The sequence below is a fragment of the Dermochelys coriacea genome, chromosome 6, assembly GCF_009764565.3.
Source record: "Dermochelys coriacea isolate rDerCor1 chromosome 6, rDerCor1.pri.v4, whole genome shotgun sequence".
Classification (NCBI taxonomy): Eukaryota; Metazoa; Chordata; order Testudines; family Dermochelyidae; genus Dermochelys; species Dermochelys coriacea.
Window position 1 is genome coordinate 2,708,934 of NC_050073.1, and position 72,089 is coordinate 2,781,022.

The 72,089-nt window shown below is 43.9% G+C and overlaps 2 protein-coding genes and 1 pseudogene across 2 annotated transcripts; all 3 read left to right on the plus strand.

Moving 5' to 3' along the window:
• The first annotated feature begins 17,943 nt into the window (after positions 1-17,943).
• On the plus strand, positions 17,944-18,881 carry LOC119857817 (annotated as a pseudogene).
• Positions 18,882-31,776: 12,895 nt separating this feature from the next.
• LOC119857818 (olfactory receptor 1019-like) lies at positions 31,777-32,733 on the plus strand. Its single transcript, XM_038407257.2, has one exon. The coding sequence runs from the start codon at positions 31,801-31,803 to the stop codon at positions 32,731-32,733; it is 933 nt and encodes a 310-aa protein (XP_038263185.2). The 5' UTR covers positions 31,777-31,800.
• A 22,893-nt stretch (positions 32,734-55,626) lies between these two features.
• LOC119857113 (olfactory receptor 5I1-like) lies at positions 55,627-56,563 on the plus strand. Its single transcript, XM_038405548.1, is given in 2 exon segments — positions 55,627-56,108; positions 56,110-56,563. Coding segments are annotated over 2 exon segments (936 nt in total).
• Positions 56,564-72,089: the final 15,526 nt, after the last annotated feature.

Sequence of the window (72,089 nt, forward strand, 5' to 3'; positions counted from 1 at the left end):
TGAGTGTTAACCACCAGTTTGGGGAGTATCTTCCTTTTTTGCAGTCTGCCCTGACCTTGGCATTTTCAGTGAAGACTTCCCCAGGCACCTCCGGATCACAGGAGCAGAGAAGCCAGGAGAAGGAGTTGTGAGCACAACTCCTAGAGGAAGTAGGGGCATAGTGCTTCCTGGGCACAGACCTGGAGTGAAAGAGTTGAGAGTTTCTGAATACAGAGATTTCTGGCTGTCGGTTCTTTCTACTGGTGTTCAGGGAAGCAGGACTTTGTGTACATTCTTTAAAAGAAAAGGAGTACTTGTGGCACCTTAGAGACTAACAAATTTATTAGAGCATAAGCTTTCGTGAGCTACAGCTCACTTCATCGGATGCATTTGGTGGAAAGTGAGCTGTAGCTCACGAAAGCTTATGCTCTAATAAATTTGTTAGTCTCTAAGGTGCCACAAGTACTCCTTTTCTTTTTGAGAATACAGACTAACACGGCTGCTACTCTGAAACCTGTACATTCTTTGTAACCCCTCCACCACGGATTATAGCAAACAATATAGGTAACTTGGATCATCAATTTTTTCCTCCTAATACAATCAATGCTGCAATACCTCACAGGTTGGCACCACTTAGGAGAAGGGGGCACTGACATGCCCCAGAACACTGATAATATCAGCCAAGCCTGCACACCCATGGGGGATAATTTCTCCTTCCATAGTAAAGAAGGGAAGAGTCATCACTGGGCCTGCCATGGATCTCCTTGGGGGGAAGGTGATGATCACAATCTCCTTGTCCATCTGCAGCAATGGTTCAGTGCATGGGCCCATCCCGATGGTGACCTCACTCTTTCCTGTCAGCTGAAGAGTACTGTCAGTCAGTACCACACCTTTGGTATTATTGGGATATTTTCTAGGTGGTGGCTGTGACATACCAGGGTCCAACTCAGGCTAATCAGCAGCTGTGTCACACCTGCCTGCAACCTTGTAATGCCTTGCTGAATTGGCTTCCACCTGGGCCACTCACAAACAACCATCTAGCATGCAAATCACACTCTGAGCAATTGTGTGTAACTGCAGCCTGGCCAGGAATAGTTGGGTGACACTCAGGCTCTCACCACCCTTGATTATACTGCAGGGTGATCCCAACACACTCCCCAATCTTCGATTTCCCTCCAGGAATGCATGTCCTGTGCTGCCCAATACTCTCCTGGACAATGCAAGTTACATTGTCCATTATTTCTTTAATAGCATTAATATGCCTGCAACTTAGCTTCTCAGACACTTCTATTTAAACACACTTAATTAGTTAAAACAATAAAACAAAGTTTATTGACGACAAAGATAAATTTTACGAGTGCAAATGAGAAGGCATAGAAGTCAGACATGGTTACAAGAAAAATAAAGCTAAAATGCAACTTGTGCCTAAGTTAACAAATGATGTGAAATTCAAAGCAAAAGTTTCCTCACCACATGCTTGCAGCACTCTTACTGACCACATTGCTTACGTCAGGACACACCCCCTGTCCAATGGCTGCTTACTTTATGCCTTCAGATGCAGTGAATCAATGGGCTGAGAGAGAGAGAGAGAGAGAGAAAGCGGCTCCTTGGGATGTCTTCCCCTTCTTTTATTAGTCCTATCCCCCCTTTGAGAAACATTTCCACCTAGTTACCAGAAGAAAAAATGTCTATGTAGAAGGATGTTCCCTGCTTCTTTTTCTCATCTTTTTGGGCATCCTTTGTTTCCCTTCCTGCTTGATGACTCTGGTTACTGTTTAGATACAAAATTAAGCAGAGCACACATTTCTTTGTTTAAGACAGACCAGTTTGCAAGACATCCCAAGACACCTCTCTCTCTCTCTCTCTCTCTCTCTCTTTCTCTTTCTCTCTGCCTCCCCATTGATTCACTGCATCAGAAGAGATAAAGGAAGCACTTTCAAACATGTATAAATAACATGATACAGTGCTATCTTATAACTTCACATACATTATCAAAAATATTGTATTAATATTTATGATCAGTGCATGACTATTTCTAGTTGACTCATGGATTTATTTAACATCTTAAAGCTGCACTCCATGCGCAGATAGCATGCATGCAAGAGGAATTTTTTGAACTGCAGAAGTCCGGAGCATGCTGTGGTCTCCTCCTGAGCTCCTCTGGTCATCATGTGGTCTCCATCAGGCAAAAATGAGTGAATCTATCTTTCCTATTTTGGAGAGTAACCTAGCAAGGGAAGGACATAGAATACCACGGTGATTGGCATTCTATAAATTGATGGATAATCTGGAGTACTCTTACATGTCTTACAGGTTTTACATTCGACCTATTTGGGCCAGGACAGTGAGGTGATTCTGAAACCTAGAATGACTGAGAAGATATCAGCTAAACCTGCAAAGAATTGGTACTTTTCAGATGTAATTAATTTTTTCTTCCTTTGATTCCAAATTTCTTCCTAAGGCTGTTTGAAAAATTTTCTTGAGAATTTTTTTTGATGGGTTATTGGATTTTCCTTTCAACTATTTTTTCCATGAAATTATCTTTTCCCTGGAAACTATCAGATTTTCATAAAAATACCAAACACTCCTCCTTCCTAAACCATGGCTGTGGGATGCTGGTGAAGTTCCAGAGCATTTCAGCAAGAGGAGGGACCATCATCCATCAAGGGGGATGTAGTCCAGCCTGGGAGCCAAGAACATGGAAGAGATTGGTGCTGTGTGGTATCTGATGCACCCCTATAGTATTTCCAAGCAAAAAGATTTCAGTCTCCACAAAAAAAAACAAAAAAACCTTTTGTGGATCAGCTCTTCACAGTACCCAGCTTGCACTGAAAACAGCAGGATGAAATATACCCCTAACCTCATACTCTGTAACTTCAGTAGAAATTGCATCATTTAATAACACAGTAGGGAAGAGTCGACAAATTAATCCCCAGGGCACCAATTATACCAAGGTGGCTTTGGTTCACTGAATGCATTAATTAGGTGTCCTGGCTCTCTGAGCTCAGGTATTCCCAGTTGCTTCAGGAATCATACCCCATAGATCACACATCTCAGTATAAAATTTCCCGAATGCTGGTAGTTTCTATCAATGGGGAAATGCCACCACATCTCTCTCTCTTCTCAGCAGGTACATGCTATTGTCTTGAATTACAGTCACACACACACACACGCACCATGGGGATCAGCAGCTTTTGAATTCAAGACCCCCAGCACTTAACACGTCTGCCCCAACTCCGACCCCTTCAGCTAAAGGAGCAACCTCCTGGGTTAGGTTTCAAGGGTTTACCACAAGTATTATCTCCTTTGTCTTGACCCAGAGATGAAGTAGCAAAAGACACAAGATTAACAGGACATCTTCAGCGGACAGGCTTTGTTCACACAATTTAGCTTGTTTAGTGTCTATTGCATTTCCCAACTCCTTTGTGTACCCTGGTAGGTGCTCTGATGCCAATTCTTCTGCCCCTTGGAGAAGGCTTTTAATTTAGGCATGTGTTGAGGCTTTGGCAAGGAAAGGGGGCACTGCAATCATGCTTGCCCACCGCCCTTCCCTGTTGTGAAGCTTTCCAAGTGCAGAGATTTTCTCCCACTAGCCTTGAAGAGACTGTGTTATTTTTTATAAGGATATCAGGAATATCATTCTTTAATGGAGTGCTTTGGATCAGTAAGATCTCCTCAGTTACCAACAGGTCTGCTGGATGGGCACCTCTCCGATCCACCCCTCACCTTTCATCTGGACTTCCCTCTCTGGGCTCTCCTGCGTCCCCCAAAAGGGAAGGTTACTCTGGTCCAGCTGTGGGCTGACAGCTACCAGCTATGACAGACCCTTCCCTGGCCAGAAAAATCCCCCTCTTTCCCTCAGGTTTGGCTTGCTTCCAGCTACAGAGTCCCTGGGGTCTGTTCCCACCACAGAGGTTACCAGGACCCCAACTTCCCCCTTTGAGGTATATGTTTCTGTGCACCCCAGACCAGGGCCTGTCCCCTGCCGACCTGCTACTTCCTGGCAGTCAGCATCTCGGACAGCCTCCTTGTTACAGGTGGAACATTCCCCTCTCTCAGGCAGATGATCACAGGACAGGAGCTGGCTTTGTCAAGCTTTCTTCCAAGCTTGTAATGCCTTTTCCCCTCACCCACTTATCGAAAAAAATCTCTCATTTCATTTACATAAGCTACATTACTCAATCCAGATGCCCGCTTAAAATTCCTGAATTTAATCCTGTAGGTTTCAGGTGTAATCTGAAACTGTTTCTGTCAAGGTTCCTCCCCCACTCTGAACTCTAGGGTACAGATGTGGGGACCTGCGTGAAAACCTCCTAAGCTTACTTTTACCACCTTAGGTTAAAACTTCCCCAAGGTACAAACTATTTTACCTTTTGCCCTTGGACTTTTGCTGCCACCACCAAATATCTAACTGGTATTATTATTATGATTATGATTATGATTATGATTATGATTAGGAAAGAGTCCGTTTGGAAACATCTTTCCCCCAAAAAATCTTCCCACATGTTACCTCCCATTCTGGGGAAGGTTTGATAAAAATCCTCACCAATTTGCATAGGTGACCACAGACCAAAACCCTTGGATCTTAAGAATAATGAAAAAGCATTCAGTTTGTTAAGAGAAGAGGTTATCCTAGCTTCTTAAACCTTTACATGTGAAAGGGTTTTTCCTCTGGCCAGGAGACATTTTAAAGGTGTTTACCCTTCTCTTTATATTTATGACAGTTTCAAAACCAGTTCCTTAAATTTACCATAGATTGAAGCATCATCAAGAGGCATCTTATTGAATATGTCCAGAGCTCTTCAAGTCAATTTTGCTACCAATGTGGTCATTTTTTGATCGTTAGGAATTGTATGGAGGGTGCACAGTCTCTCAAAGGTGATGAAATATTTGGCAGTGTCACTGGACTCATCATACCATGGACATAGTCATTCCCATTTGTTTCAGAGTAGCAGCCGTGTTAGTCTGTATTCGCAAAAAGAAAAGGAGTACTTGTGGCACCTTAGAGACTAACAAATTTATTAGAGCATAAGCTTTCGTGAGCTACAGCTCACTGCATCCGATGAAGTGAGCTGTAGCTCACGAAAGCTTATGCTCTAATAAATTTGTTAGTCTCTAAGGTGCCACAAGTACTCCTTTTCTTTATTCCCATTTGTGTATTTCTGGGGAAGTGGGGCCACCAGCTGGTGGGTTTTGTCTCCTCCACTCCATAACAGCCAGTTCATGCTTCTGGGCCTCAATCTGGGCCTGTATTTCTTTGTCTCTTAACTCCAGGGCTCATTTGTCCCTGGCTGCCTCTGCTTCCATAGCCCTTTTGTGGGCAGCTTCTTCCCTGGCTGCCTCTGGTTCCAGAGCCCTTCTGTGCACAGTTGCCTCTGCTTCTTGGAGCTTCAATTATAACTCCTGGTCCTTTGCCTTCTCTTCTGCTTCCAGTCTGGTCAGCTCTACTTCAGCAGCTGCCTCACTGGTAGTCATTTTCCTGTTTTCTTGTGCTGGGCCACACCCCCTCTGTAGTTCACTGAAACTGAGATGCACCCAGCTCAGGGGCTTCTTAGTTAACAGAGACTTTCCCAGTGCCCAGCCCTTCTGGGCAGTCTGCAATTTCTGCAGTTTTAGCTTCTTTTGATCTTCACTCTTACTCATCTTCCTTATTTTTCTGTCACTATTTCCCTTACCCGAAATAAGCAAACAGAAAATAACAAACCAGTAACCACTTAGTCTGTTCTCCAGCCACCACACCCAGAACTCACTTAAAATCACTACCAATGTCTCAAAGCAATCAGCTGTGCACAGACCATGCTCAGCTAAGCCACTGTGACCGGTTGGGTTTCAGAAACCCCCTTTGGGACTGCCACCCGATGTGCTGACACTGCCTCTGAGCCTGTTTTCCCTGCTAGCCCAAGCTTCAGTACCTTGCCTTCAGTACCCTGCCTTGTTTGAGGCAGACACGCTTGTCAGCTGCTAACACAGATCCAAGTCTGAACCATGTCCCCCACAAGGTGCAAGCTTAACTGAAAACAGTTTAAGAAGTGCTCCTGTCTCCAGCAGTCAGATACCCAACTCACAGTGGGGTCCATAACCCCCAAATAAATCTGTTTTACCCTGTATAAAGCTTATACAGGGTAAACACATACATTTTTCACCCTCTATAAAACTGATACAGAGATATGCACAGCTGTATGCCCCCGACCAGGTATTAATACATACTCTGGGGTAATTAATAAGTAAAAAGTGTTTTTATTAAATGCAAAAAGCAGGATTTAAGTGGTTCCAAGTAATAACAGACAGAAGAAAGTAAATTACCAAACAAAATAAAATAAAACACTCAAGTCTAAGCCTAATACAAGAAAAAACTAAATGCAGGTAAATCTCACCTCAGAGATGTTCCAATAAGCCTCTTTTACAGACTAGACTTCCTCCTAGTCTGCGTCCAGCAATCACACACACCCCTGTAGTTACTGTCCTTTGATCCAGTTTCTTTCAGGCATCTCCTTGGGGATAGAGCCAATATTCATAACTTTGAGTACAAAAATGATACATGCATGCAAATGGGATGAATATATCCAGTAGATCATAAGCTTTGCAGAGATATGTTATATGGCATATCTAGCATAAAACATATTCCAGTTTTGTCATATTTACAGCCATAAGCATATTTCTATAAAGAATTATGGGGTGTAACGTCACACTCTCTTTCACGGACTATAAATTATAGGAACTAAATAAAATTAACAAAAGAATTGGGAGGGAGCTGGCCTACTCAGAGGTACTTTGTTGCAGCATCTGCAGAATTGCTGCAGAGATCTTCAGAAAGAAAAGGAGTACTTGTGGCACCTTAGAGACTAACAAAATTATTTGAGGATAAGCTTTCGTGAGCTACAGCTCACTTCATCGGATGCATTTGTAGCTCACGAAAGCTTATGCTCTAATAAATTTGTTAGTCTCTAAGGTGCCACAAGTCCTCCTTTTCTTTTTGGGCATACAGACTAACACGACTGCTACTCTGAAACCTGCAGAGATCTTGAGTGTTAACCACCAGTTTGGGGAGTATCTTCCTTTTTTGCAGTCTGCCCTGACCTTGGCATTTTCAGTGAAGACTTCCCCAGGCACCTCCGGATCACAGGAGCAGAGAAGCCAGGAGAAGGAGTTGTGAGCACAACTCCTAGAGGAAGTAGGGGCATAGTGCTTCCTGGGCACAGACCTGGAGTGAAAGAGTTGAGAGTTTCTGAATACAGAGATTTCTGGCTGTCGGTTCTTTCTACTGGTGTTCAGGGAAGCAGGACTTTGTGTACATTCTTTAAAAGAAAAGGAGTACTTGTGGCACCTTAGAGACTAACAAATTTATTAGAGCATAAGCTTTCGTGAGCTACAGCTCACTTCATCGGATGCATTTGGTGGAAAGTGAGCTGTAGCTCACGAAAGCTTATGCTCTAATAAATTTGTTAGTCTCTAAGGTGCCACAAGTACTCCTTTTCTTTTTGAGAATACAGACTAACACGGCTGCTACTCTGAAACCTGTACATTCTTTGTAACCCCTCCACCACGGATTATAGCAAACAATATAGGTAACTTGGATCATCAATTTTTTCCTCCTAATACAATCAATGCTGCAATACCTCACAGGTTGGCACCACTTAGGAGAAGGGGGCACTGACATGCCCCAGAACACTGATAATATCAGCCAAGCCTGCACACCCATGGGGGATAATTTCTCCTTCCATAGTAAAGAAGGGAAGAGTCATCACTGGGCCTGCCATGGATCTCCTTGGGGGGAAGGTGATGATCACAATCTCCTTGTCCATCTGCAGCAATGGTTCAGTGCATGGGCCCATCCCGATGGTGACCTCACTCTTTCCTGTCAGCTGAAGAGTACTGTCAGTCAGTACCACACCTTTGGTATTATTGGGATATTTTCTAGGTGGTGGCTGTGACATACCAGGGTCCAACTCAGGCTAATCAGCAGCTGTGTCACACCTGCCTGCAACCTTGTAATGCCTTGCTGAATTGGCTTCCACCTGGGCCACTCACAAACAACCATCTAGCATGCAAATCACACTCTGAGCAATTGTGTGTAACTGCAGCCTGGCCAGGAATAGTTGGGTGACACTCAGGCTCTCACCACCCTTGATTATACTGCAGGGTGATCCCAACACACTCCCCAATCTTCGATTTCCCTCCAGGAATGCATGTCCTGTGCTGCCCAATACTCTCCTGGACAATGCAAGTTACATTGTCCATTATTTCTTTAATAGCATTAATATGCCTGCAACTTAGCTTCTCAGACACTTCTATTTAAACACACTTAATTAGTTAAAACAATAAAACAAAGTTTATTGACGACAAAGATAAATTTTAGGAGTGCAAATGAGAAGGCATAGAAGTCAGACATGGTTACAAGAAAAATAAAGCTAAAATGCAACTTGTGCCTAAGTTAACAAATGATGTGAAATTCAAAGCAAAAGTTTCCTCACCACATGCTTGCAGCACTCTTACTGACCACATTGCTTACGTCAGGACACACCCCCTGTCCAATGGCTGCTTACTTTATGCCTTCAGATGCAGTGAATCAATGGGCTGAGAGAGAGAGAGAGAGAGAGAAAGCGGCTCCTTGGGATGTCTTCCCCTTCTTTTATTAGTCCTATCCCCCCTTTGAGAAACATTTCCACCTAGTTACCAGAAGAAAAAATGTCTATGTAGAAGGATGTTCCCTGCTTCTTTTTCTCATCTTTTTGGGCATCCTTTGTTTCCCTTCCTGCTTGATGACTCTGGTTACTGTTTAGATACAAAATTAAGCAGAGCACACATTTCTTTGTTTAAGACAGACCAGTTTGCAAGACATCCCAAGACACCTCTCTCTCTCTCTCTCTCTCTCTCTCTTTCTCTTTCTCTCTGCCTCCCCATTGATTCACTGCATCAGAAGAGATAAAGGAAGCACTTTCAAACATGTATAAATAACATGATACAGTGCTATCTTATAACTTCACATACATTATCAAAAATATTGTATTAATATTTATGATCAGTGCATGACTATTTCTAGTTGACTCATGGATTTATTTAACATCTTAAAGCTGCACTCCATGCGCAGATAGCATGCATGCAAGAGGAATTTTTGAACTGCAGAAGTCCGGAGCATGCTGTGGTCTCCTCCTGAGCTCCTCTGGTCATCATGTGGTCTCCATCAGGCAAAAATGAGTGAATCTATCTTTCCTATTTTGGAGAGTAACCTAGCAAGGGAAGGACATAGAATACCACGGTGATTGGCATTCTATAAATTGATGGATAATCTGGAGTACTCTTACATGTCTTACAGGTTTTACATTCGACCTATTTGGGCCAGGACAGTGAGGTGATTCTGAAACCTAGAATGACTGAGAAGATATCAGCTAAACCTGCAAAGAATTGGTACTTTTCAGATGTAATTAATTTTTTCTTCCTTTGATTCCAAATTTCTTCCTAAGGCTGTTTGAAAAATTTTCTTGAGAATTTTTTTGATGGGTTATTGGATTTTCCTTTCAACTATTTTTCCATGAAATTATCTTTTCCCTGGAAACTATCAGATTTTCATAAAAATACCAAACACTCCTCCTTCCTAAACCATGGCTGTGGGATGCTGGTGAAGTTCCAGAGCATTTCAGCAAGAGGAGGGACCATCATCCATCAAGGGGGATGTAGTCCAGCCTGGGAGCCAAGAACATGGAAGAGATTGGTGCTGTGTGGTATCTGATGCACCCCTATAGTATTTCCAAGCAAAAAGATTTCAGTCTCCACAAAAAAAAACAAAAAAACCTTTTGTGGATCAGCTCTTCACAGTACCCAGCTTGCACTGAAAACAGCAGGATGAAATATACCCCTAACCTCATACTCTGTAACTTCAGTAGAAATTGCATCATTTAATAACACAGTAGGGAAGAGTCGACAAATTAATCCCCAGGGCACCAATTATACCAAGGTGGCTTTGGTTCACTGAATGCATTAATTAGGTGTCCTGGCTCTCTGAGCTCAGGTATTCCCAGTTGCTTCAGGAATCATACCCCATAGATCACACATCTCAGTATAAAATTTCCCGAATGCTGGTAGTTTCTATCAATGGGGAAATGCCACCACATCTCTCTCTCTTCTCAGCAGGTACATGCTATTGTCTTGAATTACAGTCACACACACACACACGCACCATGGGGATCAGCAGCTTTTGAATTCAAGACCCCCAGCACTTAACACGTCTGCCCCAACTCCGACCCCTTCAGCTAAAGGAGCAACCTCCTGGGTTAGGTTTCAAGGGTTTACCACAAGTATTATCTCCTTTGTCTTGACCCAGAGATGAAGTAGCAAAAGACACAAGATTAACAGGACATCTTCAGCGGACAGGCTTTGTTCACACAATTTAGCTTGTTTAGTGTCTATTGCATTTCCCAACTCCTTTGTGTACCTGGTAGGTGCTCTGATGCCAATTCTTCTGCCCCTTGGAGAAGGCTTTAATTTAGGCATGTGTTGAGGCTTTGGCAAGGAAAGGGGGCACTGCAATCATGCTTGCCCACCGCCCTTCCCTGTTGTGAAGCTTTCCAAGTGCAGAGATTTTCTCCCACTAGCCTTGAAGAGACTGTGTTATTTTTTATAAGGATATCAGGAATATCATTCTTTAATGGAGTGCTTTGGATCAGTAAGATCTCCTCAGTTACCAACAGGTCTGCTGGATGGGCACCTCTCCGATCCACCCCTCACCTTTCATCTGGACTTCCCTCTCTGGGCTCTCCTGCGTCCCCCAAAAGGGAAGGTTACTCTGGTCCAGCTGTGGGCTGACAGCTACCAGCTATGACAGACCCTTCCCTGGCCAGAAAAATCCCCCTCTTTCCCTCAGGTTTGGCTTGCTTCCAGCTACAGAGTCCCTGGGGTCTGTTCCCACCACAGAGGTTACCAGGACCCCAACTTCCCCCTTTGAGGTATATGTTTCTGTGCACCCCAGACCAGGGCCTGTCCCCTGCCGACCTGCTACTTCCTGGCAGTCAGCATCTCGGACAGCCTCCTTGTTACAGGTGGAACATTCCCCTCTCTCAGGCAGATGATCACAGGACAGGAGCTGGCTTTGTCAAGCTTTCTTCCAAGCTTGTAATGCCTTTTCCCCTCACCCACTTATCGAAAAAAATCTCTCATTTCATTTACATAAGCTACATTACTCAATCCAGATGCCCGCTTAAAATTCCTGAATTTAATCCTGTAGGTTTCAGGTGTAATCTGAAACTGTTTCTGTCAAGGTTCCTCCCCCACTCTGAACTCTAGGGTACAGATGTGGGGACCTGCGTGAAAACCTCCTAAGCTTACTTTTACCACCTTAGGTTAAAACTTCCCCAAGGTACAAACTATTTTACCTTTTGCCCTTGGACTTTTGCTGCCACCACCAAATATCTAACTGGTATTATTATTATGATTATGATTATGATTATGATTATGATTAGGAAAGAGTCCGTTTGGAAACATCTTTCCCCCAAAAAATCTTCCCACATGTTACCTCCCATTCTGGGGAAGGTTTGATAAAAATCCTCACCAATTTGCATAGGTGACCACAGACCAAAACCCTTGGATCTTAAGAATAATGAAAAAGCATTCAGTTTGTTAAGAGAAGAGGTTATCCTAGCTTCTTAAACCTTTACATGTGAAAGGGTTTTTCCTCTGGCCAGGAGACATTTTAAAGGTGTTTACCCTTCTCTTTATATTTATGACAGTTTCAAAACCAGTTCCTTAAATTTACCATAGATTGAAGCATCATCAAGAGGCATCTTATTGAATATGTCCAGAGCTCTTCAAGTCAATTTTGCTACCAATGTGGTCATTTTTTGATCGTTAGGAATTGTATGGAGGGTGCACAGTCTCTCAAAGGTGATGAAATATTTGGCAGTGTCACTGGACTCATCATACCATGGACATAGTCATTCCCATTTGTTTCAGAGTAGCAGCCGTGTTAGTCTGTATTCGCAAAAAGAAAAGGAGTACTTGTGGCACCTTAGAGACTAACAAATTTATTAGAGCATAAGCTTTCGTGAGCTACAGCTCACTTCATCGGATGCAGTGAGCTGTAGCTCACGAAAGCTTATGCTCTAATAAATTTGTTAGTCTCTAAGGTGCCACAAGTACTCCTTTTCTTTATTCCCATTTGTGTATTTCTGGGGAAGTGGGGCCACCAGCTGGTGGGTTTTGTCTCCTCCACTCCATAACAGCCAGTTCATGCTTCTGGGCCTCAATCTGGGCCTGTATTTCTTTGTCTCTTAACTCCAGGGCTCATTTGTCCCTGGCTGCCTCTGCTTCCATAGCCCTTTTGTGGGCAGCTTCTTCCCTGGCTGCCTCTGGTTCCAGAGCCCTTCTGTGCACAGTTGCCTCTGCTTCTTGGAGCTTCAATTATAACTCCTGGTCCTTTGCCTTCTCTTCTGCTTCCAGTCTGGTCAGCTCTACTTCAGCAGCTGCCTCACTGGTAGTCATTTTCCTGTTTTCTTGTGCTGGGCCACACCCCCTCTGTAGTTCACTGAAACTGAGATGCACCCAGCTCAGGGGCTTCTTAGTTAACAGAGACTTTCCCAGTGCCCAGCCCTTCTGGGCAGTCTGCAATTTCTGCAGTTTTAGCTTCTTTTGATCTTCACTCTTACTCATCTTCCTTATTTTTCTGTCACTATTTCCCTTACCCGAAATAAGCAAACAGAAAATAACAAACCAGTAACCACTTAGTCTGTTCTCCAGCCACCACACCCAGAACTCACTTAAAATCACTACCAATGTCTCAAAGCAATCAGCTGTGCACAGACCATGCTCAGCTAAGCCACTGTGACCGGTTGGGTTTCAGAAACCCCCTTTGGGACTGCCACCCGATGTGCTGACACTGCCTCTGAGCCTGTTTTCCCTGCTAGCCCAAGCTTCAGTACCTTGCCTTCAGTACCCTGCCTTGTTTGAGGCAGACACGCTTGTCAGCTGCTAACACAGATCCAAGTCTGAACCATGTCCCCCACAAGGTGCAAGCTTAACTGAAAACAGTTTAAGAAGTGCTCCTGTCTCCAGCAGTCAGATACCCAACTCACAGTGGGGTCCATAACCCCCAAATAAATCTGTTTTACCCTGTATAAAGCTTATACAGGGTAAACACATACATTTTTCACCCTCTATAAAACTGATACAGAGATATGCACAGCTGTATGCCCCCGACCAGGTATTAATACATACTCTGGGGTAATTAATAAGTAAAAAGTGTTTTTATTAAATGCAAAAAGCAGGATTTAAGTGGTTCCAAGTAATAACAGACAGAAGAAAGTAAATTACCAAACAAAATAAAATAAAACACTCAAGTCTAAGCCTAATACAAGAAAAAACTAAATGCAGGTAAATCTCACCTCAGAGATGTTCCAATAAGCCTCTTTTACAGACTAGACTTCCTCCTAGTCTGCGTCCAGCAATCACACACACCCCTGTAGTTACTGTCCTTTGATCCAGTTTCTTTCAGGCATCTCCTTGGGGATAGAGCCAATATTCATAACTTTGAGTACAAAAATGATACATGCATGCAAATGGGATGAATATATCCAGTAGATCATAAGCTTTGCAGAGATATGTTATATGGCATATCTAGCATAAAACATATTCCAGTTTTGTCATATTTACAGCCATAAGCATATTTCTATAAAGAATTATGGGGTGTAACGTCACACTCTCTTTCACGGACTATAAATTATAGGAACTAAATAAAATTAACAAAAGAATTGGGAGGGAGCTGGCCTACTCAGAGGTACTTTGTTGCAGCATCTGCAGAATTGCTGCAGAGATCTTCAGAAAGAAAAGGAGTACTTGTGGCACCTTAGAGACTAACAAAATTATTTGAGGATAAGCTTTCGTGAGCTACAGCTCACTTCATCGGATGCATTTGTAGCTCACGAAAGCTTATGCTCTAATAAATTTGTTAGTCTCTAAGGTGCCACAAGTCCTCCTTTTCTTTTTGGGCATACAGACTAACACGACTGCTACTCTGAAACCTGCAGAGATCTTGAGTGTTAACCACCAGTTTGGGGAGTATCTTCCTTTTTTGCAGTCTGCCCTGACCTTGGCATTTTCAGTGAAGACTTCCCCAGGCACCTCCGGATCACAGGAGCAGAGAAGCCAGGAGAAGGAGTTGTGAGCACAACTCCTAGAGGAAGTAGGGGCATAGTGCTTCCTGGGCACAGACCTGGAGTGAAAGAGTTGAGAGTTTCTGAATACAGAGATTTCTGGCTGTTGGTTGTTTCTACTGGTGTTCAGGGAAGCAGGACTTTGTGTACATTCTTTAAAAGAAAAGGAGTACTTGTGGCACCTTAGAGACTAACAAATTTATTAGAGCATAAGCTTTCGTGAGCTACAGCTCACTTCATCGGATGCATTTGGTGGAAAGTGAGCTGTAGCTCACGAAAGCTTATGCTCTAATAAATTTGTTAGTCTCTAAGGTGCCACAAGTACTCCTTTTCTTTTTGCGAATACAGACTAACACGGCTGCTACTCTGAAACCTGTACATTCTTTGTAACCCCTCCACCACGGATTATAGCAAACAATATAGGTAACTTGGATCATCAATTTTTTCCTCCTAATACAATCAATGCTGCAATGCCTCACAGGTTGGCACCACTTAGGAGAAGGGGGCACTGACATGCCCCAGAACACTGATAATATCAGCCAAGCCTGCACACCCATGGGGGATAATTTCTCCTTCCATAGTAAAGAAGGGAAGAGTCATCACTGGGCCTGCCATGGATCTCCTTGGGGGGAAGGTGATGATCACAATCTCCTTGTCCATCTGCAGCAATGGTTCAGTGCATGGGCCCATCCCGATGGTGACCTCACTCTTTCCTGTCAGCTGAAGAGTACTGTCAGTCAGTACCACACCTTTGGTATTATTGGGATATTTTCTAGGTGGTGGCTGTGACATACCAGGGTCCAACTCAGGCTAATCAGCAGCTGTGTCACACCTGCCTGCAACCTTGTAATGCCTTGCTGAATTGGCTTCCACCTGGGCCACTCACAAACAACCATCTAGCATGCAAATCACACTCTGAGCATCTGTGTGTAACTGCAGCCTGGCCAGAAATAGTTGGGTGACACTCAGGCTCTCACCACCCTTGATTATACTGCAGGGTGATCCCAACACACTCCCCAATCTTCGATTTCCCTCCAGGAATGCACGTCCTGTGCTGCCCAATACTCTCCTGGACAATGCAAGTTACATTGTCCATTATTTCTTTAATAGCATTAATATGCCTGCAACTTAGCTTCTCAGACACTTCTATTTAAACACACTTAATTAGTTAAAACAATAAAACAAAGTTTATTGACGACAAAGATAAATTTTACGAGTGCAAATGAGAAGGCATAGAACTCAGACATGGTTACAAGAAAAATAAAGCTAAAATGCAACTTGTGCCTAAGTTAACAAATGATGTGAAATTCAAAGCAAAAGTTTCCTCACCACATGCTTGCAGCACTCTTACTGACCACATTGCTTACGTCAGGACACACCCCCTGTCCAATGGCTGCTTACTTTATGCCTTCAGATGCAGTGAATCAATGGGCTGAGAGAGAGAGAGAGAGAGAAAGCGGCTCCTTGGGATGTCTTCCCCTTCTTTTTATAGTCCTATCCCCCCTTTGAGAAACATTTCCACCTAGTTACCAGAAGAAAAAATGTCTATGTAGAAGGATGTTCCCTGCTTCTTTTTCTCATCTTTTTGGGCATCCTTTGTTTCCCTTCCTGCTTGATTACTCTGGTTACTGTTTAGATACAAAATTAAGCAGAGCACACATTTCTTTGTTTAAGACAGACCAGTTTGCAAGACATCCCAAGACACCTCTCTCTCTCTCTCTTTCTCTCTGCCTCCCCATTGATTCACTGCATCAGAAGAGATAAAGGAAGCACTTTCAAACATGTATAAATAACATGATACAGTGCTATCTTATAACTTCACATACATTATCAAAAATATTGTATTAATATTTATGATCAGTGCATGACTATTTCTAGTTGACTCATGGATTTATTTAACATCTTAAAGCTGCACTCCATGCGCAGATAGCATGCATGCAAGAGGAATTTTTTGAACTGCAGAAGTCCGGAGCATGCTGTGGTCTCCTCCTGAGCTCCTCTGGCCATCATGTGGTCTCCATCAGGCAAAAATGAGTGAATCTATCTTTCCTATTTTGGAGAGTAACCTAGCAAGGGAAGGACATAGAATACCACGGTGATTGGCATTCTATAAATTGATGGATAATCTGGAGTACTCTTATATGTCTTACAGGTTTTACATTCGACCTATTTGGGCCAGGACAGTGAGGTGATTCTGAAACCTAGAATGACTGAGAAGATATCAGCTAAACCTGCAAAGAATTGGTACTTTTCAGATGTAATTAATTTTTTCTTCCTTTGATTCCAAATTTCTTCCTAAGGCTGTTTGAAAAATTTTCTTGAGAATTTTTTTGATGGGTTATTGGATTTTCCTTTCAACTATTTTTTCCATGAAATTATCTTTTCCCTGGAAACTATCAGATTTTCATAAAAATACCAAACACTCCTCCTTCCTAAACCATGGCTGTGGGATGCTGGTGAAGTTCCAGAGCATTTCAGCAAGAGGAGGGACCATCATGCATCAAGGGGGATGTAGTCCAGCCTGGGAGCCAAGAACATGGAAGAGATTGGTGCTGTGTGGTATCTGATGCACCCCTATAGTATTTCCAAGCAAAAAGATTTCAGTCTCCACAAAATAAAAAACAAAAAACCCTTTTGTGGATCAGCTCTTCACAGTACCCAGCTTGCACTGAAAACAGCAGGATGAAATATACCCCTAACCTCATACTCTGTAACTTCAGTAGAAATTGCATCATTTAATAACACAGTAGGGAAGAGTCGACAAATTAATCCCCAGGGCACCAATTATACCAAGGTGGCTTTGGTTCACTGAATGCATTAATTAGGTGTCCTGGCTCTCTGAGCTCAGGTATTCCCAGTTGCTTCAGGAATCATACCCCATAGATCACACATCTCAGTATAAAATTTCCCGAATGATGGTAGTTTCTATCAATGGGGAAATGCCACGACATCTCTCTCTCTCTTCTCAGCAGGTACATGCTATTGTCTTGAATTACAGTCATACACACACACACGCACCATGGGGATCAGCAGCTTTTGAATTCAAGACCCCCAGCATTTAACACGTCTGCCCCAACTCCGACCCCTTCAGCTAAAGGAGCAACCTCCTGGGTTAGGAAAAAAAAAAGACAATTACCTAGTCACTGAAGCCAGGGCTTCCCAAGCCAGGGCTTCCCATTCTGTCTCTGGGTTTCATACAGGCTCTCCCCTCTGTTTTTTCCACCAAATGCATCCGATGAAGTGAGCTGTAGCTCACGAAAGCTTATGCTCTAATAAATTTGTTAGTCTCTAAGGTGCCACAAGTCCTCCTTTTCTTTTTGCGAATACAACTAACACGGCTACTACTCTGAATACAGGCTAAAGTAAATGCCAAGAAGCTTAATTAGCACAGGAAGCAACTTACTCCAAACGGACATGCCAAGCCACAGAGCTCCCCTTGCCCAAAGAGGGTGGAAAGATTGACACTCCTTTATTCTCACCCCTTCTTTAGTTAAGGAATAATCCCTTCAGACTGATTCTCTCACAGCAGAGTCACAAGTCATTGTTTTCTGTTTGGATTAGTGAACAGGAGTGTTTTTGTGGTGGGACATGATTAACCTGAAGTGTCATTGTATATGCACAGTGTTTGCATCTTATTGAACACCTGGAATGACCAGTTGTGAACATCTTGCTCTGTGGACTAAGCCCTTCCCGGAGTGGGTACTGATGTCCACTAAGAAATTGATCTCCGTTTGTCTTCACTTCCTTCATTACAGAGAAGGGGCAGGTTTTCCGCATCATTCAAGTTCCCACTTCTCTGTAGCTGCCTGATCTCTGTTCAGAGGAGATGGAAAAGGAAAATCACTCGGAGGTGACTGAGTTCATTCTCTCAGGACTGACAGATCGACCGGAGCTTCAGGTCCCCCTGTTTGGGCTGTTCCTACTGATTTTTGGTATCAACCTGCTGGGGAATGGAGGGATGATCTTGTTAATCACGATTGATCCATGACTCCATATCCCCATGTACTTTTTCCTCAGGAATTTGTCTTTCTGTGACCTCTGCCTTTCCTCGACAATTTCCCCGAAGATGCAGCTAAATTTCTTAGCTGAGAGGAAACACATTTCTTACACTGCCTGTGCTGTGCAAATGTCTCTCTCTATAGCTTTTGCAGATTTTAAGGACTTCTTGCTGACAGTGATGGCATATGACCGTTATGTGCCTTCTGTAACCTGCTGCTCTATATGGTCACCATGTCCAGGCAGCTTTGTAAACAGCTGGTGGCTGGGGTGTACGCTGTGGGGGCTGTGGATTCAATAATATACATGTGTTTTATATTTCGGCTGTCATTCTGCAGCTCCAACATTATAAATCATTTCTTCTGTGACCCCCCACCCACTGCTTGTGCTCTGCTATTCTCACACCCGCATCAATGAGATTATGATGTTTGCTTCCACGTTGTGCATTACAATTTGCATCTTTGTGACCATCCTCCTCTCCTATGTCTATATCACCTCCACCATCCTGCAGATATGCTTCGCCGAGGGCCAGCGCAAAGCCTTCTCCACATGCTCTTTCAACTTGACTGTGGTGGACTGTTTTATGGCACTCAACTCTTCATGTATTTACATCCCACCTCCAGCTATTCCATGGACATGGACAAAATAGTCTCAGTGTTTTACTCGCTGGTGATACCCATGTTGAACCCCCTCATCTACAGCCTGAGGAACACCGAGGTGAAGGATGCCCTGAGGAGAGCAATGAATAAACTCCTAACCAATTCTTGAATCTGTTTTACTCAGTACTGTGTTAGTGATGGGGAGTGGAAACAGGTGAATTCAATTCCCATCCCATTACAATGTAATTTCACAGAGCCCGTGGGAGTATTGCTCATTATTATATTGTTATTATTATTAATTTGTTTGTATTACAATGAGACCGGGAGGCCCCAACTAAAATCAGGGCTTTATTAGGCTATTACCCCATCAAAATTCCAGGAGGCACCTGTTTCAGATGTGTGAATATTTGTGATGTTCTTCAAAAACATAGAGATATTTTTATTGGGGAAGAAGATGGGGGCATCTAATCTTTCTCCTTCTGCTTTGTAGTGGGTTTGGTTTTTGTTATGCAGTTGCAAGTATGAAGTGTGTGGATTCCATGGCTGAACCAAAGGGAGTTTTGCACCCCCTCCTGATATTCTGCAGCCCTTTATGTCCTCTATGGGGTTGTTTTGTAGATTTTCACCTGGTTTATATCCATGCATGTGAAGAAGAAAGGTGATTTCCATCAAAATGGCCTTTATTTTAAGTTAAGGGAGCAACAAAATAAGTAAGAACAAGGGTAAGATATCCAAAAAAGAACATGATGTGTCTACATCCTCTGTGAGAATCTGAACTGAAGTGAATACAAAATAATATGGAAAGGGTGAGTTTTCTCTAGCACATAAATTAATCAGAAAGAAAAAGTCATATCAGACACTAGATGTTTATACTACATCAGCAGGTTAGCTATGAGGTCTTACTCTTAGTTTTGCGAGTTAGTCCTATGGACTCTGAAGAACAGGGATTCTGAGAATTGTTCTACTCAAGTTACGGAGAGTGAGAAATGGATAATGCTGGGCCAATAGCTGATTTTTGAGTTCATGGGTAGTTACAAAAGAATGAAAAACAAATTCAGTTCAACCTGAACCAAATCTGAAAATTCCTTAAATGTTTGGCAAATTGAAAAAATTGACAGAAATGTGCTGTGGGTTCCTTCCTGGATACTTTTTGATGTCAAAGCAAAGACAACGTAGGGCCACACTGACAAAATGGATGGGAATGGAAGAGGTGGTAATGGTGCTGCTTCCCTTGTAGACTTTAACCCAGAGATTAGATCACTCCCATGGGAAGTGGGAAATCCCGGTCAATCCCCCCTCCGTCTGATGGGGAGAAACAATTTGAAAATGGGTCTCCCACATTGCTGGACCGTATCCTGGCGACTGGGCTATGTTCTGTCCTGCATCGTTCTCAGGATTGGTCTACGCTACTGCTGTAAATTGATCTAAGTTACGCTACTACAAGTTGACTAAGTTAGTCTGACTTAAAGCGGTGTCCACACCGTGCTATGTCAACCAGAGAATTACATAACTGATGTAGTGTAAAACAGGTCATTCGACAGAGTAGGTGTACACCAGCTCTGAGAAAGACCCTTGGTGGAACATAGTCTCTGAGGGAGGTGGAGTACAGACTTCAACAGGTGAGAGCTCTCCCATCGATTTATCATGTCTTCCCCAGACCTTCTGAATCAACACCATTTTATCTATCGCAGTAGTCCCTATTGATCCAGTTGTGTAGATATGGCCTCAATCTCTCCTGTTGAAGCTGTTGCATTGTGGATAAAACAAGGGAAGAATCAAAGGCCAGAAAGAGAGAATGACTCTATAGACAAGTGATTCAGTGCACCGACATGCTCAACTTCATGTCTCTGTTCCAATGGCTTTTTAATTAATTATCCACCGTAGAACAACTTTGAAAGGAGAGATTGAGAGCAACCCACACTGGAATAGCACATCACTCAGGGGCTGGGATGCTTTCTGGAAATACAGGAAACCTAAGTGCACAACTTTGCCCAGCACTAGACAGAAGGGAGAATTGAAACTGGATCTCCCATCTCATACCTGAATCCTAACTATTGAGCAAAAAATTACAAAGAAAGGGAGCATCACCACCTCCTACCGGTGGTTGCTTTGCGACTGGCACCTAAATCCTCCTGCCCACACACATTGTTTTGGGACAAGGCTATTAGGAGACTTTGTAACACATTTGTGAATAGTTTCAGGTTAACCCCCAATGGCAGTGTTTTTTGAAATAAATTATTAATAAATTTAATAGTGAATAGTGCAAGGTCATGCATTTTGGGATTAATAACAAGAATTTTTGTTATAAACTGGGGACACATCACTTGGAAGTAACAGAGGAGGAGAAGGATCTTGTAGTAGTGGTTAACCGCAGGATGACTATGAGCCACCAATGTGATATGTCTGTGAGAAAAAGCTAATGAGGTCTTGGGATGCATAAGGCAAGGTATTTCCAGTAGTGATAAGGAGGTTTTAGTACCATTATACAAGGCACTGGTGAGACCTCACCTGGAATACTATGTGCAGTTCTGGTCTCCCATGTTTAAGAAGGATGAATTCAAACTGGAGCAGGTACAGAGAAGGGCTACTAGGATGATCCGAGGAATGGAAAACCTGTCTTATGAAAGGAGACTCAAGGAGCTTGGCTTGTTTAACCTAACCAAAAGAAGGCTAAGGGGAGATATGACTACTCTCTATAAATATATCAAAGGGATAAATACCACAGGGGGAGAAGAATTATTTAAGCTCACTACCAATGTGGACACAAGAACAAATGGGTATAAAGTTTAGACTTGAAATTAGATGAAGGTTTCTAACCATCAGAGGAGTGAAGTTCTGGAACAGCCTTCTAAGGGAAGCAGTGGGGACAAAAGACATATCTGGCTTTATGATTAAACTCAATAAGTTTATGTAGGAGATGATATGATGGATAGCCTAATTATGGCAATTAATTGATCTTCAGCTATTAGCGGTAGATATGCCTAATAGCCTGTGAAGGGATGTTAGATGGGGTGGGCACAAAACAATTTTGTTTCACAAAACAAAATAAAACAAAACACACAATGCTAAGCTTAATACACTCAGAAATCAGTTATAAATGTTAACTTCTCACCCCAGTTGTTACTTCAGCGAAAATCTTTCTCAGGTCAGATGCCTTTTCTGACCTGGGTCCAGCCTGTTCTCACCCACCCCTGTGGTTACAGTCCTTTTGTTTCCAGATGCCTGCAGGTATCTCTGTGGGGTGGGGAGTCCGTCTCTTAAGCCAGCTGAAGACACTCATTGTTTGCCTTCCACACTTTAGATAGAACATCCCTAAGGCAGAAAACCTTTGTTTCAAATTCCACCCCCCTCTGGAAAAGTACCAGCTTCAAGATGGATTTCAGTATCAGGTGACATGGTTACATGTCACTTTTAGAGGCCAGTGTGACATTGCACCGCATAAGGCTTTATGGAAATATGCTTATGAATGTACATATGGCATGACTGGAATATGTTTTATGCTAGATAGCCCATTTGTTAGATATGCATTAGATTCTGTTTTGTTTAAATGGCTGGTAAAATAGGTTGTGCGGAATGGAATGTATATTCCTGTTTTTGTGTCTTTTTGTAACTTAAGGTTTTGCCTAGAGGGATTCTCTGTGTTTTGAATCTGATTACCCTGTAAGGTATTTAACATCCTGATTTTACAGGGGTGATTCTTTTACTTTTTCTTTAATTAAAATTCTTCTTTTACGAACCTGATTGCTTTTTTCATTGTTCTTAAGATCCAAGGGTTTGGGTCTGTGTTCACCTATGCAAATTGGTGAGGATTTTTATCAACCCTTCCCCAGGAAAGGAAGTGTAGTGCTTGGGGGGATATTTTGGGGGGCAGACGTTTCCAAGTGGGCACTTCCCCTGTTCTCTGTGTAACACTTTGGTGGTGGCAGCTTTAAACCTAAGCTAATAAGAATAAGCTTAGGGGGTCTTTCATGCAGGTCCCCACATCTGTACCCTAGAGTTCAGAGTGGGGAAGGAACCTTGACATGAGCTCTCCCAGGAATGTGGTTTGGCTGGTAAGGAACTGAATCATGCATGGACATGTAACTTGCCCATGTGACTCCAAAACTCCATCTTGGAGCTGGGATTCTACACAGGTAGAGGGAGGGGTGTCCACCCACAAGACAAAGTCTATTTAAACACTTGGGAGACCCTCCATTTTGTCTTCAGTTGGCTCAAGAGATATCCTTTTGTGGTGGAGAGGCTACCTGAAAGAAACTAGGACGAAGGTCAGTAACTAAAGGGGGTGTGAGTGATTGCTGAGCCCAGACTAGAAGGAGAGTAGTCTGTAAAAGGAAGCTTACTGGAACACCTCTGAGGGTGAGGTTTTATCTGTATTCAGTTTTCTTACCCTATTAGGCATAGACTTGCACCTTCTATTTTATTTTGCTTGGTAATTCACTTTGTTCTGTCTGTTACTACTTGGAACCACTTAAATCCTACTTTCTGTATTTAATAAAATCACTTGTTACTTATTATTAAACCCAGAGTATGTATTAATACCTGGAGGGCTGGGGAGCAAACAGCTGTGCATATCTCTCAATCAGTGTTATAGAAGGGGGTAATTTATGAGTTTACCCTGGTTAAGCTTTATACAGAGTAAAATGGATTTATTTGGGGTTTGGACCCCACTGGGAGTTGGGCAACTGAGTGTTAGAGACAAGAACACTTCTGAAGCTGCTTTCAGTAAAGCCTGCAGTTTGGGGGATGTTGTTCAGACCTGGGTCTGTGTTTATAGCCAGCAAGTGTGTCTGACACAACCAGGCAGGGTTCTGGAGTCCCAAATTGGCAGGGAAAGCAGGGGCAGAAGTAGTCTTGGCACATCAGTTGGCAGCCCCAAGGGGCTTTCTGTCATCCAACCCATCACATTGTTCCTGGTTTGTTCCACACATACACAGGAAGGCTTGCAGGTAAACAGAGCCATTCACAATCCATTGATTCTGAAGCACCTTTAATGGCCTCCACTTAATATGTCTAGATCAGTAATACAAGTTTATATCTTATTCTCCTAATTCAGACATAGAAATAATCCACATAAACAAATTGGATGATCACATTTAGTAGATTATAAGCTTCATAATGATATGTTACATGGGACACTTAGCATAAAGCATATTCCAGTTATATCATATTCATGAGCATACTTTCATAAAGCATATGGAGTGCAATGTCACCCTTGGCTTTGCCCAGCACTGGACAGAAGGGGGAATTGAACCTGTATCTCCCACCTCACAGGTGACCACTCCAACTATTGGGCTAAAAATTACAAAGGGAAGGACAACCACCGCCTCCGACAGTGGCTGTCTTGCGACCTGTGCCTAAACCCTCCCCCCACACAAGCATTATTTTTGGACAAAGCTATTAGGAGTATTTGTGAAGAGTTTCAGATCAATCCAAATGGTACTGTTTTTGACAATAAATTATTAGTCCAGAAAAATGCACCCATTTCTAGACACCTTTGTGTCCCAACACTGGGAAATTACTTTAAGACACATTTGAAGAGGTGACGAACAAATAAAGTTGAATACTTTCACCTCAGTTTTGTATCATATTAAAAAGACCTCACAGGAGAGACAATGATCCTGACCTGCTGATGCTCTGGCCCTCTGTTTTCCATTTCCAAAAGGAAAGACATGGCAACAACATTAAATGTGTGTGCTGTGCACACCTGTTGTCCTGGGAGCAAAGCTGCTCCAGGGAGCAAGTCTCAAAGTCATGAAAGCCAAATTTAACCTCTTCTGGCCAAGGAAGCAGCTCCAGAGGTATTAAGGACAACGCTGGTGTGGTTAGCAAACAGGAAAAGATTCGACTCTATGTCTGATTTTAGGGTTCTGAGCAGGTACTGCTTCCGTACTTCTCAACTCATTGTAAGTGAAGGGAGGAAAAACAAAGAGGTACCACCAAGTCATGGGCAAACAAATCAGTTTCAGAACATTTTGGCCTTTAATTGAAACTTCATTGAAATTTAATTGAAGAGTCTCAATGTTTTACTCGCTGGTTATCCCCAAGTTGAACACCCTCATCTACTGCCTGAGGAACACAGAGGTGAAGGACGCCCTGAGGAAAGCAATGAATAAACTCTTAACCAATTCTTGAATCTGTTTAACTCTGGTTTAGTGATGGGCAGTGGAATCAGGTGAATTCAATTCCCAGCCCATTGCAATGTAATTTCGCAGAGCTCATGGTAGTATTCTTCATTATTATTCAGTATTATCATCATTGTTAATTTGTTGGTATGCCAACAAGGTCTGCAGGCCCTAACTGAGATCAGTGAACAAAACCAGGGGAAGACTCACAGGGCAAGAAAAAAGAGAATGATTTTATAAGCTGGTGGCCAGGGGCATCCACCTAGAGGGAGAGATGTTCAGCTTCACATCTTAGGATATCAGATGGCAGTTCCAAAGGGGTTTCTGTGACCCAACCTTTCACACAGAGGTAAGGAATAAAATTGCAAAACAAGATGTGGGGAGGGGGTGGGAGTGGGAGGGAGGACAGCACAAGAACCAATCCACTTCAATTGCACCAAGGGCGGTTTAGGTTACACATAAGGAAATACATCCCAACAGTGAGGGTAGCTAAGCACTGGTATAATTTGCCCAGTAAGGTTGTGGAATTGCCACCACTGGAGATTTTTAAGAGCAGGTTAGACAAACACCTGTCAGGGATGGTCTAGATAATACTCAGTTGTGCTGTGAGTGCGGGAGAGTGGAATAGATGACCTCTCGAGGTCCCTTCCAGTCCTATTATTCTATGATCTCACAAGGAGCCCTGCACTGGGAGGAGGGGGGACACCAGCCTGAGCAGTGGGCCGGGCAAGGGACACACATATGCCTCCAATTGACATTCAGCTCCACTGTGCCCCCCACAACATGCACACACATAGTGCCCACTGCAAACCAAACACACACACACACACACACACACACACACACACAGAGTGCCCACTACACACAACACACACAGTGCTCATTGCCCACCAGACATACACACACAGAGACAGAGTGCCCACTACACACACACAGCCTGACACTGAGCTCAGTCAGAATGCAGAATAATCTCTACTGGGAATCTGGGACAGCTGAAATATTTCCTGAATACTCACCTGAACCAAAAGAACTGAAGCTGGCATGATTTAGTTGGGGATTGGTCCTGCTTTGAGTGGGTGGTTGGACTAGACGACCTCCTGAGGTCCCTTCCAACCCTGATATTCTATGATTCTATTCTGTGATTCTGCTGCCCTGGCAGGGAGATAGGACTAGATTTCCCTACTGGTCTTTGCCATCAACAGCTTTTCTGAGGCCTGGTTTATGCTTAAAAATAGATCAACAGAGCTCCGTCACACAGGGCGTGGAAACTTCACACCCTGAGCGAGGCAGTTAGCTTGTACTGACCCTCAGTGTAATTTTTCCATTGACCTAGCTACTGCTTTCGGAGACGTGGCTTAACTACATCGAAGGAAAAACCCTTCCATCAATGTGGAAAGCATCTACACTATGATGCTGCTGCACACCATAGCTGAGTCAATGTAATGGCTTTAGTATAGACATTCCCTGAATCGATGGGGAAGTTTCCCCCTTTCCTATCGAAGCTATTTTTCTCTCCTCTTCCAGTTACTCTTCTCCCTCCCTTGGAAAAGCTCTTTCCTTCTTTTGTTAAGTAAATACATTCAGAAATGTTGAAATTTCTCCTCTCAGGATAATTCCTTCCTTCCCCTCCCATGAATGGCTCACTGTCATTTCAATTAAAGGCCGAAATGCTCTGAAACTGAGTTGTTTGCCCATGAGTTGGTGGTACCTCTTTGTTTTCTCTCCCGTCACTTACAATGAGTTGAGGATGGAAGCAGTACCTGCTCAGAACCCTAAAATCAGAACCCTAAAATCAGAGTTGAATCTTTCCCTGTTTGCTAACCACACCAACGTTACCCTTATTAACTCTGGAGCTGCTTCCTGGGATGACTTTGAGATTTGCTCCCTGGATCATCTTTCCATCTTTGGTTCTTTTTGTTCAGGCTAGTTGGAAATATTCCAGCTGTGCCAGCTTCCAAGTAGAGATTATTCTGCATTATGAGTGAGCCCAGTTTCAGGCTGTGTCTGTGTACTGGGCACTCCGTCTGTCTGTGTGTGTTTGGTGTGCATCAGACACTGTGTGTATGCATGTGGTGCTGGGTATAGTGGAGCTGAATGTCAAGTGTAGGGAGGTGTGTGTCCCTTGCCCTGCCCACGGCTCAGCTTAAGAAGTTTTTGTGAATCTAACACTCAGATACCCAGCTCCGAATGGGGTTCAAACCCCAAATAAATCCATTTTACTCTGTATAAAGCTTATACAGAGTAAACTCATAATTTGTTCACCCTCTATAACACTGATAGATATGCATAGCTGTATGCCCCCCCCCCGCAGGTATTAATACATACTCTGGGTTAATTAATAAGTAAAAAGTGATATTATTAAATACAAAAAGTAGGATTTAAGTGGTTACAAGTAATAACACACAGCACACATTAAATTACCAAACAAAATAAAATAAAACACTCAAGTCTAAACCTAACACAGTAAAAAACTAAATGCTGGTAAATCTCACCCTCAGAGATGTTCCAATAAGCCTCTGATTCAACTTTCTCTTAGTCTGGGTCGAGTAATTACTCACACCCCTGTAGTTACTATCCTTGGTTCAAATTTCTTTCCGGGATCTTCTTGTGCCAGCTGAAGACAAAATGGAGGGGTTTCCCCAGGGGCTTATATAGTTTCTCTCTTAGGGTGGAAACCCCTTCCCCTCTCCTATGCAGAATCTAGCTCCAAGATGGAGTTTTGGAGTCACATGGGCAAGTCACATGTCCATGCATGACTCACTTTCTTACAGGCCCATGCCACATTCCCAGGAGAGCTCAGATGTGGATTGGCATCTCTCAAAGTTCATTGTTAGCTTAAGTGTTTCTAGATTGGGCACTTACAGAGAATAGTCTTTTCTCAAGAAGCTGACCAACTGCTTCACTGAGGCTACTTAAAACAAACAAGTACACAGCCAATATTCATAACTTTGAATACAAAAATTATACATGCATGCAAATAGGATGAATATCATCCAGTAGATCATAACCTTTGCAGAGATATGTTACATGGCATATCTCGCATAAAACATATTTCAGTTATGTCATATTTACATTCATAAGCATATTTCTATAAAGTATTATTGGGTGCAACGTCACACTCTGTTTCACAAACTATAAATTATAGAAAATAAATAAAATTAACAAAAGAATCGGGAGGGAGCTTGCATGCTTGGAGATATTTTGTAGCAGCATCTCCAGAGATGCTGCAGAGATCTTCAGTGTTAAACACCAGTTTGGGGAATATCCTCCTTTTTGCAGCCTGCCCTGACCTTGGCATTTTCAGTGAGGACTTCCCCAGGCACCTCTGGGTCACAGGAGGCAGAGAAGCCAGGAGGAGGTTTATGAGCATGACTCCTAGAGGAAGCAGGGGCATAGTGTTTCCTGGGAACAGACCTGGGGTGACAGACTTTGGAGTTTCTGAGTACAGAGATTGCTGGCTGTTGGTTATTTCCACTTGTGTTCAGGGAAACAGGAGGTTGTGCACATTCTTTGTAACCCCTCGCCCACAGATTATACTAAAGAATATAGCTGACTTGGATCATCAATTTTTTCCTCCTAATACAATCAACCCTGCAATGCCTCACAGATTGGCACCACTTAGGAGAAGGGAGCACCAACATGCCCTGAAGCACTGATAATACCAGCCAAGCCTGCACACCCATGGGGGATAATTTTTGCTACCATAGTGATGAAGAGAAAAGTCATCACTGGATCTACCATGGATCTCCTTGAGGGGAGGTGATGACCACAGTGTCCTGTGCATCTGCAGCCATGGATCAGTGCATGGGCCCAACCCTGTGGTGACCTCATCCTTTCATGTCCATCAAACACTGCTGTCAGTCAGCACCACACCTTTGGTGTTACTGGGATATTTTCTAGGTTGGTGGCTGTGACATACCAGGGTCCAACCCAGATTAATCAGCAGCTGTGGCACACCTATCTGAAACCTTGCAATGCCTTGCTGAAGTGGCTTCCACGTGGGCCACTCACAAACAACCATCTGGCATGCAAATCACACCCTGAGCATGTGGGTGTAACTGCAGCCTGGCCAGGAATAGTTGGGTTACACTCAGGCTCTCACCACCCTTTATTATGCTGCAGGGTGACCCCAACACACATCCCATTCTTCAATTTCCCTCCAGAAATGTACATTCTGTGCTGCGCAGTCCACTCCTAGACTATACAAGTGACTTTGCCCATTATTTCTTTAATAGCACTAATATGCCTGAAACTTCATTTCTCAGACACCTCTATTAAAATTCACTAGATTAGATACAACACTAAAACAAAGTTTATTGAACACAAAGATAGATTTTAAGTGAGTGCAAATTAGGAGTCATTGAAGTCAGACATGGTTACAATAAAAATAAAGCTAGAATGCAACTTGTGCCTAAATTAACAAATGATGTGAAATTCAAAGCAAAAGTTTTATCACCACATGCTTTCAGCAGTCTTACTGACCAACTTCTTGGGTCAGGACCCCTCCCCCAGTCCAATGACTGATTCCTTTCTCCTTTCAGATGCAGTGAATCAATGGGCAGAGAGAGAGAGAGAGAGAGCGAGCGATGGATGGCTTGGGTTGTCTGCCTCTACTTTTTATAGTCCTATCCCCTGTTTTAGAAACTTTTCTAACCTGTTTCAGAGTAGCAGCCGTGTTAGTCTGTATTCGCAAAAAGAAAAGGAGTACTTGTGGCACCTTAGAGACTAACAAATTTATTAGAGCATAAGCTTTCGTGAGCTACAGCTCACTTCATCGGATGCATTTAATCCGATGAAGTGAGCTGTAGCTCACGAAAGCTTATGCTCTAATAAATTTGTTAGTCTCTAAGGTGCCACAAGTACTCCTTTTCTTTTTTCTAACCTGGTTACCGGAAGACAAAATGTCTATGTAGAAGGACGTTCCCTGCTGCTTGTTCTTCATCTTTTTTGGGTTTCCTTTGTTTCCCTTCCTGTTTGATGTCTCTGGTTACTGTTTTAGAACCAAAAAATAAGCAGCGCACACATTTCTTTGTTTAAGACAGACCAGTTTGCCAGCCTCCATTTGGAACAAGTATTAATAAGATACAGTGTCATCTTATAATTTCACATACATTATAAAAAATTCATATTTGTGGTGAAAGCATGACTATTTCTAGTTGATTCATAGATTTATTTAACATCTCAAAGCTGAGCTTTGTGTGCAGATAAAATGCATGAAAGAGGGATAGTTTTGTGAACTGCAGAAATCCATAGCATGCTGTGGCCTCCCCCTGAGCTCCTGTGGTCTTCATGTGATCTCCATCAAGCAAAATGAGTGAACCTGTCTTTCCTACCTTTGGGAATAACCTAGCAAGGGAAGGACATAGGATACCATGGTGAGTGGGATGCTATAAATAGCATGATAATCTGGGGTACTCTTACATGTCTTACAGGTTTTACATTCCACCTACTGGGGCCAGGACAATGAGATGATTCTGCAACCAGGAATGACTCAGAAGATATCAGCTACACCTGCAAACAATTAATACATTTCACGTGTATCTAACTTTCTGTTCCTTTGTTTCCAAATTTGTTGCTAAGGGTGGTTGAAAATTTTTCTTGACAAGTGTTTTTCATGGGAAATTGGATTTTCCTTTCAACTCTTTTTTCCATGAAATTATCTTTTCCCAGGAAATTATAAACTTTCCATCAAAATACCAAACTCCCTTCCTCCCTAAACCATCGCTGTGGGACTCTGGTGATGTTTCAGGGCAGTCCAGCAAGATGAGAGACCATCATGCATCATGTGGGATGTAGTCCAGGCTGGGAGCCTGGCCAATGGAAGAGATTGGCGGTGTTTGGTATCTGAGACACCCCCATGGTATTTCTGAGCTGAAATGTTAAGTTTTTAGCAAAAAGATTTTGGTCTCCACAAAAAAAAAAAACCAAAAAAAAAACCAACCCTGTGTGGATCAACTCTACTCAGTAACCAGCTTGCACTGAAAACAGCAGGATGAAATATACCACAAACCTCATATTCTGTAACTCTGGTAGAAATTGCATCATTTAATAACACAGGAGGAAAGAGTGGGACAAATTAATCCCCAGGACATGAATTACACCAAGGGTGGCTTTGGTTCACTGAATGCATTAATTAGGTTTTATGGGTATCTAAACTCAGTTATTCCCAGTTGGTTCAGGAATCATGTCCCACAGATAACAAATCTCAGTATAAACCTTCCTTAGTGCTCCAAATGTGCAGTTTCTGTCCATGGGGTAACACCACCATATCTCTCTCTCTTCTCAGCAGGTAAGTGCTACTGTCCTGAATTACAGTCACACATGCACACACCGTGGTGATCAGCAGTTATTAAATTCCAGACCTCCAGCACTAAAAGCCTTAGTCCCAACTCCGACCCCTTCAGCTAAAGAATCAACCTCTTTGGTTGGAAAAAATTGGCAATTACCTAGTCACCGAAGCCAGGGCTTTCCATTATGTCTCTGGGTTTTCATACAGGCTCAAATAAATGCCAAAAAAAATCTTAATTAGCGCAGTAAGCAACTTTACCCCAAACCAACATGCGAAGCCACAGAGCTCCCTTTTCCAAAAAAGGTGGAAAGTTTGACACTCCTTTACTCTCACCCCTTGTTTAGCTAAGGAATAATCCCTTCAGACTGATTCTCTCCCAGCAGAGTCACAAGTCACTGTTTTCTGATTGAGTAGTGAACAGGATTGTTTGTGTGGGGGGCATGATTAACCTGCGTGTCATTGTGTTTGCACAGAGTGTGCATTTTATCAAACACCTGGAATGACCAGCTGTGAACACCTGGCTCTGTGGACTAAGCCCTTCGCTGAGCGGATACTGAGATCTATTGAGAAACTGATCTCCATTTATCTTCACTTACTTCATTACAGAGAAAGGACAGGTTTTTCGCACCATCCACCTGCCCACGTCTCTGTAGCTACCTGATCTGTGTTCAGAGGAGATGGGAAATCACTCGGAGGTGACTGAGTTCATTCTCTCGGGACTGACAGATCGTCCGGAGCTGCAGGTCCCCCTGCTTTGGGTATTCCTACTGATTTATGGTTTCACCCTGCTGGGGAACGGGGGGATGATCTTGTTAATCACAACTGATCCCCGACTGCACACCCCCATGTACTTTTTCCTCAGGAATTTGTCTTTCTGTGACCTCTTTGTTTCCTTGATAATTTCCCCTAAGATGCTGCTAAATTTCTTAGCCGAGAGGAAAAACATTTCTTACACTGCCTGTGCTGTGCAAATGTATCTCTCTATCGTTTTTGCAGATGTTGAGTGCCTCTTGCTGGCTGTGATGGCGTATGATCGCTATGTGGCCATCTGTAACCCACTGCTCTATACGGTCACTATGTCCAGGAAGCTTTGTAAACAGCTGGTGGCTGGGGTGTACGCTGTGGGGTTGGTGGATTCAATGATACACACGTGTTGTACATTTCGGCTGTCATTCTGCAGCTCCAACATCCTCAATCATTTCTTCTGTGACATCCTCCCACTGCTGGCGCTCTCCTGTTCTGACACCCGCATCAATGAGATTCTGATCGTTGTTTTCACAAGCTGCATTACAGGGAGCAGCTTTATGACTGTCCTCCTCTCCTATGTCTATATCATCTTCGCCATCCTGCAGATCCGCTCTGCTGAGGGCAGGAACAAAGCCTTCTCCACCTGCACTTTCCACTTGACCTCTGTGGTCCTGTTTTTTGGCACCCTCCTCTTCATGTATTTACGTCCCACCTCCAGCTATTCCATGGACATAGATAAAGTGGCCTCAGTGTTTTACACTCTGGTGATCCCCATGTTGAACCCCCTTATCTACAGCCTGAGGAACAAGGAGGTGAAGGATGCCCTGAGGAAAGCAATGAATAAACTCCTAACTAATTCTTGAATCTGTTTAACTCAGTACTAGTTTAGTGATGGGGAGTGGAAACAGGTGAATTCAATTCCCAGCCCATTGCAATGTAATTTCCAAGAGCCCGTGGGAGTATTGTTCTTTATTATATTGTTATTATTATTACTTTGTTTTTATTCCAACAATGTCTCCTGGCCCCAGCTGAGATCAGTGGACAAAACATCGGAAGCATCTCAGGGCCAGAGAGAGAATGATTCTATAAGCTGGTGGCTAAGGGGACCCACCGAGAGAATGAGATGCTCAACTTCACATCTCTATTCCAATGCTTTTTCAATTAGTTATCCACAGTAGAACAACTTTGAAAGGAGAGATTGAGAGCAACCGAAACTGGAACAGCTCATTGCTGAGGGGCTGTGATTTTTTTGGAAATGCAGGGAACCAAAGTGCATAGTGTGCTGGGGTCGGTCACAGAGACCCTCGTTGGGACTGTCACCCGATGTGCTAAAATTTCCTCTGAGCCTGTTTTCCCTGCCAGCCTGGGCCTCCAGAACCCTGTCTTGTTGAGCCAGATACACTAGCCTGGTGCAACACAGACCCAGGGTGTGGGTCACACCCAAAAACTTCAGATCTAGACTGAAACCAGCTCCCAAAGGAACCTAAACCCCAAATAAATCTGTTTTACTCTGTCTAAAGCTTATACAGGGTAAAAAGACAAATGTTTTCCATCTATATCACCGATAGAGTGATATGCACAACTGTTTACCCCCCAGCTAACAATTACTTACACTGAGTTGATAAATAATCAAAAGTGATTTTATTAAAGTATAAAAAGTAGGATTTAAGTGATTTTAAGTCATAACACATAGAGCAATGTAAATCACAAAGCAAAATAAAAAAAACACTCAAGGCTAAGCTTAATACACTCAGAAATCAGTTACAAACTTCTCATCCCAGTTGTTACTTCAGGTAAAACCCTTCTCAGGTTAGATGCCTTTTCTGACCTGGGTCCAGCCTGGCCTCACCCACCCCTGTGGTTACAGTCCTTTTGTTTCCAGGTGCCTGCAGGTATCTCTGTGGGGTGGGGAGGCTGTCTCTTAAGCCAGGTGAAGACACTAATTGTTTGCCTTCCCCACTTTATGTAGAACATCCCTAAGGTGGAAAACTTTTGTTTCGAATTCAACCCCACTCTGGAAAAGTACCAGCTTCAAGATGGATTTCAGTATCAGGTGACATGGTCACATGTCACTGTAAGACCACAATCTCCATTCTTCCCAGTTTGTCCCACACATACACAGGAAGGCTTCCAGGTAAACAGAGCCATTCACAGTTCATTGATTCTGAAGCACCTTTAATAGCCTCCACTTAATTTGTCTACATCAATAATACAAGTTTATATCTTCTTCTCCTAACTCCAGACATAGAAATAATCCATGGGAACAAATAGGATGAACACACTTAGTAGATTATAACCTTTATAATGGTATGTTAATTCGGGCACTTAGCATAAAGCATATTCCAGTGATGTCATCTTCATTGCATATTTTCATAAAGCATATGGAGTGTAATGTCACACAGAGCTTTGCTGTGTGCTGTGCACACCTGTTGTCCTGTGAGCAAAGATGCTCCAGGGAGCAAATCTCAAAGTCATCAAAGCCAAATTTAACCTCTGACGCCAAAGGAAGCAGCTCCAGAGGTATTAAGGAAAAGATTTGACTCTAAGTCTGATTTTAGGATTCTTTCCAGGCTCCTTTTCTTTTTCCAGGTACTGCTTTCATCCTCAAATCATTGTAAGTGAAGGGAGGAAAAATAGAGTGGTTCCACCAAGTCATGGGCAAACAAATCAGTTTCAGAGCATTTCAACCTGTAATTGAAATGACATTCATGGGACGGGAAAGAAGGAATTATCCTGAGAGGAAAATTTTCAACTTTTCTGAACATATTTACCTATCAAAGAAGGAAAGAGCTTTACCAAGGGAGGGAGAAGAGTGACTTAAAAGGAGAGAAAAATAGCTTTAATAGGAACGGGGAAACTCCCCCCATAGATTCAGGAAATGTCTATACTAAAGCCATTACATTGACTCAGCTATGGTGTGTAGCAGCGCCGTAGTGTAGATGCTTTCCACATTGATGGAAGGGTTTTCCATCAATTTAGTTAATCCATGTCCCCCAGAGGCAAGAGCTAGGTCAATGGAAGAATGACACTGAGGGTCAGTACAAGCTAACTGCCTCAAACATGGTATGAAAAGTTTCTCAATCCTGTGCTACAGAGCTCAGTTGATCTAATTTTTAAGCATAAACCAGGCCTCAAGAAAGCTAGCAATGGAAGAGACCAGTTGGAAAATTTAGTCCTATCTCCCTGCCAGGGCAGCAGAATCCCCTTCAGTTCTTTTTCTTCAGGTTAGTTGGAAATATCCCAGCTTCCCAGTAGAAATTATTCTGCATTCTGATTGAGCTCAGTGTCAGGCTGTGTGTGTGTAGTGGGTACTCTGCCTATGTGTGTGTTTGGAGTGCAGTGGCTACTCTGTCTCTGTTTATGTGTGTGTAGTGAGTACTGTGTGTGTGTGTTGGTGTGCAATGGGCCCTATGTGTGTGTGTGAGATGGGGTTACAGTGGAGCTGAAAGTCAAGCGTAGGCAGGTGTGTTTGTCCCTTGCTGTGCCCAGTGCTCAGGCTGGCCTCCCTCTGGTGCAGGGCCCTTTGTGCCATCATAGAATTGTTGGACTGGAGGGGAGTTTGAGGGGTCAACTAGTCCAGTCCCCTGCACTCATGGCAGGGCTAAGTATTTTCTAGACCAGGGGCAGTCAAGCTTTTTGGCCTGAGGGCCACTTTGGTTTTCCAAAATTGTATGGAGGGCCAGTTAGGGGAGGCTGTGTCTCTCCAAACAGCCTGGTGTGTCCTGGCCCACACCTCTTATCAGACCCCCCACCTTCTTGCCCCCTGGCAGCTCCCCCGGGACTCCTGCCCTATCCAACCCCCCCGTTCCCTGTCCCCTCACTTCCCCCTGGGGACTCCTGACCCATTCACCACCCCCTGCTCCCTGTCCCTGGACCCCCCATGCCAGACTGCCCCCTACCACCCCATCCAACCCCCGCTCTCATTCCTGACTGCTCCCCTGGGACCCCTGCCCCATCCAACCCCTCTGTTCCTCACCCTCTGACCCCTATCCACACTCCCAAACCCTGGCCACACCCATGAACTCCCCTGCCCTCTATCCAACCCCCCGTGCCCTCTTCCCACGCTGCCTGGAGCATCAGTGGCTGGTGGCGCTACAGCCGCACCGTCCAGAGCACTGGGTCAGGCCGCGGGTCTTGAACTGTGCTGCCCGGCTGCCCAGAGCATTGCGCCGGTGACGCGCTGAGGCTGCAGGGGAGAGGGAACAGCAGGGGAGGGACTGGGAACTAGCCTTCTGGGCCAGGAGCTCAGGGGCCTGGCAGAGGGTCCCGCGGGCTGGATGTGGCCCACAGGCCGTAGTTTGCCCACTTCTGATCCAGACCATCCCTGACAGGTGTTTGTCTAACCTGCTCTTAAAATTCTCCAATGATGGAGATTCCATAACCTGCCTGGGCAATTTATTCCAGACCTATCCACCCTGACAGTTAGGAAGCTTTTCCTAATGTCCAACCTAAACCTCCCTTACTGCTATTGAAGCCCATTGCTGCTTCTCCTGTTCCTAAACTCCATTTCACAGATGATAAGATGTAGGAAATAAATAAAATTAGCAAAAGAATCAGGAGAGGGCTGGCATGCTTGAGGCTATTTTGTCGCAGCATCTGCAGAGAACAATGACATTTTTCACTTCAGCATCACACTGAAAGGGCCCTCAGTTATCATTGACTGGTCTTATTTAACACTTTATGTTTTGATCTTCCACATGCTGTAACTCTAGATACTTTACATCATTAAATAATACAAGCCCGTAAACGAGAGACATGAGAAATGACTGAAAGCAACGGTGGTAAGACTGAAGTCCCAATGCAGAGCAACTGAGGGAAAGTAAAAAGGTATAATTAGAGTGGGAAAGTGTCTGATTTAAGAGGAGACTTGACGAAAAGGGGAGAACTGAGTGGTTCAGGGATACTTTGTGTTGGGCCAGATTTTTCACTGCCCATACAACTACCCCACTCCAACACAAGTACGTGGGCCTATTGTCAGAAGAACATATGACTTTTGTGTTTGATACTTAACCTATCAACAAGTATGAAACCTGAAATACACAACTAAGGGGTGAAGGTTTTCATCCTACCTTCTTTCCTTTTCACAAGCCCCTTCACCCCACCCTGTCCCACTACAACTCAAACAAAAGTTCCTCCTTAGCTCAGAAGACAGCCCAATGGACTGCTGAAGTGTTCATTTCTCCCTAAACTATTGATTAAGAGAGTGGTTGCAATTTTTGATACCATTTTTGTATCAAAGAGGATGGGCAGCTCGAAAAGACCTGTTGATTAAAGACGGAAACCCCTAAAAGTCCCTTGAAACAGGCTTTTCCAACACCCAAAATCAAGCAGCTAATGAAGGGAGGTTATATGAGCCAAGTTGTGGGGACTGAAGAAATAAATGTACCATTGACACAACTGGTATTTAAGACAGAGGAACCAGACCCCTTAAACATAAGGCTTTTTATACATGAGAAGACAACCTGGTGCCCATTGCTTCTTTAAAGGGAGTGTGGCTAGGGGCAATCTTGTGCCTTGGATGTTGTAGGTCAAGGGTTCTCAAGCTTTTTCTTTCTGAGTGCCTCCCCCACTCACCCCACAGATGATCCCTGGCTAACCTGTGCCACAACAACTGTTTTTCTGCATATAAAAGACATGGCTGGCATTAGGGGTAGCAAACAGGGCAATTGACCGAGGCCCCACACCATGGGGGGCCCTGTGAACCTAAGTTGTTGAGGCTTCAGCTTCAGCCCTGGGTGGGGGACTTTGGGGTTCTGGGCTTCAGCTCCATGTGGTGAGGTTTCAGCTTTCTGCCCTGTGCCCCAGCAAGTCTAATGCCCACCCTGTTTCGCGGACCCCCTGAAACCTGCTTGCGGCCCCTCAGGGAGCCCTGGACCCCTGGTTGAGAACCATGGCACTATAGCTGTGATGGCTGTGCTCTGATAAGCTTTTCATGATGGCAGAATAACTGTGTGTTTATCTGATCCTGTGACACACGCCCCCTGACAGAGCAAACCACATAAAACACATTCTTCATGCTGCCATTTTCAACTGACATGTTATTTCCAACACACGCCCCCTTTTATTTTATTTTGATGCTCACAGTTTTGTTTCCTCTGCACACTCTACCTTTCAGGGTCTTTTTTACAAATGGTTCCTTTTTTCTAAACAAGGTTTTGAAAATTTGCTGAAGGAAGAAGATGTTAAATATTTCCCAAACAGTCCGATTGTTTCATCTGACGCTCGATCTTTTGGCTCCTTTGCCTCTGGCACTTTGTCTACCTACTCTGCCACTTGAGCTATTCTGTGTCCCCCTCCTTTGCTGCCCACTGCCTGTGTCCTCCAAAGACTCTAGGAGTGGGAGGCAGCAGAAAATACTTGGTCTCTGTGGGACAAAATAATACCACGTGAGATGCCAGTCTGCATATCGTGGAAGGTAGAATGGTGCTACCCGTCTGAGGTCTTGGTGTGTCGACCCCCTTATTTCAGCCCCTCCATCTCCCACCCCATAATTTTGCCCCCATCAGTTTATCTCCTCCTTAGTTAAGTACATAAGAACAGCCACACTGTTGTACCGGGGTACTGTGCTATATAATTGATTATGTTTTGGCTATATATATTGTATATTTTAAAGTAAGAATTAAGGTGTTAGAAGAAATGAATAGGATAGTGGATACTAGTATTAGCTATTTTCTTTTTATTCACACCTTGTAAGTAACTAAGTAACAGACACGGGCTTCTCTGTGTCTATGTTAATTAGATTAGAGGAATTTTGGAGGCCCAGGCCCCAATGTAGGAAAAGATAGTTACGAGATTTAGCAAAGGTCTAATTTACGATGCCTTTCTTGTTCAACATAAAACACTGCTATTTGTTACCTTTTAAAGGTCTCTGTAAAGAACTGTTCATGTGAATGAGGAATGTATGCATCAGGAAAAGATAAGGTATAGAGGCCATTGTTAGAGCCAGATGGTCAAGGGAGGAGGAGTGAAGAGACTTATCAACACCCAAGAACCATCAACACCCACCCATGATTGAGGAGGGGCAGATTGATGACCCTGAGGTGGAGGCTAGCACCCTTAAACACAAGATAATTGATTAAAATCGAAACCAGAACAGGATGACTCTCCCAGAGGTGTTTTGGAATGAAAGAAGCCATCAAAAGATAACACCAATTAAGGAGTAACCAGTCATAAAATGACACAGCAAAATCCATAGACTTCAACGAAAAGAAAGGACTATAAGAACAGGATGCTTTGCCATGGAACTTTGGGTTCATCTTGTCAACAACTCCAGGAGCATCAGATTGTGACTGACAGAGCTTGGCTCCCCTCTGCCACCAGTGTGGCTGGCCACTAGATTGATCCAGACTCTGGACTGGTAACTATAAACACTGACTGGAAGGACTGTGTGCATGGTATGTGTATGTGTGACTGAAAAGCATATGCTAACTGCTGTATTCTCAAAAAATGTGGTGTATTGCCTTCTCCCCTATAAAAGATTGTGTGTGCTTTGTATAAGCATAGCATTTTTGGTGGAGAATGCAAAGGGGGCAGAATATGCACTGCAATTGTTGAAAATACTGCTAAGAAGGTATACCATACTCTTAAAAATGATCGATCATTCTGTGTGCATACCCCCGGTCAGTAAAGAGGGAACCATTTGTAGTTAATATGGTCTTCACTGTTGGTATTCTATGAACTGAGAATTTTGATGGTTAAAATGTATATACACCCTCGGTTGTAGCAGGGCTGAAAAATACAAGAAAGGTTTAGCATTCCTCTCTCCACCCCAGACTGCTTTGGGGGGAAATAATTTGAGGTGGATATACCCCTGATCGTAGCAGGATCAGGTAGTAGGAGAAGGACTTAGAGATCCTCACTCCAATCCGGAAATCCTAGGTGCATACACCCTCAGCCATAGCAAGACTGAGCACAAGAGGAAAACTTAGTGATGATCATAGAATCATAGAATATCAGGGTTGGAAGGGACCCCAGAAGGTCATCTAGTCCAACCCCCTGCTCAAAGCAGGACCAAGTCCCAGTTAAATCATCCCAGCCAGGGCTTTGTCAAGCCTGACCTTAAAAACCTCTAAGGAAGGAGATTCTACCACCTCCCTAGGTAACGCATTCCAGTGTTTCACCACCCTCTTAGTGAAAAAGTTTTTCCTAATATCCAATCTAAACCTCCCCCATTGCAACTTGAGACCATTACTCCTCGTTCTGTCATCTGCTACCATTGAGAACAGTCTAGAGCCATCCTCTTTGAAACCCCCTTTCAGGTAGTTGAAAGCAGCTATCAAATCCCCCCTCATTCTTCTCTTCTGCAGACTAAACAATCCCAGCTCCCTCAGCCTCTCCTCATAAGTCATGTGCTCTAGACCCCTAATCATTTTCGTTGCCCTTCGTTGTACTCTTTCCAATTTATCCACATCCTTCCTGTAGTGTGGGGCCCAAAACTGGACACAGTACTCCAGATGAGGCCTCACCAGTGTCGAATAGAGGGGAACGATCACGTCCCTCGATCTGCTCGCTATGCCCCTACTTATACATCCCAAAATGCCATTGGCCTTCTTGGCAACAAGGGCACACTGCTGACTCATATCCAGCTTCTCGTCCACTGTCACCCCTAGGTCCTTTTCCGCAGAACTGCTGCCGAGCCATTCGGTCCCTAGTCTGTAGCGGTGCATTGGATTCTTCCATCCTAAGTGCAGGACCCTGCACTTATCCTTATTGAACCTCATTAGATTTCTTTTGGCCCAATCCTCCAATTTGTCTAGGTCCTTCTGTATCCTATCCCTCCCCTCCAGCGTATCTACCACTCCTCCCAGTTTAGTATCATCCGCAAATTTGCTGAGAGTGCAATCCACACCATCCTCCAGATCATTTATGATGATGGCCAGCAGTCATACTGCACCGTCTTTTGCCGAGCAACCAGGAGGTGACGATGGCTAGCAGTCGTACTGCACAGTCTGCTGCCAGCAAGATGTATAAAGATAGAAGAAAAGTGGCTCAAAACAAGAAATAGACCAGATTTGTTTTGTATTCATTTTCTCCTCCCTCCCTCCCTCCCTCTGTGAAATCAACAGCCTGCTAAACCCAGTTTTGAGTTCTATCCTTGAGGTTTTGAGTTCTATCTTTGAGGCGGCCATTCAGTTTCTTGCAAAGCCACCCCCTTTGTTGATTTTAATTCCCTGTAAGCCAACCCTGTAAACCAAGTTGTCAGTCGCCCCTCCCTCCATCAGGGCAACAGTAAACAATCGTTCTGCGCCTTTTTTCTGTGCAGATGCCATACCACGGCAAGCGTGGAGCCTGCTCAGATCACTTTGGAAATTAGGAGCACATTAAACACCACACGCATTATCCAGCACCAGAACCTGGCAAAGCGAAACTGGGGGAGTAGGTGACATCAGTGCGATTATGAGAGTGATGAGGACATGGACACAGACTTCTCTCAAAGCACGTGCCCTGGCAATGTGGGCATCATGGTGCTAATGGGGCAGGCTCATGTGGTGGAACGCCGATTCTGGGCCCGGGAAACAAGCACAGACTGGTGGGACCACATAGTGTTGCAGGTCTGGGACGAATCCCAGTGATTGCGAAACTTTCACATGCTTAAGGACACTTTCATGGAACTTTGTGACTTGCTTTCCCCTGCCCTGAGGTGCAAGAATACCAAGAGGAGAGCAACCCTCACAGTTGAGAAGTGAGTGGCAATAGCCCTGTGGAAGCTTGCAACGCCAGACAGCTACCGGTCAGTCGGGAATCAATTTGGAGTGGGCAAATCTACTGTGGGGGCTGCTGTAATGCAAGTAGCCAACACAATCAAAGATCTGCTGATATCAAGGGTAGTGACCCTGGGAAATGTGCAGGTCATAGTGGATGGCTTTGCTGCAGTGGGATTCCCTAACTGTGATGGGGCCATAGACGGAACCCATATCCCTATCTTGGCACCTGAGCACCAAGCCAGTGAGTTCATAAACCGCAAGGGGTACTTTTCAAGAGTGCTGCAAGCACTGGTGGATCACAAGGGACATTTCACCAACATCAATGTGGGATGGCCGGGAAAGGTACATGATGCTCGCATCTTCAGGAACTCTGGTCTGTTTCAAAAGCTGCAGGAAGGGACTTTCTTGCCAGACCAGAAAATAACCACTGGGGATGTTGAAATGCCTATAGTTATCCTTGGGAACCCAGCCTACCCCTTAATGCCATGGCTCATGAAGCCATACATAGGCAGCCTGGAGAGTACTCAGGAGCTGTTCAACTACAGGCTGAGCAAGTGCAGAATGGTGGTAGAATGTGCATTTGGATGTTTAAAAGTGTGCTGGCGCAGTTTATTGACTCAGTTAGACTTCAGCGAAACCAATATTCCCACTGTTATTACTGCTTGCTGTGCGCTCCACAATATCTGTGAGAGTAAGGGGGAGACGTTTATGGTGGGGTGGGAGGTTAAGGCAAATCGCCTGGCTGCTGGTTACACACAGCCAGACACCAGGGCGGTTAGAAGAGCACAGGAAGGTGCGCTGCACATCAGAGAAGCTTTGAAAACCAGTTTCATGACTGGCCAGGCTACGGTGTGAAAGTTCTGTTTGTTTCTCCTTGATGAAACCCCCCGCCCCTTGGTTCACTCTACTTCCCTGTAAGCTAACCACCCTCCCCACCTCCCTTCGATGACTGCTTGCAGAGGCAATAAAGTCATTGTTGCTTCACATTCATACATTCTTTATTAATTCATCACACAAATAGGGGGATAATTACCAAGGTAGCCCAGGAGGGGTGGTGGAGGAGGGAAGGACAAGGCCACACAGCACTTTAAAAGTTTAAAACTTATTGAATGCCAGCCTTCTGTTACTTGGGCAATCCTCTGGGGTGGAGTGGCTGGGTGGCCGGAGGCCCCCCCACTGCGTTCTTGGGTGTCTGGGTGAGGAGGCTATGGAACTCGGGGAGGAGGGCGGTTCGTTACACAGGGGCTGTAGCGGCAGTCTGTGCTCCTGCTGCCTTTCCTGCAGCTCAATCATATGCTGGAGCATATTAGTTTGATCCTCCAGCAGCCTCAGCATTGAATCCTGCTTCCTCTCATCATGCTGCCACCACCTTTCAGCTTCAGCCCTCTCTTCAGCCCGCCACTTACCTCTCCTCCCAGTCATTTTGTGCTTTCCTGCATTCTGACATTGTCTGCCTCCATGCATTTGTCTGTGCTCTTTCAGTGTGGGAGGATAGCACGAGCTCAGAGAACATTTCATCGCGAGTGCGTTTTTTTCGCCTTCTAATCTTCGCTAGCCTATGGGAAGGAGAAGATCCTGTGATCCTTGAAACACATGCAACTGTTGGAGAAAAAAAAAAGGGACAGTGGTATTTAAAAAGACACATTTTATAGAACAATGGGTACACTCTTTCACGGTAAACCTTGCTGTTAACTTTACATACATAGCACATGTGCTTTCGTTACAAGGTCGCATTTTGCCTCCCCCCACTGCATGGAGAACATTTCTGTTCAGCCATAGGCAAACAGCCCAGCAGGAACGGGACCCTCTGAATGTCCTCTTAAGAAAAGCACCCTATTTCAACCAGGTGACCATGAATGATATCACTCTCCTGAGGATCACACAGAAAGATAAAGAACGGTGTTGTTTGAACGCCAGCAAACATACACTGCAATGCTTTGTTCTACAATGATTCCAGAGTACATGCTACTGGCCTGGAGTGGTAGTGTCCTACCATGGTGAATGGAATAAGGCTGCCCTCCCAAGAAACCTTTTGCAAAGGCTTTGGGAGTATATCCAGGAGAGCCACGAATGCCAGGGCAAATTAATCATTAAACATGCTGGCTTTTAAACCTTGTATAGTATTTTAAAAGGTACACTCACCAGAGGTCCCTTCTCCGCCTGGTGGGTCCGGGAGGCAGCCTTGGGTGGGTTTGGTGGGTACTGGCTCCAGGTCCAGGGTGAGAAACAGTTCCTGGCTGTCGGGAAAACTGGTTTCTCCACTTGTTTGCTGTGAGCTATCTACAACCTCCTCCTCCTCATCTTCCTTGTCCCCAAAACCTGCTTCTGTGTTGACTCCATCTCCATTGAAGGAGTCAAACAACATGGCTGGGGTAGTGGTGGCTGAACCCCCTAAAATGGCATGCAGCTCATCATAGAAGCAACATGTTTGGGGCTCTGACCCGGAGCGGCCGTTGGCCTCTCTGGTTTTCTGGTAGGCTTGCCTCAGCTCCTTAAGTTTCACCCAGCACTGCTTCGGGTCCCTGTTATGACCTCTGTCCTTCATGCCCTGGGAGATTTTCACAAATGTTTTGGCATTCTGAAAACTGGAACGTAGTTCTGATAGCACGGATTCCTCTCCCCATCCAGCGATTGGCTACCGTACCTCCCGTTCGGTCTATGCTGGAGCTCTTTTCTGATTCTGGGACTCCATCATGGTCACCTCTGCTGATGAGCTCTGCATGGTCACCTGCAGCTTCCACACTGGCCAAACAGGAAATTGAAATTCAAAAGTTCGCAGGCCTTTTCCTGTCTACCTGGTCAGTGTATCTGAGTTGATAGTGCTGTCAAGAGCGGTCACAATGGAGCACTCTGGGATAGCGCCCGGAGGCCAATACCGTCTAATTGGGTCCACAGTACCCCAAAATTGACCCAGCAAAACCAATTTCAGCGCTAATCCCCTTGTTGGGGATGGAGTAAGGAAATTGATTTTAAGAGCCCTTTAAATCGGAAAAAAGGGCTTCGTCATGTGGATGGGTGCAGGGTTAAATCAATTTAACACTGCTAAATTCAATCTCAACGCCTAGTGTAGACCAGGGCTTATTCAATTGGCTGCCAACAATACGGCCTTGGCTGCTACACTATTATAAAATAATGAGGATGGAAGACTGGATCCAGTAGCATATGAATCCAGGAAGCTGCAAGGAGCTGAGATAAATGCCTTGCAGCCGTCTGGGCAGTGCAATCTTTTGAGCCACTCACAGAAATAGCTCCAGTCACTATTCAAAGCACCTACACTAAACTAAAATACATTTTATCAGGAAAACTGATGGGGAGGAAAGTCTCTAATACTCGAATGGCACAACGGATGCTGATTTTAATTAACAGAGGGGTAACCACAGAAACTGTGTCCAAACCAGATATGTTAACACATGCATTAATTGAAAAAGAAACTGGCATGACTGTCCAGAGGTTACTCTGGAACAGAGAATTGCTCTCGTGGAGGCACCCCCAATAGAGGAATTGGATATGATAGGACAAGAGAAGCATATTTGGTTCACTGATGGAAATGCAATGGTAATAAATGGGAAAAGGTGTGTAAAGTATGCAGCAATCAATTTAGATAAGGAGATTATTCAGGGCCAGCTGGACCACGGGTCAGCCCAACATGCTGAATTACATGCAATTTATCAGGTTCTGAAACAATATGAGGACTCCCAACAACCAGTATATATTTACCCTGATAGTGATTTTTGCATAAAGGGAATTCAGTTCTGGATGCAGGACTGGAAAGGAAATGGGTGGAAGGCAACGGATGGTAAAGATATTGCATACTTAGATGAGTGGAAATGGATTTACCAGTGGGTAACAGAGAATCCTAAGCAATTGAAAATCGGGCATGTGAAAGCCCACAACAAGGGAACAGGCAAGGAAGCCATTTGGAACAGTCGGAAGGATACAATAGCCTGACAACACAGTATAGGAATTGTAACTAGAAGCCAAGCTAAAAGCACCCCTACTGATGCCCCCAAACCAATGAGTGCTGCTATAAATCACCAAGCTCCAGGAAAAGAGGAAAGGCAAGAACTGATTAATGTAGCAAATCAGTTCAGGCATGAGGGAGTAAAAGGAACCTTAAATAGGTTAAGACAAGTTGCAGAATGGAAAAACATGGAAGATAATGTTAGAACATGGGTAAGGAATTGCATTCGGTGTGCACAGAATAGAGCACGACCCCCTCACTGGTAACCCATGATGCACCAACGGGGGCTCGGGCCCTGGCATAGGGTTCAGATTGATTTTATTGACAAGTAACCAAGATGTACAGAAGGATTTCAATCCTTGTTAGTAATAATTGATTCCTTTTCAGGATAGGTAGAAACATTTCCCACTAAAACTAATAGCACCAAGGTGGTAGCTAAGAATTTTTTTAATGAGGTGGGTGGGTAGATATGGTACCCCTGAAACAAGAGATTCTGATAATGGGGGAGCCTTTGTGGGAGAAATTTTTACATCAGTGTTACAAGCTTTAGGAATCAAACAAAAAATTCATAGATCATACCAACCCCAATCCTTGGGTCAGGTAGAGCGCATGAAATGCACCATTAAGGAAGCACTGCCTACGGGAAAAGATTGGCCAGACAAGCTGTCTCCGATTTTAGCAGCTATCCGCAGCAGCAACAGACTGAAAACCAAAATCCAGCCTTTTCAAATTATGTTTGGAAACTCAGTGCACCTTGTGATTGACCCTAGCCACCTAACACAAGATCAGGGAGAAATCCCTAATGTAGCACAACGTGAATATTTACAGCGGCTTAAGCAGCTGAAACAAGAGAAAACCACTTTCCAATATAGGGTCGATCAAGCTATCGAAGAAATAAATAAAAAAAATCCATGCACAAAAGCATACTGAAACAGCCCTATGGGAAATAGGGGATCAAGTCATGTGTCTTAAAGTGGGGAAAAGGGGCCATTCACTGGAATCAAAATGGACAGGACCCTATTCCAAAGTGGACCGCCTCAGCCCACTGATACACTGTATTGAGTGAGAAGGATGGAAAATTAAAATGGGTACATGTCTCACAGATTAAACTTTTTTCACGAAAAATAATGTCTTGGACTTTTTACAGGAAAGGACTCCTGGGATTCGGAACATAAGGCACTGCTCGACCACTTCTACCCTCCAAATCCATGAAACCTCAGTATAAGGTTTGGCAGTCCCTGTTCTTGGGGGCCTGTATGTCCCAGATATTCAACAATATCTTGTGGGAGCCTACCACAATCTCTCCCCTGGTAAAGGATCATTCCCCCCTAAATAATCAATCGTGGATTCCCATCAGGGAACCAGGAATCTTTTTAGAATGGTATGATAAAAATACAAATCGAATCCTGAGGCCACTAGGAAATACCAATATTTATGCCTGGGATGGGGAAGTGGGACTTAAGGTTCACCTTATAAACACCACAGGAGTACCAAACCACTGGGAAATAGGGGTTAAAATAGAGGGTCTCTATGGGGATACCAGCTGGAGTTGCAGCTACCCATGATTACCATATCAGTGGGATGAGCCTATTAAGACAGGGATAATACTAACTGTCATAGCAGGATATCGTCCAATATCCCATGAAAATTCAAACCTTTGGTTCCCAGATACATGTACTAAGACTTGGGGTACGTCTACACTACCCGCTGGATCAGCGGGTCGTGATTGATCTATCAGGGATTGATTTATCATGTCTAGCATAGATGCGATAAAATCGATCCCCCATCGCTCTGCCATTGACTCCTGTACTCCACCACAGCGAGAAGTGGAAGCGGAGTCGACGGGGCAGTGGCGGCAGTCGATCCCGTGCTGTGAGGACGTGAGGTAAGATACATCGACTTCAACTACGCTATTCTCATAGCTGAAGTTGCGTATTTCAGGTCAATTCCCCCCCCCCAGTGTAGACCAGGGCTTGGACCAAAGATGTTGCTTTCAAAAGAAGCATCCCGATCAGGATAAAGAAACCCAATCTGTTTGTAACTCAGAGTGACCCCATAAAGGTCCTCCTGAATCCTTTGTTAGTAGAAATTAAAATTAATATGGATTGGACCCAGCTGAATGTGTCAAGAGTGGAGCCAGAATGTTTGTCCTACTCTCTTCCTATATTAAAAGCCTGGATGAAAACACACCAAAGTCCCTATGGTCGGACCAAACAAGATATAGCAGACACTATATTAGGAGGGGTTGGTTTTGGAACAGGGACTATGAATATGGTAGATTTAGAGATAATCAGAAATAAATTGAGTGTCGTATCACAATTATCGGAGCGTCTCATACACAAGCAGGCAGATGCTAATGTGGATTTAGTACAAATAGTCCTAGGTAATCTGAAAGCGACATGGAATCTATGGAAATGGTTAAACACTACCACCTGGCTGCTGTACAAGGAACAGCTGAAACTGGGAAACAAAACTGCCCTAGCCATGGGGTGCACTGAGATGCAAATTCTTAGTTTAGCATCATTCAAACATGAAATGTTCTGGGTAATATCAGGAAATGTTAAAGTACTAGAGCACCTTTTAAAATAACAGAAAGGGTCTTTGTTTGATGCCTATAAGCATGAATGGATACAATATGTCTCCAGCATGGTCCTGAACGGCTACTTGGAGAAATTATTGTCAAAATTGCCCATCAGCAATCTGTGGAGGAAGAGCCATGGAAAGTCAGTCCACTAGCAAAATTAACCATGGGATCTTTCTGGTTACCTTGAATTATGGGTTAGTGGGCCGGGAAAGAGAAAAGACTATTGGACACACAACAGTGTACAGAGTGGGACCCTCGCAAATGGGTATGCCTCTCCCTGCCTGCCACTACAGAACCATGCAGTAGGGATACATCGTTAGGCACGTGTTAGGATGAACTGGAAAATGTAACCCATGTTTTATATGTTACATGTTTTATATAATGGACAATGTGTATGTGTTGTATCCTGGGAAACAATATTTTGCGAGGAGGAAAGCATTAGCTAGCCACCAGTGGATGAGTGTAGATGCAATGCTAGCATTTTATACACAAATAACCACACTTATTACCTTCATAGAATCATAGAATCATAGAATCATAGAATATCAGGGTTGGAAGGGACCCCAGAAGGTCATCTAGTCCAACCCCCTGCTCAAAGCAGGACCAAGTCCCAGTTAAATCTTCCTAAGCTAGAGAGAGCCCAAAGTACCATGATGGCCCCATTAGTTAACTTCTCCATCTCCCTCAGTTTGGATTGGCAGGAATAAGCTGACCATCTGCTTCGAGAAGCAAAAGTAACTCAGTTTTTGCAAGAAACCCAAAAGGATGTGGGAAAGCGAATTCTCCAAACAACACATGCAAATGGAGATATGATTAAAATAGCTAATTCTGAAAAAGAACTCACTGCATATCATTTGTAAGATGTTTTTACAGGCTGGTCGCACCTCTCACCTAACAGGTGAACACCCCAACTATTGGGCTAAAAATTACAAAGGGAAGGACCACCACTGCCTCCTACAGTGGCTGCATTGCAACTGGTACCTAAATCCTGATAATACGAGTCAAGCCTGCATACCTGTGGAATAATTTCTGCTACCATAGTGAAGAAGAAAAGAGTCATCACTAGGTCTGCATTGGATCTCCTTGGGGATAGGTGATGACCACAATATCCTTGTGCGTCTGCAGCCGTGGATCAGTGCATGGGTCCATCCCTGATGAAGTGGCTTCCACCTGGGGCCACTCACAAACAACCGTCTAGCATGCAAATCATACGCTGAGCATGTGTGTGTAACTGCAGCCTGGCCAGGAATAGTTGGGTTACCCACAGGCTCTCACCACCATTGGTTATACTGCAGGGTGACCCCAACACGCTCCCCACTCTTCGATTTCCTTCCAGAAATGTACGTCCTGTGCTGCCCATTTCTCTCCTGGACAATACAAGCTACATTGTCCATTATTTCTTTAATAGCACTAATATACATGCAACTTAGTTTCTCAGACACCTCTATTTAAACACACTGGAATAGATAAAACAATAAAACAAAACTTATTGACCACAAACATAGATTTTAAGTGAGTGAAAATAAGGAGCCATAGAAATCAGACATGGTGAGAAGAAAAATAAAGCTAGAATGCAACTTGTGCCTAACTTAACAAACAATGGGAAATTGAAAGCAAAAGTTTCCTCACCACATGCTTTCAGCAGTCTTACTGACCAAACTTCTTCGGTCAGGACGCCTCCCCCAGTCCAATGGCTGCTTCCTTTATCCCTTCACATGAAGTGAATCAACGGGGAGAGAGAGAGAGAGAGAGAGAGAGAGAGAGAGAGAGAGGGAGGGAGAAAGTGGTGTCTTTTATAATCCTATCCCCCTTTTTGAGAAATATTTCCACCTGATTACCATGAGACAAAATGTCTGTGTACAAGGATGTTTCCTTTGTACTTTTTCCTCACCTTTTTGAGCTTCTTTGGTTTCAATTCCTGCTTGATGACTCTGTTTACTACTTAAATACAAAATTAAGCCGAGCATACATTTCTTTGTTTAAGATAGACCTGTTTGCCAACCTCAGTTTGAAACATATTAATAAGACCTTAAGAACATAAGAACGGCCATACTGGGTCAGACCAAAGGTCTATCTAGCTCAGTATTCAGTCTTCCAACAGTGGTCAATGCCAGGGAATGAACAGAACAGGGAATCATCAAGTGATCCATCCCCTGTCGCTCATTCCCAGCTTCTGGCAAAGAGAGGCTTGGGATACCATCCCTGCCCATCCTGGCTAATAGCCATTGATGGACCGATCCTCCATGAATTTATTTAGTTCTTTTGTGAACCCTGCTATAGTCTTAGCCTTCACAACATCCTCTTGCAAGGGGTTCCACAGGTTAGCAGTTCATTGTGTGAAAAATACTTCTTCTTTTTTTGTTTTAAACCTGCTGCCTATTAATTTCATTGGGTGGCCCCTAGTTCTTGTGTTATGAGAAGGAGTAAATAACACTTCCTTATTTACTTTCTCTATACCACTCATGATTTTATAGACCTCTATCATATCCCCCCCATCGTCGTCTATTTTCTAAAGCTAGAAAGTCCCAGTCTTATTCATCTCTCCTCATAGAGAAGCCGTTCCATAGCCCTAATAATTTTTCTTGCCCTTTTCTGAACCTTTTCCAATTTATCTTTTTTGAGAGGGGGCGACCACATCTGCATGCAGTATTCAAGTTGTGGGCATCCCATGGATTTATATAGAGGCAAGTTGATATTTTCTGTCATATTAGCTATCCCTATATTCATGATTCCCAACATTTTTTCACTTTTTTGACTGCCGCTGCACATTGAGTGGATGTTTTTAGAAAACACCATACAATGTAATCTTATAACTTCACATGCCACATGTATTTTATCTGGACAATACTGATCAGCAAATTATGAGTTTTCAAATGATACATTATAAGGCATACGTTAAAAAGCAAACAAAACAAAAACCAAAACAAACAAATCCACAAACAATTCCACCCCCACCACAAGCTACACTCTTCCAAATACAAGACAAAAAAAAAATCAGCTATTCAAACATATGAAACATAGAATGCGAGAGGACTACTGTCTGTGAAGCATACCAAACAGGTGTAGCCACACCCATAGCCCTATGTAATCAGCAGCACAATCAGAACAAATTCCATGGGAACAACCCCTAGAGTGCACAGTAACACCCTCTAAAATCTGTTGGAATGTGAATTTATTCTATCACCATGAAACTCTTCACTCCCATCCCTCCCACCTCCAAAGAAACACAGCAATGGCTCATAGTGTGTTAACTTGCTCCCAATTGGTACATAACCTAGGGATCCAGATGTGGAGGGAACCCAGCAGGAGTTAATATGGATTTGAATCTTGTTAACTTTTGGTCTGGTCTCTGTGAAGTCCGGATCTACCTCCATATCCCAGACAGTTCATGAAAAAGGCCTTCCAAGGGGACCTATGACAGGGGCCAAATTCAGCAGACCTAGTGTTCCTCTATCAATGACTTGCTAGATTTGACATCCCTCTGCTCTCATTCATTAAGGGATGAATATAGCCCTACATTTTGGGGAGATGTTTAAACAAATGAAAAATTCCCCTCAATGGATCTCTTAAGGAATGAAACAGGTTTCAGTGAAGCCCTACCCTTCTGTGTGACATCAGTAGAGGGCAGGGGGATAATGCACATTCTCTCTTCCCTAGCTTGACCGGGTTTCTGGGTATGGACAAGGGGTTGCTGTTAGGACAAACCTTAAAGGACCCCTTTAATGACTTTAGGGGTCTGTTAGCAGCATGGCACTCACCTCTGACAAGTACCCCTTCTGTTTGGGTGTGTCCATAATCTTTAAACAGACCCAGCTTTGGTATCAGTTGGGGATTGGTCCTGCTTTGACCAGGGGGTTGAACTAGATGACCTCCTGAGATCCCTTCGAACCCTGATATTCTATGATTGTATGATCAGGCCATATCCCAGGGCTTCCTCCCTGGAGGCAATGATTTTGCCTTTTTTGGGTCCTTCTGGCCTTAGCTATCCAGCGGGGACACTAAGTAGTTTGGATCCCTTTTACTGTTGTCCAACTGAAGGCCACTTCCTCAGTGGCCTAACCACTACTCCAGGTCCCATGGGGCCCAGGAACCCCAGGAATAGCAGCCACACATCACTGTGTCCCTTTAACTAAACTGCTTTCAGCTCCCTACTGCCCCTACTGCTACTGCCCCATAGCCCCAGCCTTCAGTAATGCTTCTCCTTTAGCTCAGGGCAAATGTACATTTAAGCCAAGCAGCCAAGGCCCAGCTCCCTTGGGCTACTGCCCCAGGCCAAGCTAGGAGCGCTTTCTCACTCCCCCAGTCCCTGCCACTTCTGAGCTGTCCATGGTGCTGCAGTTTCCTTTAGCCAGCCAGGAGTTCAATAGAGCGACACTGATTTACACCTGTGAGGGATCTGGGCCATTGACTTCTATGAAGCTATATCAATTTACAGCCCCTGGGGATTGGCTCATTGACTTCATTTAAGTGACACAGATTTTCCATAGTTTCATGATTTCTAGTCTGACCTTTGGCTAACACAGGGCATGGAACCTTGCCCGCTACTTAAAACTAGAACATCTCATTTAGAGAGCTATCTAGCCTTGATTTAAAGATGTCAAGTGATTGTGTATGGTATGTTGTCCCATTCAGGATTCAAAACATACTCAGATTCACACCAGTTGAAGATCTGTCCCTTTGGTTTCAATGGAGCTAATCTGATTTACACCAGTTGTGAATTTGGCCCAATGACTCCCAGGGAGAGGCATCCATTTACACCAGTAGGGGATGTGGTCTAATGGGTAGTGTCCATGTTATGGTTACCTCTTCAAGCAAGTCTATCCATATCCAGCAGACCAAGGCACAGTGCAGACAAGACCTGAGCATCCTCGTTAGGCACAAGTTGAGGAATGTAGAAGGTCTAATGATGCCCCTTCTGCCTGTGTGATGTCACTATAAGGCAGGGGAGTTTGCACATTCTCTCTTCCTTAGCTTCACCAGGTTGCTGGGCAGGGACAAGAGGCTGCCACTAGGAACATCTCCATGCAGGAGATTGTGCAGGAAGGGCTCATCTCTATTTCAGAAAAAAAAAACAAGTTCTGAGACCTCTAGGAAGAGAGTTTTACTTCCCTTCGTATTTTCAGTGTTGTCACTTGTTTGTTTGTGGCTTTGTTTTGCTGGCTGTGTGGCTTTATTACTTTTTATTGTTCTATGTGTGTGAAGTATTAATCAAAGTAAGAGTTGACATTCCAGAGACATTGTATAATCCTGAGTGAATGCCTTTTACTCTCCTTTCCAGTATCAGCAAATATTGTAATAATATTTGCGGTGATAGCATTTCTTGTTGACTCATACATTTATTTAGCATCTTAAAGCTGAACTCTGTGTGCAAATAATATGCATGCAAGAGGGATAGATTTGTGATCTGCAGAAGTCTGTAGCTTGCTAGTGTTTTGGCAGATGCTTCATTCTGCGAAAGCAGCTTTCCCTGAAGATTTAGTGGTCCATGGTAGGAGTAGGTTATTTAATGGGGCCTCTGGGGCATATTTTTTATGCTTTCACTTAATGACCATGATGACTTTGTTTTATTTATATAGCTTTTTTCAGTACGCCACATTTTGCTGTGTTTACTAGCTTGAGTTCTTAGAAAGGATGATAAAATACATGTACTCCAAGGGCAGTATTATTTTTCTTTTTATTTGATTTCATATTAAATAAGCATCTTAATTTACAATTTTCTTGTTAATTATCCCTTGTTTTAATATTCTCTCTTCTTCTTCCATACCTATGAACTTTTAAAAATATATATTCTATCTAGGTGTAGTATGCACAATAAATGACCGCGATATTGGGCTGCACACAACAATATTCAATCTGCACATGGATGGAAAAAAGTACAGGGAACATAGAAGTACCAAATTAACAATGCAGAGCAGATGGCTTATGGTCTCCTCCTGAGCTCCTCTGGTTATCATGTGGTCTCCATCAAGAAAAATGCATGAACCTATCCTTCCTACTTTGGGGAGTAACCTGGCAAGGGAAGAACATAGAAAACATGGTGACTGGCATCCTATGGATGGATAGATACAGAGAGAGAGAGAGAGAGAGAGAGAGAGAGAGAAAATCTGTAGTACTCGCACATGTTTTAAAGGTTTAACATTTCATCGATTGAGGTCGGGACAATGAGGTGATTCTGAAAGAATTAGTACATTTCAGCTGTATCTAACAGTCTGTTCCTTTGATTCCAGACTTGTTGCTAAGGTTGGTTGAAAATTTTTCTTGACCAGTTTTTCTGATGGGCTGTGGGACTCTGGTGATGTTCCAGGGCAGTTCAGCAAGAGGAGAGACCATCATGGATCATGACGTATGGAGTCCAGCCTGGGAGCCTGGTCCATGGAAGAGATTGGTGATGTGTGGTATCTGATGCACCCCCGTGGTATTTCCAAGCCGAAATGTTAAGTTTTCAACCAAAAGCTTTCTGTCTCCACAAAAAAATCCCCTTTGTGGATCAGCTCTATGCAGTATCCAGCTTGCACTGAAAACAGCAGGATGAAATATTCCTCTAACCTCATATTCTGTAACTCTGGTAGAAATTGCATCATTTAATAACACAGTAGAAAACAATGGGTCCAATTAATCCCCAGGACATGAGTTACACCAAGGGTGGCTTTGGTTCACTGAGCACATTAATTAGGTGTTTTGTCTCTCTGAGTTCAGGTATTCCCAGTTGCTTCAGGGATCATGTCCCATAGATCACAAATCTCACTATAAAACTTTCCAAATCCTCCAAACTGGCAGTTTCGGACGATGGGGAAATGCCACCACATCTCTCTCTCTCTCTTCTCAGCATGTACCTGCAGTTGTCCAGCATCATAGACGCACGCAAACATGCAGACCCCATGGGGATCAGCAGGTATTGAATTCCAGATCTCCAGCACTTAATGTCGCAGCCCCAGCTCCAACCCCTTCAGCTAAAGGAGCGATCTCCTTGGTTGGAAAAAATAGGCAATTACCTAGTCACTGAAGCCAGGGCTTCCCATTCTGTCTCTGGGTTTTCATACAGGCTCAAGTAAATACCAAAAAGCTTAATTAGCACAGTAAGCAACTTTACCCCAAACTAACATGCCAAGCCATGGAGCTCCCCTTGCCCAAAGAGGGTGGAAAGATTGAAACTCCTTTCCTCTCACCCCTTCTTTAGCGAAGGAATAATCCCTTCGACTGATTCTCTCACAGCAGAGTCACAAGTCACTGTTTTTTATTGGGATTAGTAAACAGGAGTGTTTGTGTGGGCAGCATGATTAACCTGCATGTCATTGTATTTGCACAGCATGTGCATTTCATCCAACACCTGGAATGACCAGCTGTGAACACCTGGCTCTGTGGACTAAGCCCTTCCCTGAGCGGGTTCTGATGTCCATTGAAAAACTGATCTCCATTTATTTTCACTTACAGTACAGAGAAGGGACAAGTGTTTTGCACCATCTTCCTGCTTACATCTGTGTAGCTGCCTCATCTCTGTTCAGAGGAGATGGAGAAGGGAAATCACTCGGAGGTGACTGAGTTCATTCTCTCAGGACTGACAGATCGTCCGGAGCTACAGGTCCCCCTGTTTGTGGTGTTCCTACTGATTTATGGTATCACCCTAGTGGGGAATGGAGGGAAGATCTTGTTAATCATGATCGATCCCTGACTCCAGACCCCCATGTACTTTTTACTCAGTAATTTGTCTTTCTGTGACCTCTGCTATTCCTCGATAATTTCCCCTCAGATGCTGCTCAGTTTCTTAGCCGAGAGGAAAAATATTTCTTACACTGCCTGCGCTGTGCAAATGTATTTCTTTCTCACTTTTGCAGATGTTGGTTGTCTCTTGCTGGCTGTGATGGCGTATGACCGTTATGTGGCCATCTGTAACCCGCTGCTCTATACGGTCACTATGTCCAGGAAGCTCTGTAAACAGCTGGTGGCTGGGGCATACGCTGTGGGGGTGGTGGATTCAATGATACACACGTTTTACATTTCGGCTGTCATTCTGCAGCTCCAACATCATCAATCATTTCTTCTGTGACGTCCCCCCACAGTTGGCGCTCTCCTGCTATGACACCCGCATCAATGAGATTGTGCTGTTTGCTTTCACGTGCTGCATTCAAGTGATCAGCTTTGTGACTGTCCTCCTCTCCTATGTCTATATCATCTCCACCATAATAAAGATCCGCTCTGCTCAGGGCCGGCGCAAAGCCTTCTCCACCTGCACTTTCCACTTGATCGTTGTGGTTCTGCTTTTTGGCACCATCATCTTTGTATATTTACGTCCCACCTCCAGCTATTCCATGGACACAAACAAAGTGGCCTCAGTGTTTTGCATGCTTGTGATCCCCATGTTGAACCCCATCATCTACAGCCTGAGGAACATGGAGGTGAAGGATGCCCTGAGGAAAGCAATGAATAAACTCCTAACCAATTCTTGAATCGGTTTAACTCTGTACTGGTTTAGTGATGGGGAGTGGATACAGGTGAATTCAATTCCCAGCCCATTGCAATGTAATTTCGCAGAGCCCGTGGTAGCATTTTCATTATTGTATTGTTATTATTATTAATTTGTTTGTATTCCAACAAGGTCTGCAGGTCCCAACTGAGATCAGTGGACAAAACATGGGAAGAATCACAGGGCCAGAAAGAGAGAATGATTCTGTAGGTTGGTGTCTAGGGGCACCCACCGGGAGAGTGAGATGCTCAGCTTCACGTCTCTGTTCCAATGGTTATTTAATTAGTTAGCCACAATAGAACGAAGATTTAGAGTAACCCAGACTGGAAAAGCACATCACTCAGGGATGCTTTCTGGAAATGCAGGAATCCCAAGTGCATAGTGTGACGGGTTTGGTCACTGAGACCCTCATTGGGACTGTCACCTGATGTGCTGAAATGACCTCTGAGCCCATTTTCCCTGACAGCATGGGCTTCCAGAACCCTGTATTGTTGAGTAAGACATACTAGCCTACTACAACAGAGACCCAGGGTCTGGGCACAACCCAAAAGCTGCAGATCTGGACTGAAACCAGCTCAGCAGGATACCTGTCTCCAGCATCCAGACACCCAGCTCCTAATGGGATTGTTGTGGAAAACGAGTCACACCATCTGTTTGGTTTAGACAATCTGAGGTCCTTTTATTTTTAATACAAGCATGCAGGGAGAAGGAGACAGAGATAGTCACACACAGGTGCCCCCCTGGTCTCTCTCTAAAATACCAGTCTTATATAGCTTTTTACATTTCAGTCAAATGATACATTTCCTTAATTTTTTGATCACTCAAGCATTGTTAATAAAGCCTTATAAGGAGCCAAAGTAAACAGTTTTATAATTACACGTTTCAGAGTAGCAGCCGTGTTAGTCTGTATTCGCAAAAAGAAAAGGAGTACTTGTGGCACCTTAGAGACTAACAAATTTATTAGAGCATAAGCTTTCGTGAGCTACATCCGATGTAGTGATGAAGTGAGCTGTAGCTCACGAAAGCTTATGCTCTAATAAATTTGTTAGTCTCTAAGGTGCCACAAGTACTCCTTTAGTTTTATAATTAGCATTATGTTGATGCACTTTGTTATTATCAAGATCTGCAGTTTGCTTGTGGCAGTGTTTTGTCTAGCGGCTTTTGCCGGTTTGGGGGCTTGTACATAATAGACAGCTAAGGACTTGAGCTAGGTTAAAGGTTGGCCTAGTTTGAGATCTGTGTCAAAATACCACGGCCTAGCATATGCTCTTAGCTTAAGCTAAGTCTTACAGGATGCAGGCCTGTAGGTCTCTTGCGTTACTGCTCTTGCCTATGCTGCACATAGGTCTTGTCACAAAGTGGGAGAGGGTCAGGTCAACAATTCTTTCCCCCACAGGATCTAAACCCCAAATAAATCTGTTTTACTCTGTATACAACTTATACAGGGTAAAAGGATACATGTTCGCCCTCTATATCACTGCAAGAGAGAGATGCACAGCTGTTTGCCCCACTGAAAGGTTACAGGTACTTACACTGACTTTAGAAATAAACAAAAAAGTGATTTTATTAAGTACAAAAAGTAGGATTTAAGTGATTTTAAGTCTTAACAGAGAGAACAAAGTAAGTCAGTCACAAAGTAAAACAAAACAAAACAAAAATAAAACGTGCAAGGCAAAGCTTAATACACTCAGAAATCAGTTACATATGTTAACTTCTCACCCCAGTTGAAGGAAAGAGCTTTACCAAGGCAGGGAGAAGAGTGACTGGAAAAGAAGAGAAAAATGTCTTTAATAGGAAGCGGGGAAACTCTTCCATTGATTCAGGGAATGTCTATACTAAAGCCATTACATTGACTCAGCTATGGTGGGCAGCAGCGTTGTAGTGTAGATGCTTTCCACATTGATGGAAGGGTTTTTCCTTCGATGTAGTTAATCCACGTCTCTGAGAGGCAGTAGCTAGGTCAAAGGAAGAATTACACTGAAGGTCAGTACAAGCTAACTGCCTCGCTCAGGGTGTGAAAAGTTTCCCCGCCCTGTGTAACGGAGCTCTGTTGATCTAACTTTGAAGCATAAACCAGGCCTCAGAGAAGCTAAAGATGGAAAAGACCAGTTGGGAAATCTAGTCCTATCTCCCTGCCAGGGCAAAAGAATCTCCTTTGGTTCTTTTTGTTCAGGTTCGTTGGAAATATTGCAGCTGTCCCAGCTTCCCCGTAGAGATTATTCTGCATTCTGACTGAGCTCAGTGTCAGGCTGTGTGTGTGTAGTGGGCACTCTATCTGTGTGTGCGTTTTTGGTGCGCAGTGGGCACTGTCTGTGTGTGTGCATGTGGTGAGGGGTACAGTGGAGCTGAATGTCATGTGCAGGAAAGTGCGTATTCTTTGCCCTGCCCAGTGCTCAGGCTGGCATCCCCCCTCCTCCCAGTGCAGGGCTCCTTGTGAGATTATAGAATAATAGGACTGGAATGGAGCTCGAGAGGTCATCTATTGCCATCCCCTGCACTCATGGCAGTTCTAAGTGTTATCTAGACCATCCCTGCCAGAAAACAGGTTGGGGTGTAGTATTTCTAATAGAATGCAGACAGCAATATCTGTTAAGGTGTCTTGGCATTTAGCCACCACTGCCATGAGGCGGTGTGCCTCACTTTCCCCTTCCACACAGAAGCACAAGCCTGTTATGCTTTTGCTGCTTTACCAAGCTTCCAGCCTCTTTACAGGTATAAGCTGAAAAGCAACATGCTTTTTGGACAGTCTTGTCACCATCCCTAGCATGAACGAAATTTTTTTCCACAAAGCAGGTGTGTCCCACATCTTTAAAGGGTTTACCAATAGTATTAACTCCTCTGTCTTGACCCAGAGATGAAGTAGCAAAAGAAACAAGATTAACAGTAAGTCTACAGCAGACAGGCTTTGTTCACACAATTTATCTTGTCTATAGCATTTCCAACTTCTTTGTGTACCCTGGTAGGGGCTCTGATGAAGATTCTTCTGCCTCTTTGGAGAAGGCTTTTAATTCAGGCCTGTGTTTGAGGCTTTGCAAGGAAAGGGGCACTGCAACCATGCCTGCCCTCGGCCGCTCCCTCTTGTGAAGCTTTCCAAGTGCAGAATTTTTCTCCCACCAACCTTGAACCCTTCACCAAGGGAAGGTCATGCCTGACTAATCTAATCGCCTTTTATGATGAGATTACTGGTTCTGTGGATGAAGGGAAAGCAGTGGATGTATTGTTTCTTGACTTTAGCAAAGCTTTTGACACGGTCTCCCACAGCATTCTTGTCAGCAAGTTAAGGAAGTATGGGCTGGATGAATGCACTATAAGGTGGGTAGAAAGCTGGCTAGATTGTCGGGCTCAACGGGTAGTGATCAATGGCTTCATGTCTAGTTGGCAGCCGGTGTCAAGTGGAGTGCCCCAGGGGTCGGTCCTGGGGCCCGTTTTGTTCAATATCTTCATAAATGATCTGGAGGATGGTGTGGATTGCACTCTCAGCAAATTTGCGGATGATACTAAACTGGGAGGAGTGGTAGATACGCTGGAGGGGAGGGATAGGATACAGAAGGACCTAGACAAATTGGAGGATTGGGCCAAAAGAAATCTAATGAGGTTCAATAAGGATAAATGCAGGGTCCTGCACTTAGGATGGAAGAATCCAATGCACCGCTACAGACTAGGGACCGAATGGCTCGGCAGCAGTTCTGCGGAAAAGGACCTAGGGGTGACAGTGGACGAGAAGCTGGATATGAGTCAGCAGTGTGCCCTTGTTGCCAAGAAGGCCAATGGCATTTTGGGATGTATAAGTAGGGGCATAGCGAGCAGATCGAGGGACGTGATCGTTCCCCTCTATTCGACACTGGTGAGGCCTCATCTGGAGTACTGTGTCCAGTTTTGGGCCCCACACTACAGGAAGGATGTGGATAAATTGGAAAGAGTACAACGAAGGGCAACAAAAATGATTAGGGGTCTAGAGCACATGACTTATGAGGAGAGGCTGAGGGAGCTGGGATTGTTTAGTCTGCAGAAGAGAAGAATGAGGGGGGATTTGATAGCTGCTTTCAACTACCTGAAAGGGGGTTTCAAAGAGGATGGCTCTAGACTGTTCTCAATGGTAGCAGATGACAGAACGAGGAGTAATGGTCTCAAGTTGCAATGGGGGAGGTTTAGATTGGATATTAGGAAAAACTTTTTCACTAAGAGGGTGGTGAAACACTGGAATGCGTTACCTAGGGAGGTGGTAGAATCTCCTTCCTTAGAGGTTTTTAAGGTCAGGCTTGACAAAGCCCTGGCTGGGATGATTTAACTGGGACTTAGTCCTGCTTTGAGCAGGGGGTTGGACTAGATGACCTTCTGGGGTCCCTTCCAACCCTGATATTCTATGATTCTATGATTCTATGAAGAGACTGTGTTATTTTTTACAAGGGTAACAGAATTAACATTCTTTAATGGAGTGCTTTGGATCGGTAAGATTCCCTCAGTTATCCACTTTTTGCTCCCAACTGGTCAGCTGGGTGGGCACTCCCTTCCAGGAGATCTGACCCCCAGTCTTCCCTTAAAACCTGATTCACAGGAGAGGGATCTGGCCTTTTAAATGCAGATTTTTCACCCTTCTCCTGAGAAAAAGCCTCCCTACAAAATGTGGGCAGACTCTCCTGTCCCCCCTCACCTTCCATCTGGACTTTCCTCTCTGGACTCCCCTCTGGGTCAGACACTCCTGCGTCCCCCAAAAGGCAAGGTGACCCTGGTCCAGCTGTGGGCTCACATCTAACAGCTATGAAAGACCCTTCACTGGCCAGCACAATCCCCCTCTTTCCCTCAGGTTGGACTTGCTTCCAGCTACAGATTCCCTGGAGTCTGTTTCCACCACAGCGGTTACCAGGAGCCCAACTTCCACCTTTGTGGTACATGTTTCTGTGCACCCCAGAGCGGGGCCTGTCCCCTGCCGACCTGGAACTTCCTGGCAGTCAGCGGCTGGGACGGCCTCCCTGTTACAAGGTGGAACATTCCCCTGCCCCAGGCAGATGATCACAGGACAGGAGCTGGCTTTGTTCAGCCCCTCTTGCAGGGACTTGCCATGAGCCCCAGGGCTACAGGAACTGGTTACAGCCATTCCTGCCCCCAAAGCTGCATGCTTCACTGCTACAGAGGAATAATAAATAAATTTGTTAGTCTCTAAGGTGCCACAAGCCCTCCTTTTCTTTTTGCAGATACAGACTAATATGCCTGCTACTCTGAAACCAGAGGAATTTAAGAGACTCTCTCCTATTCCCCCACTAGCCCATGTGACTTCACACATACACATCCCATCCCCAGGGACTTTGAGCACAAGATTTCTTCTCGCTGTTAACCAAGCCTGGGACAGAGTCTGCCACATCAAAGAAATCATTCCCCAGTCGAAACAGTGCAAAATTGTTTGCCACTGTGGCAACAGTCAGCTCAGCCTGCAAATCAACAGTTTCCATGTGTACCTTAGCTAAAGGTGCAAGGACTTTGTAACCTCCCACCAGTTCTAATTCTGCCATTTTTCATAGCAACAAATCCTTCTCCTGGATCAGGTCCCTCCTGACCACAGAAATCTCTGCATCCGTGTCCCTCAATCCTGCGAGAACTTTCCCATTCAGTTTAACAGCATGCATATGCTCACTGCTTGGTTGGGTAGAAGTCCCCTTTCCAAATCCTGTGTGGAAAGAGGCAGCAGCCTGGCTCTGAGAAGCAGCAGCTTCATGTGTTACCTGCTGCCTGTTCCCACTCAGCAAGGACATTTGTTCCTCAGGTGCTCAGTGGACTCACAATCCGAGCACCTCTTGGGCTCCTCTGCGTGTACAGGAGATTTGGGATGAGTCACAGGGGAATGGGGAGGTGGACGCCCAGTCTCCTTTTTCCCTGGGCTGAAATGGTGATTCTGCTTTCCCCCAACCCTGTACCCCTCTGCCACTGGTTTCTGTTTAATTGCAGCTTGGGACGGCTCAAAAGAGTCTGTAAACTCAGCCAATCCACTCACTGCATCCACCTTTTTGTCTCACAAATACATCATCACTGCATGGATTCAGGAATTGTTCCTGAGTAACCAAATCACACATTTCTTCCAAGCTTCTTATGCCTTTTCCCATCACCCACTTACGTAACAAATCTCCCATTTCATTTACATAAGCCACATTACTCAATCCAGATCCCCACTTAAGACTCTTGAATTTAACCCTGTAGGTTTCAGGTGTAATCTGAAACTGTTTCAAAACCAGTTCCTTAAATTTACCATAGTTTGAAGCATCATCAAGAGGCATCCTATTGAATACGTCCAGAGCTCTTCCAGTCAATTTTGCTACCAATGTGGTCATTTTTTGATCGTCAGGAATTGTATGGAGGGTGCACAGTCTCTCAAAGGTGATGAAATATGTGGCAGTGTCACTGGACTCATCATACCACAGACATAGTCATTCCCATTTGTGTATTTCTGGGCAAGTGGGGCCAGCAGCTGGAGGGATTTGTCTCTTTCACTCCATAACAGCCAGTTCATGCTTCCGGGTCTCAATCTGGGCCTATATTTCTCTGTTTCTTAACTCCAGGGTTCATTTGTCCCTGGCTGCCTCTGGTTCCATAGCCCTTTTGTGGGCAGCTTCTTCCCTGGCTGCCTCTGGTTCCAGAGCCCTTCTGTGCACAGTTGCCTCTGCTTCTTGGAGCTTCAGTTGAAACTCCCGGTCCTTTGCCTTCTCTTCTGCTTCCAGTATGGCCTGCTCTAGTTTAGCAGCTGCCTCACTGGTAGTCATTTTCCTGTTTTCTTGTGCTGGGCCACAACCCTCTGTAGTTCACTGAAACTGAGATGCACCCAGCTCAGGGGCTTCTTAGTTAACAGAGACTTTCCCAGTGCCTAGTGTTCAGCCTTTCTGGGCAGTCCGCAACTTCTGCAATTTTAGCTTCTTTTGGTCGTCACTCTTACTTATTTCTCTTATTTTCCCTTACCCGAAATAAGCAATCAGACAATAACAAACCAGTAACTACTTTGTCTGTTCTCCAGCCACCACATCCAAAACTCACTTAAAATCACTACCAATGTCTCAAAGCAATCAGCTGTGCACAGACCCTGCTCAACTACGCCACTGTGACAGGTTGGGTTACAGAAACCCTCTTTGGGACTGCCACCCGATGTGTTGACACTGCCTCTGAGCTTGTTTTCCCTGCTAGCCTAATATTCAGTATCTGGCCTTCAGTACCTTGACTTGTTTGAAACAAGCTTGCCTGGTGCAAACACAGATCCAAGTCTGAACTACATCCCCCACAAGGTGCAGGCTTAACTGAAAACCGCTGAAAAAGTGCTCCTGACTCCAGCAGTCAGATACCCAGTTCACAGTGTGGTCCAAAACGCCCAAATAAATCCATTTTACCCTGTATAAAGCTTATACAGGGTAAACACATACATTTTTCACCCTCTATAAAACTGATAGAGATATATGCACAGCTGTATACCCCGACCAGGTATTAATACATACTCTGGGGTAATTAATAAGTAAAAAGTGTTTTTGTTAAATGCAAAAAGTAGGATTTAAGTGGTTCCAAGTAATAGCAGACAGAACAAAGTAAATTACCAAACAAAATAAAACAAAACACACAGGTCTAAGCCTAATACAGGAAAAAACCAAATGCAGGTAAAGCTCACTTCAGAGATGTTCCAATAAGCCTCTTTTACAGACTAGACTTCATCCTAGTCTGCGTCAAGCAATCACTCACACCCCGGTAGTTACTGTCCTTTGGTCTAGTTTCTTTCAGGCATCTCCTTGGGGATATAGTCAATATTCATAACTTTGAGTACAAAAATGATACATGCATGCAAATGGGATGAATATATCGAGTAGATCATAAGCTTTGCAGAGATATGTTACATGGCAAATCTAGCATAAAACATATTCCACTTTTGTCATATTTACAGGCATAAGCATATTTCTATAAAGAATTATGGGGTGCATCGTCACACTCTCTTTCACGGACTGTAAGTTATAGGAACTAAATAAAATTAACAAAAGAATTGGGAGGGAGCTGGCCTACTCGGAGATACTTTGTTGCAGCATCTTCAGAATTGCTGCAGAGATCTTCAAAAAGAAAAGGAGTACTTGTGGCACCTTAGAGACTAACAAAATTATTTGAGGATAAGCTTTCGTGAGCTACAGCTCACTTCATCGGATGCTGTTGCTCACAAAAGCTTAAATAAATGTGCTCAAATAAATAAATAAATAAATAAATAAAGCTCAAATAAATTTGTTAGTCTCTAAGATGCCACAAGTCCTCCTTTTCTTTTTTGGGCATACAGACTAACATGACTGCTACTCTGAAACCTGCAGAGATCTTGAGTGTTAACCACCAGTTTGGGGAGTATCCTCCTTTTTGCAGCCTGCCCTGACCTTGGCATTTTCAGTGAGGACTTCCCCAGGCACCTCCGGGTCACAGGAGCAGAGAAGCCAGGAGAAGGAATTGTGAGCACAACTCCTAGAGGAAGTAGGGGCATAGTGCTTCCTGGGCACAGACCTGGAGTGAAAGAGTTGAGAGTTTCTGAATACAGAGATTTCTGGCTGTTGGTTGTTTCTACTGGTGTTCAGGGAAGCAGGACTTTGTGTACATTCTTTGTAACCCCTCCACCACGGATTATAGCAAACAATATAGGTAACTTGGATCATCAATTTTTTCCTCCTAATACAATCAATGCTGCAATGCCTCACAGGTTGACACCACTTAGGAGAAGGGGGCACCGACATGCCCCAGAGCACTGATAATATCAGCCAAGCCTGCACACATGTCGGGGATAATTTCTCCTTCCATAGTAAAGAAGGGAAGAGTCATCACTGGGCCTGCCATGGATCTCCTTGGGGGGAAGGTGATGATCACAATCTCCTTGTCCATCTGCAGCAATGGTTCAGTGCATGGGCCCATCCCGATGGTGACCTCACTCTTTCCTGTCAGTTGAAGAGTACTGTCAGTCAGTACCACACCTTTGGTATTATTGGGATATTTTCTAGGTTGTGGCTGTGACATACCAGGGTCCAACCCAGGCTAATCAGCAGCTGTGTCATACCTGCCTGCAACCTTGTAATGCCTTGCTGAATTGGCTTCCACCTGGGCCACTCACAAACAACCGTCTAGCATGCAAATCACACTCTGAGCATCTGTGTGTAACTGCAGCCTGGCCAGGAATAGTTGGGTGACACTCAGGCTCTCACCACCCTTGATTATACTGCAGGGTGACCCCAACACACTCCCCAATCTTCGATTTCCCTCGAAGAATGCACGTCCTGTGCTGCCCAATACTCTCCTGGACAATGCAAGTTACATTGTCCATTATTTCTTTAATAGCACTAATATGCCTGCAACTTAGCTTCTCAGATACTTCTATTTAAACACACTTAATTAGTTAAAACAATAAAACAAAGTTTATTGACTACAAAGATAATTTTTATATGAGTGCAAATGAGAAGGCATAGAAGTCAGACATGGTTACAAGAAAAATAAAGCTAGAATGCAACTTGTGCCTAAGTTAACAAATGATGTGAAATTCAAAGCAAAAGTTTCCTCACCACATGCTTGCAGCACTCTTACTGACCACATTGCTTACATCAGGACACACCCCCTGTCCAATGGCTGCTTACTTTATGCCTTCAGATGCAGTGAATCAATGGGCTGAGAGAGAGAGAGAGAGCAAGCGGTTCCTTGGGATGTCTGCCCCTTCTTTTTATAGTCCTATCCCCCCATTGAGAAACATTTCCACCTGGTTACCAGAAGACAAAAACTCTATGTAGAAGGATGTTCCCTTCTGCTTTTTCCTCACTTTTTTGGGCTTTCTTTGTTTCCCTTCCTGCTTGATGACTCTGGTTACTGTTTAGATACATAAGTAAACGGCACACACGTTTCTTTGTTTAAGAAAGACCAGTTTGCCAGCCTCAGTTTGGAACATGTACTAATAACAAGATACAGGGTCATCTTATAACTTCACATGCATTATCAAAAAATTGTATTAAGATTAAGATGAGAGAATGACAATTTCAAGTTGACTCAGAGATTTATTTAGCATCTTACAGCTGAGCTGTGTGTGCAGATAATATGCATGCAAGAGGGATAGTTTTGTGAACTGCTGAAGTCCGTAGCATGCTGTGGTCTCCTCCTGAGCTCCTCTGGTCATCATGTGGTCTCCATCAAGCCAAAGAAGTGAACCTGTCTTTCCTACTTTGGGGAGTAACCTAGCAAAGGAAGGACATAGGATACCTTAGGTGATTCTCACTCTATAAATAGCTAGATAATCTGGAGTACTCTTACATGTCTTGCAGGTTTTACATTCCACCTACTGGGGCCAGGACAATGAGTTGATTCTGAAACCAGGAATGACTGAGAAGATATCAGCTACAGCTGGGAACAATTAGTACGTTTCACCTGTATCTGACTTTCTGTTACTCTGATTCCAAATTTGTTGCTAAGGCTGTTTGAAAATTTTTCTTGAGAATTTTTTTGTATGGGAAATTGGATTTTCCATTCAACTCTTTTTTCCATGGAATAATCTTTTCCTTGGAAATTATAAGATTTCCATCAACATACCAAACTCCCCTCCTCCCTAAACCATGGCTGTGGGACTCAAGTGATGTTCCAGGGCCGTTCAGCAAGAGGAGAGACCATCATGCATGCTGGGGGATATAGTCCAGCCTAGGAGCCTGGACCAAGGAAGAGATTGGTGGTGTAAAAAATTAAGAGTCAAAAAATTAAGTTTTTAGCAAGAAGATTTCGGTCTCCACAAAAAAACCAAAACAAAACAAAACAAAAAAACAACAACAGCCCTTTGTGGATCAGCTCTACACAGTACCCAGCCTGCACTGAAAACAGCAGTATAAAATATACCCCTAACCTCATACTCTGTAACTGTGGTAGAAATTACATCATTTAATAACACAGTAGAAAGAGTAGATCAAATTAATCACCAGGGCACCAATTAACCAAGGGTAGCTTTGGCTCACTGAAAGTATGAATTAAGTGTTGTGTCTCTCTGAGCTCAGGTATTCCCAGTGGCTTCAGGAATCATGTCCCATAGATCACACATCTTAGTATAAAACTTCCCGAAAGCTCCAAACTGGCAGTTTCTGTCCATGAGGAAACACCAGCACATCTCTCTCTCTTCTCAGCAGGTACTTGCTATTGTCAGTGACACACACACACACACTCAGACACCATGGGATCAGCAGGTATTGAATTCCAGACCTCCAGCACCAAAAGCCTCAGCCCCAACTCTGACCCCTTCAGCTAAAGGAGCAACCTCCTTGGTTGGAAAAAATAGGCAATTACCTAGTCACTGAAGCCAGGGCTTCCCATGATGTCTCTGGGTTTTCATACAGGCTCAAGTAAATTACAAAACACTTAATTAGCACAGTGAGCAACTTTAACCCAAATGGACATGCCAGGCCTCAGAGCTCCCCTTGCCCAAAGAGGGTCAAAAGATTGACACTCTTTTACTCTCACCCCTTCTTTAGATAAGGAATCATCTCTTCAGAATGATTCTCTCACAGCAGAGTCACAAGTCATTGTTTTCTGTTTGGATTAGTGAACAGGAGTGTTTGTGTAGGGGGCATGATTAACCTGCGTGTCATTGTATTTGTACAGTGTCTGCATTTTATCGAACACCTGGAATGACCAGCTATGAACATCTGGCTCTTTGGACTAAGCCCTTCCTGAGTGGGTACTGATGTCCGTTAAAAAACTGATCTCCATTTATCTTCACTTACTTCATTACAGAGAAGGGACAGGTTTTCCTCACCATCTACCTGCCCACCTCTCTGTAGCTGTCTGATCTCTCTTGAGAGGAGATGGAAGTCATTCTGCTGCTCCAACATCATCAATCATTTCTTCTGTGATGTCCCCCCCACTGCTGGCACTCTCCTGTTCTGACACACGCATCAATGAGATTGTGATGTTTGTTTTAATGTGCTGCATTACGGTGAGCAGCTTTGTGACTGTCCTCCTCTCCTGTGTCTATATCACCTCCACCATCCTGCAGATTCGCTCTGCCGAGGGCCGACACAAAGCCTTCTCCACCTCCACTTTCCACTTGACCACTGTGGTCCTGTTTTATGGCACCATCCTCTTCATGTATTTATGTCCCACTATGGCTCTGGGTGATGCCCCCAAAGCTGCAGATCTAGACTGAAACCAGCTCAGCAGGACACCTGTCTCCAGTACACAGATACCCAGCTTCCAATGGGATCTAAACCCCAAATAAATCCATTTTATTCTGTATAAAGCATATACAGCATAAAATGATCAATTCTTGCCCTCTCACTGCAAGAGATATATGCACAGCTGTTTGCCCCCCCCAGGTAACAATTACTTACACTAAGTTTATAAATAAACAAAAGTGATTTTATTAAGTATAAAAAGTAGGATTTAAGTGTTTTTAAGTAATAACAGACAGAAGAAAGCAAAATAAAACAAAACACTCAAGGCTTAGCTTAATACACTCAGAAATCAGTTACAAATTTTTCAGTTTTTCTGAGGATTGAGGACTGTTGCCTGCATGCAGTGAAAGGTTTGAATAGCCAGATGAACACCATTTCCTCCCTGTCATCCTTCTTTATTAATTTATTCAAATCCACCACAAATGGTATATATCACCACACATTTATTTATTACCATAACTCATTTCATTTCCTTCTTTCAGTCCTTCCGGGAGCAACCTTAATATTTTATAATAAAGTTACAGGTAAATAAACACTCGTCTTTCTCATGTTCTGTCCCACTTTCTAGAAGAATGGAAAAGCTGTGGAAAGAAGTGCAGCCAGTTAAAATGGATCTCAGCATCTGCTCTGCTGCTGAGATAATGTCATTGGCTTTCCCTATGGTGCTGTTTCCATACATGGAATGTTGGTTCCATTCACTGAACAGGGTGTGGGAAAAAAAGATCTGTGACCTAAAGCTGAAAACAATCGTATCCCATTTCAAGACCCATCATCTTTCTGGGCTCACGGATCTTGACCTCCTCCCTGTATTGGAACTGGTGATGCAAAGGGGAAAGGCACCTTGTCTCAGCCTCAAAACCTTCAGCCATTCCCTTTCCCCAAAGCTGTCTTTCTTAAAATCCTTACTCTTTATCCCCAACCCGCATTGCTCAGCAATTATCTCATTGCTTCCATTCTGCAGAGCAGACCACCACACATCAGAGTGAGGAGAGAGAATTTTTTAAACTTGATATCACTGCAAAGGCGGTACTGACCTGTGGGGCAATTTAAGTGATTTGTCCAGTTTGTGAAAAAGCAGTAGAATGAACCCAGGTCTGCTCAGCTGAGTCCAGCAGACCATCTGCCCTCCATGGATCAGGGAGAGATGGATGAAATGATTCCTTTCCTACCCAAAATAATCTGCTATCCTGTGACCCTAAATCTTTAAATAAATACACATCGGGTCAAATTTAATACCCCAAACCAAAACATATGCATGTCCAATTATAAGAACATAAGAACATTAAGAATGGCCATACTGAGTCAGAGCAAAGGTCCATCTAGTCCAGTATCCTGTCTACCAACAGTGGCCAATGCCAGGTGCCCCAGAGGGAGTGAACCTAACAGGTAATGATCAAGTGATCACTCTCCTGCCATTCATCTCCACCCTCTGACAAACAGAGGCTAGGGACACCATTCCTTACCCATCCTGGCTAATAGCCATTAATGGATTTAACCTCTATGAATTTATCCAGTTCTCTTTTAAACCCTGTTATAGTCCTAGCCTTCACAACCTCCGCAGGCAAGGAGTTCCACAGGTTGACTGTGCGCTGTGTGAAAAAGAACTTCCTTTTATCTGTTTTAAACCTGCTGCCCATTAATTTCATTTGGTGGTCCCTAGTTCTTATATTATGGGAACAAGTAAGTAACTTTCCCTTATTCACTTTCTGCACACCACTCATGAATTTATATACCTCTATCATATCCCCCCTCAGTCTCCTCTTTTCCTAGCTGAAAAGTCCTACCCTCTTTAATCTCTCCTCATATGGGACCTGTTCCAAACCCCTTATCATTTTAGTTGCCCTTCTCTGAACCTTTTCTAATGCCAGTGTATCTTTTTTGAGATGAGGAGACCACATCTGTACAGAGTATTCAAGATGTGGACGTACCATGGATTTATATAAGGGCAATAAGATATGTTCCATCTTATTCTCTATCCCTTTTTAATGATTCCTAACATCCTGTTTGCTTTTTTGACTGCCACTGCACACTGTGTGGATGTCTTCAGAGAACAATCCACGATGACTAAAAGATCTTTTTCCTGATTAGCTGTAGCTAAATTAGCCCCCATCATATTGTATGTATAGTTGGGGTTATTTTTTCCAATGTGCATTAATTTACCTTTATCCACATTACATTTCATTTGCCATTTTGTTGCCCAAGTTTTGTGAGATCTTTTTGAAGTTCTTCACGGTCTGCTTTGGTCTTAACTATCTTGAGCAGTTTAGGATCATCTGCAAACTTTGCCACCTCACTCTTTACCCCTTTATCCAGATCAGGTATGAATAAATTGAATAGGATTGGTCCTCAGACTGACCCTTGGGGAACACCACCAGTTAGCCCTCTCCATTTTGAAAATTTACCATCTATTCCTACCCTCTGTTCCCTCTCTTTTAACCAGTTCTCAATCCATGAAAGGATCTTCCCTCCTATCCCATGACAACTTAATTATCCCTTACATCTGTTATGTACCCATGTCTGTTGCTATAGGACATTACATCTCATTGGCTTAGCCAGTCCCCTTGTTGTTCTGCAGTTCCTCACTTGTGACTTTTTACCAGGTTAATCAAGAGATTCACTGAGCAAGAACCTCCGGACAGAGATGACAATGAAAATGTAGGAGATGAGGATAACAAGGATGGAGATGATTTCCATGGAGCTGCCGTATGTATAGAGAAGGAGTTCATTGAGGGAAGTGTCAGAGCACAAGAACTTGAGGAGCTGTCAGGGTTCCCTCCCCACTCTGAACTCTAGGGTACAGATGTGGGGACCTGCATGAAAGACCCCCTAAGCTTACTTTTATCAGCTTAGGTTAAAACTTCCCCAAGGCACAAATTCTCCCTTGTGCCTTGGATTAGGTAGACGCTGCCACCACCAAGTGATTGAACAAACATTTAGGGAGGGCCACTTGGAGCCCTATCTTCCCCCTAATATACCCCCAACCCCTACTCCCCCTTTCCTGGGGAGGCTTGAGAATAAACAAGATGACCACAGACCAACCTTGGGTTTTTTAGGACACTAAAAAAACCCAATCAGATTCTTAAAAAAATACCAGAACTTTATTGGAAAGAAAAAAGGTAAAAGAAGCACCTCTGTAAAATTGGAATGGAAGATAATCTCCCAGGGCAATCAGATTCAAAACACAAAGGATTTTCCTTTAGGCAAAACCTTAAAGTTACAAAAAGGAAAAAAAAAACATAACCAGGAATACACCTTCCTCTCAACACAGAGAAAATCACAAGCCAAAACAAAAGATAATCTAATGCATCCCCTTGCTAGTGCTTACTAATT

Bases quoted from the DNA above. Each gene is read 5' to 3' on its own strand.
- LOC119857818 (XM_038407257.2), top strand. From the start codon at position 31,801: ATGGGAAATCACTCGGAGGTGACTGAGTTCATTCTCTCGGGACTGACA.